Source organism: Balaenoptera musculus, chromosome 18, assembly GCF_009873245.2.
Source record: "Balaenoptera musculus isolate JJ_BM4_2016_0621 chromosome 18, mBalMus1.pri.v3, whole genome shotgun sequence".
NCBI classification, from domain to species: domain Eukaryota; kingdom Metazoa; phylum Chordata; class Mammalia; order Artiodactyla; family Balaenopteridae; genus Balaenoptera; species Balaenoptera musculus.
The window spans coordinates 64,340,407-64,412,495 of NC_045802.1; the positions used below are offsets into that span (position 1 = coordinate 64,340,407).

At 41.0% G+C, this 72,089-nt stretch overlaps 2 protein-coding genes across 4 annotated transcripts; one reads left to right on the forward strand and one right to left on the reverse strand.

The window, feature by feature from the left end:
• Positions 1 to 596: 596 nt before the first annotated feature.
• On the reverse strand, positions 597 to 10,679 carry SOX21 (SRY-box transcription factor 21). Of its 3 annotated transcripts, XM_036831845.1 has the most exons (3): positions 8,419 to 9,438; positions 4,570 to 4,889; positions 597 to 692 (listed from the first exon to the last, which is right to left on the reverse strand). In XM_036831845.1, the coding sequence occupies exon 1, from the start codon at positions 9,300 to 9,302 to the stop codon at positions 8,472 to 8,474; it is 831 nt and encodes a 276-aa protein (XP_036687740.1). In that variant the 5' UTR covers positions 9,303 to 9,438; the 3' UTR covers positions 597 to 692; positions 4,570 to 4,889; positions 8,419 to 8,471. The 3 variants fall into 3 exon arrangements, 2 of the variants coding, with proteins under 2 accessions (XP_036687740.1, XP_036687741.1); XR_005017262.1 differs by lacking the exons at positions 597 to 692; positions 8,419 to 9,438 and adding an exon at positions 10,559 to 10,679 and having other exon boundaries at positions 2,522 to 4,889; XM_036831846.1 differs by lacking the exon at positions 597 to 692 and having other exon boundaries at positions 3,538 to 4,889.
• On the forward strand, positions 9,556 to 12,583 carry LOC118884298 (homeobox protein cut-like 1). The gene is made up of 2 exons (XM_036831848.1): positions 9,556 to 10,686; positions 10,926 to 12,583. Exons 1-2 carry the CDS (start codon positions 10,219 to 10,221, stop codon positions 10,929 to 10,931), a joined length of 474 nt encoding a protein of 157 aa, XP_036687743.1. The 5' UTR covers positions 9,556 to 10,218; the 3' UTR covers positions 10,932 to 12,583.
• Positions 12,584 to 72,089: the final 59,506 nt, after the last annotated feature.

Consider the following 72,089-nt stretch of genomic DNA (forward strand, 5'->3'; position numbering starts at 1 on the left):
TCGGTCTGGGGCAAAGCTGTGGGCGCCTGTGTCCCCCCGGCCCCCGTGGCGAGCAGCCGGAGGCGGGGCGGTGGCTGAGGAGCCGATGGGCCATTAGCTAAGGGCCTTGTTTCTGCCGCTGGCTCTTGTCTTACCGATGGAGCTGGGGACGAGCTCCTTGGTAGTCCTGAGGGTCTATCGGGGGCAGATTTCCCGGGAAGGAAAAGGAGCTTGAGTTTCACAGTCCCTCGCTGGCACCGACCCCTCTTCTGAAGTCGCATCGTAATTGTGATTTAATTTTCTTAAGTAAGTTTCAGGCTGCAAAAAATCTGTCTCCCACTGTGGGTTCGCAGGAGTTAATATCGTTGGGGAGAGGCTGGCCCCAATTTTAGAGATTCGTCTTTCTAACGGGACTCCCTCCATCTGCAGGAGGGGTCACCGAGTCTGGGTGAGGGCACTTTTCAGCACCCTCCCCTGCTTCCGGATCCCTCAACGCCACACGGAAGCTTCGAGAGCCCGCGTGATCATCGCCTCCCGGTGCCTTCCCTCCCCGAGGGGGCAGTCTCTTTTCCCAGTTGGGGCTGAACCAGCAGGGGCTTTGCGGAGGAGGGAGGGTCGGGGGCGGCTGAGGTCCGCGGTCCTTCACCTCCTCCTGCTGTTCGGCGTGTCCCGTCGCTCTTCAGCCCTGGCAGCACCTTCCCCAGGTGTTGAACCTGAGGGCAAGAGGGAGTGTCAGTAGTAAGGCAGTTCTTTTTCTCGTCCTGATTTTTTCTTTATCCTCCCTTCCTTCCTTCCTTCCGTTTCGCCCGGCACCCGCTTTTCCTATGCTTCCCTGAAGTGGTTCTCCATGCCCCCTCCCAGGCTCTACGTGCGTTGTCTCACTCCCCGTCACTGAACCGGTCTATGCAGGCAGAGGGAGGCCGTCTAGGCCATTTAGATGATCCAGTTCAAAACAAACACCATTACCAAAACTTCGGCCAAGTGGGAGAGAGCGAGGGAGAGCGGATGCGCAAACGTTTGTTGGGCAGAATTAGCGTGTGTTCTAGAAATAGTTAATTTTTAAAATATTAAAAAAAAAAAAGAATTCGCGTGTGTTTGAGCGCGGTTCTAATCCCACACAATTTCCCCCGACTCCTGATGTCCGCATAGACCTTCAGTCTGCCGGAATCTCGGAGACTACTCCCAAGCTCGGGGTTTACCATCTGGTGGTACATAAACCGGGGTCCGCTCCAAACCAGGTGTGTGTGTGTGTGTGTGTGTGTGTGTGTGTGTGTGTGTGTGTGTGTGTGTGTGTGTGTGGTGTGTTCTTCGCATGAGCTTTGGACATGAAATACCCACAGGGCAAATGGGAAAGGAGCTAAAGAGTCCCCTGAACTCAGTGGCAGTACCTGCGGGGGACTCCATGGAGGACAGGCTGGGTTCCCTGCAGATGTCACCGTGGTGACATTGTAGGAAGCAAAAAGCTTGCCCCCCACCCCCTGAGAGCCCTTTTAAAGGTACTCGGTCTTCTGCAAACATACTTCTCTCCACTCCTGACCTTATGAAAAGATGGCCCCCGTGGAGCAACCGATCTGAAAAGCCTCACTTGGTCTCTGTTATCCTAGGCTGGGCCTCTCCTTTCGGGATTTCAAGCTTTCTACGAGTGGCTAATTACCTTGGGGTGATCCCGAAATAAAATGCTGGGGTGAGGTGGGTAGGGAGGAGGGTGCGCCAGTGAAATTGACAATCCAGTAATATCATTTTGTGAAGAGAGACTGAAGACGTCCTCGTAATTTCCCTTAAGAAATCTGGTTTTACTGGTCGATCTCAGTAGGAGAATTCTTTGCCTAGAGGCTTGAAATGAGTAATAGGCCATGTGTCTCCAAGTCTTCGGCTAATATGATAATAAATACGTTCAAGGAGAGCAACGGGGTGTTTACAATTAGTACCTAAACTTCTTCTGTTTGTCAAAAAGTCCCTAAATAACCCCTCCCCCAATCAAGCGAGGAGCCCAAAGGAGGTAGAAATCAGGTAGAGAAATCTTCAAAAGGAATTAAAAAACCAAAGCCGATTTTATTTCCTCCAGTCAAGTGTGAATGATGGGGCAGCCGCGGCAAGGGTGATGGAGTCTACCTGACAAAGCGTGCAGTGAGGGGCTGGGGAGAGTGGCGGGGGGGCGGTCACAAAAACGGAGGCGTTGAAGTCGTTGCCTAGTGGGTACCACTTCCCTGCTCTGCGCCGAGGCGGTTTCCAAAGGCCCAGTGGCCACCTGGAACTTGGAACAACGGGTCACTGCCTCCCACAACTGCCCATCACCCCAATCTCTGTGCTTTTTATCTCCTCAAAGTGACTCCCAACGGGTTTATCCGGATAGAACCCTTCGCAAGTTTTTCAGATTTGTCGGTTTCTAGGAACTTGCATGTTTTAAGTGGAGCCGAAACCGCGAAGGCTCGGGTTACACTTTAATATATGCGAGGCTTCCGCGCGACCCCCGTCACTTGGTAAGGCTCAACTGCTTCTTTAAAAAGAAGAAGCGGGGAGGGGGGGGGGGAGAACACTGCTTTTAAAGTTCGGGACACCCCCCCCCCTTTTGTCTCAACAATTCAGAAGCAGTTGTCACTGCTTCTCAGAACCCAGCTTCCCGCCGGCCGTCGGGGAGGTCGGGAGAGCTGCTGCTCAGAGCGCCCTCTGAACCTACGCGCGTTCGCAGGGACGTGTCAGCTGGGCCGTCTATAATTTGCATTATTCATTTAAGTTTGCGCAGCGCTGAAAGCCGCTGGAAAGTTCGACGGCTGGGTGGCCCAGCAGCCGGGCAGGCTTGGCGGTCAACCATTGAACATAAAACAACTGACAAGGTTACCGACGCCTGCCCCCGGGGCAGCGAAGGGAGCCTGAGGACAGCGCAGATCTCCGCGGGTTCGCGCCCTGCCTCCGCCAGCAATTCAGGCAGGAGGTTCCCTGTTGCGTGGGGTTCAGTCAAAGGCTTACAAGCCAGGAGGGGAAAGGGGGGGTAGGAGCCAAGGGGAGAAGCCCGCGAGAAAGAGCTAAGCTTTAAGTGTATTCTAATTCTTTAAGGGGGTGGGTCCAATGTTCTACGCAGCCAGATGGGACTCCTCACAAGCTTTGGGGCGGATTTGGAGGTGAGGACAGAGTGAGGAATGGGGGGGGGGCAGTAGTTGCTCGTCACTTGTTTGGTCTTCACATCTTTTCCAGCGGCCCAGGTAGGCTGAAGACAAAACCCTTCAGGTTTTGGACCGTTCCCCTAGATAAGGTGGAGGTTAGGGGCAGTGAAATGCGAAAGCCATCCTTGGTATTCCTCCTCCCCGACATCCATAGGAGGCCAGGGTTCCTCTATCAAACTTACATGCGTTCATTCATTCCGCAACTATTCATTCAGCACCTACCATGTACCAGACGCTGTATGAGACTCTCAAAAACGCAGTATAAATGGAAAGCAGGCCCCAAACCCTGAGTCTAAGGATTGGCTCCCTGGAATGTTCTAAAATCAGCATGCATCTTGGAATGGCCAGACTTGCCACTCCATGGATTCCAACGCTGGGCGAAGGGACACAGGAAACATAACTTCTGCATAACTTTTACTTCTTTCCTTTTTTCTTTTTTAAAAGTAGCAAAGGACCATTAATTAGAAGAATAATTACTGCTACCCTATATTATCCCAACCTGTTCAATTTCTATCTGTTGCAGACAATGCTAATAATGGCAATTATTGCTTCTATAAACACCCCGAGGCGGCACTCTCCTCCCGCAGTGTGTGTGTGTGTGTTTAAAGAATATATATTAAAAGTTCCCCCGCTCATTTGCATAGCTTCATCTTTACCTTTTCCCATTCAGTCCTTGCAAAAAAAAAAGCATATCTATTCAAAACCCTTGCAAAAAGCATATCTATTCAAAGGGCATTTAGTCCATTTCTTTCTTGGCCGGTAAACCTATTCATCAATTGTTCTGCCTTGTAGATCGCATTCTAATGCTAATCTAGCGTGTTAAATATCTTTTTGTTCCCCTTTCACCGTTTTGTCATTCAGTTTATCCAGTTTTGGTCACCCATTTTATTTATTTATGCGCCTGCTCCTATTCAGGGGCTCATGTATTTTTTATTATGTTGTTTCACTGTCACGCAGTGTCAACTTAGTCTATTCAATGGGGGCTACTTGAAGGCCGGAGGGACAAAGCGTGTACACATTGCACCGCTATTCATTCCGGCCAGCTGGATCGGCTGAAAAAAAAACCTTGTGAAAAGAAACGCCTCACAATGGACACAGAAGAAGTGCACAATGCTAACAGTTTTCCAAATACCACTGATTGGTTTCTTCACAATGAGGAGAAAGCCGCCGCTTTTTCTTAGCTCCACTTCAACAAACAACGCTCTCACAAAACCTCCCAACCCTGCGTTTTGTTCCTGGACAAAACCTCCTCGACTGTCTAAACGCTCCCACTGAAGGACAAAAAAAAAAGGATAAAAAAAACCCTCTTTTCACTATTTCCCCCCCCCCTCGTTTCTTTTTCCTGCAAGAGAGAAAAAAAGAATGGGGTGGGGGTGGAGGGATTGTCAGTGAATTAATGATATCAGTCTTTTAAAAGAAGAGGGCTGACCTTTGAGATGCACTGGGCTGAGAGAGAAAGAACGGGGAGAGATTAATAAAGTTTGGTTGGCGCTCTCTCTGCCTCCGCTGGGCTGTGAGCACAAGAAAGACACGGATCCTTCGGGCGGGCCAGTTGCGGGAACTTCACTCTCCCCGAGGGTGCGGCGGCGGCGGCGGGGAGCGGCCGAGCCGCGCTCTGATTGGCTGGCGCACGGGTCCCTCTCTGCTCAGGGAAGATGGTCGAATCTTGTCTCCATCTTCTGCGCCCCTCGCCTAGGCTACCCAGAGCCGGGGCGGGAGAGGGAGATTCATGCTGTTTCGTTCTACTTTCTTCGGGGCGGGGGGGAGAAGAGGAGGAGGAAATTGTCAAATGAAGTGACAACGGCAGCCAGCCCCGCTGCTGTCTGGAAGCCATCCCTCGCACGGCAGCGTCCCCCAGCTCTGGTCCTTACGGCTGCAACAGAGCAATTCCACCTGTTTGCTCAAAGCCCGAGGGCAACACTCCTGGCCCCTCGGGTGTGAGGGTTGTGTAAAGCCGTTAGGCAACCGAGAGACTAGCTAAGGAATGTCGTAGCCTTTTTAAACCTTAAAAAGGAACGAAAATGTAGAAGAGCAAAAAGCAGGAAGGGAAGGAAGGAAAGAAGGAGAGGAGAGAAGAGGGGAAAGAGATAGAGATGGATAGAGAGAGACAGATCTCGAGTACGCAGCAGCTCTTTGCCTACCGAGGGCTGTATTCACGGGTCACTTTCTGACCCTCACAGGCACACCCGGCCCTTCCTCCACGCCCTCTGGCCCCCGAGTCGCACCCCCTTACTTCTGCACAGTCTAACTCGGAGGGCGACTTTCTCCAGGCGCAACTTGTTAGCAAGACCACTGGAGTCGGGGGGTGATAAACCAGTCCCCCCGGTAGGCCTGTGGACTACTCAGACAGCCGCGCAATCTGTTGGCTGTGTGACCCCGTGTGCTCACCCGCGGCATCCTTCCCCCCTCCCTCACCCGTCTTTCTAGTCCTCCTCTCGTTCATCCACACTCCGGAGCGTTGCTCCCAGAAAACGCCGATCATTAGGGAAAGGGGAGGGGACGGGAGGGGGCGGGGAATCTTCGGCCGGCGGGGCCGAGCTGGAAGGCTCTGGGAGGTGACTAAGATTTAGGGCTGGGGTGATTTCCAGCGAGCCGCAGGAAGTTCCGTGTTGAGAAGTGATGGGCTGCTACAAAAGGGGAAGACGAAGCCTTGAAAGGGTTTAATTAACCGTGTCAGGGATAATTACCCCTGGACAGTCCAAATTAGTTTTGCATAATCGCTCAGAACCATATGAATTAACTTATAATATTGCGAAGAGCTCGGGGAATAAGAGGAGAGGGATCGTTTTAATTAGTGAATCAGGGTCAAACCAGCAGAGCCTATTTTTCACATTTCCAAAACTTTTCATGGTTCTTAAAATATTATTCCGTTGGGGGAAAACAATGACTTTAAAGAGTTGGATCGCTTAAAAAGACGTGGAGCTCCAGAGACGGTCTCTGTCGGTAGGGAAACTAGTTTAGGACTAGTTGAGTCTTGTATCTTGAGAAGTTCTATCCTGGTGGGGCGAAAATAAAGATCTCCCTGCAGTTAATTTTTTTTTCTCTGATATTCTTCCTGGCGCCCTATAATTTCTTTTCTAATATTAAAATCCTTTACGATTTCAAACCTTTCTCCAGTGGAAACTTGTCTAGCCTTGGAAATTCAACCCTCTCCATTAGAATTTGTTATATTTCTATTTTAATGCCACTAGCATGACAGAATAAAGCCTTAAAGAGGCCCAAAGTTGTAAAATGTCGTTAGCAGTGATTATCCTTACAAATAAAATCTTAAGGTGTAAATAAGGAATATGCCAAAGATACACGAACAAATTACACTGATTTAAGCAGTGGAGCTCTCCGACTAACAGGATAAAGTGGTTAGGCAACTTTCTCCTCTTAAAATGTTACTGGAAACTAGTGAAATGCTTTAAACGGTCTGGATGTTTTCAATGGGCTCTGTTCTACTGGTTCATGAATGCCTTCTCCACCACCCGCCCCCCCCCCCCAAGATAATACAACTACTTGGTTTTTGTTTTTTTTTTTTTTTATCTTCTTTCCTATTCACGATTAAAAATGTGATAAATCAGGTTTTTGGCTCTGAATAACAATGGCTTGATTTAGATTTCCTAGTAAATCTATTCAAAAGTGAAACAAAGGCTGCCTTTGGAGGATACCTTACACTTCACCTGGACCAGGCACGTAAGGGCAATTCAGATAAAAATCTTGTTAGGAACTCAACAAGAAATAAAGGATTTTCTCTTTTCCCTGGTTCAGGCTTTATTTAAACTCTTTGTTCAGAAAAAATGAACAGAGTGATAGTCGGATTCTAATTTACAGATATAGCTTAGACGTCTAATATTAAATTAGAAGATCACACAAGAAAACCATTTACACATAAAGGTTAAAACCAATACTTAAACTTTTTAAAACTTTATATTACATAAAGCCAAAATGAAACTAAATACATGTTAGCCAACTTCATTCACAAACATTAGTCAAAATATATACATTTTAAAAAGAAAAAGAACTACAAATGAGGTTCTTTTCTCTAAAATGTGTTTTATCATAATTTGCAAATGAATTGCAGGTGATCTAAAAAATAAGCTAATTAGGGAGGGAACTCCAAAACACATTTAAACGGTTTGAGTTGGAGAAATGCTAGCTGAAACAGAGAGGCATCTGTCAAAACAATTCTGGTTTTTGTTTTGTTTTGCTAAATAATAAATATATAATTACCACTCAGACAAAAAAAGTCTGATTTAATCTTAGATAAAATTGCGGTTCTGAAATAGACCCGCAATTTTTAAAAGTTAACTTTGACATTTGTTCAAAATGTTTTAGAGTCTAAAACCGACTCAGATTTAGGGCAACGCAAATAACACATTTTCAGACTTAATGTTTTCAAGGACATATACACATTTACAATCTTAAGGTGAAACTCAAGTCATAAGGGGAAAATAGGAATAATGCCTTTTCTCTTTCTGTGTAAACTGTGTCAAAAATCCAAGCGAGTGGACTGAGGGAGACTTCTAGCAGTTTTTTGTTTGTTTGTTTGTTTTTTAAGGGAGAAAATCCAATTGACAACTTTTCATCTCACACATATTTCTTGCTTGCTGTCCTTGCTCTTGAGAAAGAGCTCTTGCTCTGATTTGCATATGCTATGATAAACAAAAGAAACCGTGATCATCTCACACACAAAAGGCCAGATTCGAGCCGGTCACTGGTCAAGAATGGATCCGGCCTGGGGGTTCTCCTTGAGAGAACAGAGATTTGCAAAGTTCAAATGGTACAAATAGGGAGCAAGGCTGCTCAGAGCCATCCCGCTCCGAGAAACTAATGACACAGATCAGCTTTTCCCTTGTGCCAACCATTTCAGACCCAACATTTGAACAGAGTGCATGCAACAGCGACCAGGAGAAAAGAATAATAACAATAAAAGAAAGATAATGGGAAACAAAAACAAAACCGACAATAAACTTCCAACAAAGAAAGCTGGAAAGCCCAACATATCAAAAAGTTACTCCTCCACCTCTGTGGGCCATAACGCAACAGGTTCCGAAGTGCAAAGCAAACATCAACTGCTGCGAGATACAACTGCCCTCTTTAAAGTTGTCTGCCGGGGTGCAGGTCTGAAATGACCCTGTGAATTCACACGCACACTCGCCCGCGCACTCGCGCGCTCGGCCACTCGCGCCCCGACTGGCCTCTCTGCCTCCGCCTGGCACCTATACATCTTATGTACATACAAACCGGGGCCCCCGTCGCGGGAGGGCGCTCGGGGGGGCCGCAGAGCTCGTACCTATACATATGTACACGTGTGCACACCGGTCCTCGCGAGGCGGCCCCGCGGGGTCATAGCGCGGCGGCGTAGGCCGCGGGGTAGGGGTCCAGCTGAGGCTTGCCCATGCCGGGCAGTAGGATGTAGGCGAGCGGCGGCTGCAACCCGGGGCTGGGCCACGCGCTGCAGTTGCACGGGATCATATAGCCCGGGTTGCCCGGGCTGGGGTGCGAGTGCGTGTGCCCCCCGGCGGCCGCGGCCGCCGCTGCAGCCGCCGCCGCCGCGCCGTGGAAGGCGCCCGCGCCCGCGGTCGGGTAGCCCAGCGACGACGCGTACGGGAGGCCGGACGAGGAGGACGAGATCTCTGCCATCTTGGAGCCCAGGTCGAGCAGCGAGTAGGGGCTGCCGGCGGCGGCGGCGGCGGCGGCTGCGGCGGCGGCGGCGGCCGACTGCGGGAAGAAGACGCGGGCGGCAGCCGCGGCGGCGGCGGCGGCCGCCTTCTCGGGGTTGGCGAGCAGCGACTCGGGCACCAGGCCGCCACCCGCGCCCGCGTGCAGCCCGGCGCCCGCCTTGAGTGCCGGGTGCTCGGCGTCGGTCACGCCGCCCAGGCCGTAGGGCACAGGGAAGGCGAACTTGTCCTTCTTGAGCAGCGTCTTCGGCTTGCGCCTCGGCCGGTACTTGTAGTCTGGGTGCTCCTTCATGTGCATGGCGCGCAGGCGCTTCGCCTCGTCGATGAACGGCCGCTTCTCCGATTCGGTGAGCAGCTTCCACTCGGCGCCCAGGCGCTTGCTGATCTCCGAGTTGTGCATCTTGGGGTTCTCCTGGGCCATCTTGCGCCGCTGAGCCCGCGACCAGACCATGAAGGCATTCATGGGCCGCTTGACGTGGTCCACCGGCTTGGACATGCTCTCGCCGTGCCGCGGCTGCAGCCCGCCGCCGCCGCCGCCCGCGCCGTCGCTGTCGGCCCGGAGGAAATCAATGTTGGCTGTCCGCGGGGACCCTTCCGGCCCGCCGCGCTCGCCGCGCCCCACTTCGCACCCCGGCGTCGCTCCCGCCCGGGAGGAGGAGGGGGCCGGGGGACCAGCCCCGGGCCGCGCCGCTCCCCTGGCCGCCCTGCTGTCTCCGGCCAAGCGCTCGGGAAAATCCTCTCCGGGGCGCGATAACTTCTCGGCGGTGTCCCCACCCCACGGTGGCAGTCTGCCCTTTGCTTTCTTTTTTGTCCTTCCTCTCCAGTTGCGTTCGCTCGCGAACTCCCCGCAGGTAGCCGCCACCGGGCAGCGCTCTCCCGGTCCTCGGTCTTTTCTCTGTTAAAGGCACAGCAGCCGGGAAACTTGCGTCGCGGAGGCTCCACCAGGTTGAGCTGAGGAGTCAGCCGCCGCGCGCTGCCAAGTGCCAAAGGGGGCTCTCGGCGGCTGGAGTGTTTGGGTTCTCCTCGGTGACTTTCTCATTTGACAGTAGCAGATGGGGGTGGGGGTAGGAGGGGAGGTGGCCCCGGAGGAGGAAGAGGAGGGGGGAGACGGAGGAGGGTCCGGGCGCACCGAGGGAACGCAGAGCGCAGCAATGGATATAAATACAAATACAGCAGCACCAGCCGGTCTTCCTCACTCGGGGCAGGCAGGGCGCGCTGACGGGAACCCCCTAATGAGCTGGGGTTTTGCGGGGGGAGCTGTCCGCGCCCCAGCACCTGCCTCGTGGGTCTTCCTCTCCGGCTGCCGGTCGGGGAAGGAGGTTGGGTGAGGCTTGAGCGAGCCTAGGATCTCCGGGCCTCAAAGGAAATCCTCCTGGCTCGCCGAAGCGCCGCGTCTCGCTGTCCCTCGAGCCATGCCGGCTCCGCTCGCTCCAAGCCCCTCCTGGCTCTCCGGCCGACTCGGGCTCCCGGAGCGCACCGGGCGTGGAGCGCGGCCCGGCTTCCGGGCAGGCGGCGGGCCCAGCACCGGCCGCGTCCCCTCCTCGGTCCTCTGGACCTCCGCCCGGGACTTGCAACTAACTTCGCCCAAGTTTCCTGCGCCGGCGCCGCGGCGCCCCTCTCGGCGCGCTCGCCTCGGGGCGTGCGCCCGCGTGTGCTCCGCGCCCGGGGCCCCTCTGTCCTGGCTTCCCCGGCGAGAGCCTAGAGGGCGGAGGTGCGGGGTGGGTGGGGGATTTAAGGAAGACGCGCCATCACCTCAGTTCGCAGGTCCGCGCTGGGGCTGCTCCCGATTCCCCCAGTCCCGCAGCACAGGGGGCCCCTCCGCGGCCCAGGCCGCCAGTCCGCCGCTCCCGAGGCGACAGGAGCCCTGTGCACGGGCTCAGGTGAGTGTCGCTACCTGCGTGTGCACGCGCCCGGAGCCGGCGCTGGGTGTGCATGTCCAGCCGCGGCTGAGTGTGTGTATATCTGGGGGCATGCGGAGGAGGTGGAGCCCAGGACTCCAGGAGGGAGGAGGGCCCCGCGGAGCCTCCTCCCGCTCCCACACCCCCAGGACCGCGAATTAAACAGGATCCCCTCCGCCCCCCTCATACTCCTCCTCCCACCCCTTTTCACTTGAGAGCAGGTTTAGGCGAGTGGGGAGTCCGGAGCGCGCCGCCGAGTTTGCGCACTGTTTGGCCTTGGCAACCCCCTGGTGTCATCCCGGCTACCCTGGCCGGCCGGAGCAGCCCTGGTCGCGGCTGTGGGATCCTCTGCCAGGAGGAAGGAGGCGCGCACGTGGAGCGGAGCCTCACGAGCTTCGGAGGAAGAGGGGACCCACCCTAGAAAATGTTGGAGACTTTTCCTAGCAAGAAAGTGCTCATTTTCCTTGGAGGTCCAGATGTTGCTTGCAGCAGATGCTTCCCGAATTTTCTTGCACTGGTGATGCATCCAGTCAGAGGTCGTGGAGTGGAAAATAACTGAGAGGGACTGAGCGTGCTCTTGGCAACCCTTTCGAAAAGGACGTAGCCCAGGCATCCTTGGCTGACTATTCAGATCTTTTAAAATTCTGGGGGTTTGTTTTGTTTCTATTCTAGTCGTCAGTCATGCATATGCTGATCTCTTTATCTTTAAGGTACAGTTAACTCACAGTATCTCACTTAAACGCACGGTTAGGGTGAGGTGTTCAAAATCACTAAGAAGTATAAAACGTCTCTCTGAAAGACAAAAGCGAAACATACTAATCACTCTATATTGGAATATTTTTATGCTGTTAAGCACAATTTTCTTTAGTAAGAGCAGTTTTTTTCTTTATATTTGACATAATGCAAAAATCAAGCAGCACGATTTTGTTTGCATATTTTCCGGACTTCTTGGTATGCTGCAGCTCACTTATAACATGATCAGTCTGGAGCTTTCATTCACCAGTTGGCCTGCCCTTCAGGGAGAACTTGCTTGCCTTCTTTCTTTGGCAGTTCGGATTTGACCTAGCCATGTGGTGTGTACAAGTAGGACGTTCTATAATCAGTTAACTCTTTAAGTCTTGCCAGCAATTCATGTTCAATTCACACACAGACACATAGGCAGACACAAAGTACTGATTGAACTTAAATAAAAAGTTTTTAGGCCATCAGTTTTAGTTTAAAGTTAGGTTCGTTTTATTGCTCATTTTAATAAAAGAATAGTGATTGTTGCTTTTTTTTTTTTTTTAGCTGCTGTGAGGACATATAGAAATGCAAATCAGCAGTGAAATGTATGGGAGTGGCTATCTTTCTTAAGATACCACACTGCAAATATTTACTTTGTATCAGCCCTTGTATTGCTAAAACAATTGGACTGATTTCTTTAGAACCATATTCCTTTACAGGCTCTATAAAGACGCTCTGTTGCTCACAGACTCTGGGTGGAGCAACGTTAAAACCCTAGCAGGTGCAATTACATAGACTAGAATATTAAATATACTGTTTTGTGATGATAAACTAGAAAAGTATCATCCCTGAGCTTTTAACCTACTAACTTGTATGATAGGTTTGACACAAAAATATTACACACTGTCATACAAAGAACATATGTATAAGGATGCAAGTTATGAAAACTGTTATTCATTAAAAACATTGTGAATAAAGTTGAGTCTAATCCCGAAAATTATTTTGATATATACAAAAGGATAAGGATTGAGAAAAAATTTTATATTGGTGAGTTAAATTATTACGTATTCTTTTCCAATTTAAGTTTAAAAATCAGTTGCAGTAAATTATTACCATGAAAAGAAATGTTTGCGTATATGATTGAAACGTATGCTTGTATGTGCAATATCTTATAAAAATAAAATACGTAAGCTTCCTGGGATATAGTTTCATAAATAGTGCAGTATCGCCTGTTTAGTGTTATTAAATGAACCAAATTTAAAAGTTCTTAAGTCCATGAATGTTGAACTGTGGGGGGGGAAAAGGTGTTCCCATACCTAAGGAGAAAACGGCTGTTTGTGTGCTTGTTTGTTCTTCACCAAATGAAACTTCAAAATAGGAGAGATTTGGTTTTTAATTTTGGTTTTTGGGGGATCAGTATTCTTGGCCTACAGCCTCCCGTCCAGGGAGAGGCCTTCACAATGAGCCCTGCATGAGGGGAAGGCAGCAAAGCATGGCTGTTATTCACCAACCTTCACACCTCTTGCCCAAATCTGGTTGAGCCTTTCACCAAGTAAGTTTCCTTGCCGTTCTCTTTCTTATATACCGAAATGACAGTTCAATTTTAGTGTCCACAGACCTTATGTTTGAATTGATAGAATGTTATCTATTTGTTCTTGTACATTTTGATCTAAAAGTGAAAAAATACCAAGATTTAGGAAAGAGAGTAGTCTGTGTGAGTGAAGAGTGAAGGAAAAATAAATTGAAAGAGAATTAGAAGTTCTATGGGCTTTATATTGCCAACTCAATTGTGAACACCCAAAGAACAGTGACCTCGATCAGTGGGGTCTGTGGCGGGCTCTGTATTTGCCTTGTGGCCAAGGAATACCCGTGATCACAAATACATCTAATCAGAGACAGAGAGGCAGACACTCGCTCAGAAAAAGTTTGGGGGGTCTGTGTAAAGTCAGTTTCTGCTTTTTCCCTTAGGTCCTCCCTGTAAATGGTCTTTTTTCAATTCTAAAACTTTCACTAGGAGGCAGCAATGAGGTTGTTGGGGGAATTTTAAAAAATACCTTGGCAACACCAGACTGACTGGCTTTCTTCCTCTTTCTCTTTCTCTTCCATAAAAGAGGGGAGAATATTTGGATCCCAACAGAAGACAAGGGATCACAGTGAACTAAATAATTTTCCTCCATCCATTCCATCTCCGTTTTCTCACTGGATTTTCACCCAGATGGCTCATTGTCACAGTTTTCTAGAACCATGGAGGTGAAACCACAGCAAAGAAAGCAAACCAGTGGGGTACTGAGAAGTGACCAAGTGGAAGTGACAGGGTGGGAAAGGTGATGCCTTCAAAGTGCAGGGGCCAAGTCGTGGCACCTGGAACACTGGGAGGAGACAGCTGGAGTTAGAGAACTTCGGGCTTCTGGTCTTAAGCAAGTGCACAGAAAGAATTCATAAGCTTTCAAACCTGCCTAGAAAAGTGATACAGCCTGTTTGTCCTGTTAAGGAGGAAATGAGCAAACTGACAAAAGCCAGTCTCAGGCTTTCGGTCACAGTTCCTACTAATCCTACTCCTAGTAGGATTAGTTCCTACAACTAGTTCCCTAGCTGTACTCCTATCAGCCCCACCTCCATCAGCCTCCATAAGGGGAAATAAATCCCAGACACATGGTCCACATAAAGGCCGAGAGGTGAGGAATTAGGTCAGGCAGTCATGGTTAGAGTGAATGGCTGCAAGAGTGGCCCTTGACTGGTTACTACTGAATTTTCATCCTTGTAAGATTTCTGTCCCTTTATTCTCACTGCTCCTGCCACACTGCGAAGCTGGGACTAGACAGATTAATTAGGAGAATGCCTGTCGTCATTCCTCCTTAGCAGTACTCACTCAGGCTGGCATTTTCTGAAAGAGCTTTACCTAGATGACAGAGCAAGAAATACAAAATAAAAAACAGCTCCCTTTCACCCCATCCTTCCCTCCCCACCTCACCCCCACCCCCAAATAAAACACCTAAGGGAAAAAAGACAATACAAATAATCCAAGACAGACAGCTTCACAAAGTACTCATTTCAGATCCTGAGAATCCTATAAAAGCAATGGAGGGATTGACTTTTCTCTAGAATAAGTGCTTTTTTTTTTTTTTTTTTTTAAAGATTTATTGATTGATTGATTGCTATGTTGGGTCTTCGTTCCTGTGCGAGGGCTTTCTCTAGTTGCGGCAAGCGGGGGCCACTCTTCATCGCTGTGCGCGGGCCTCTCACTATCGCGGCCTCTCTTGTTGCGGAGCACAGGCTCCAGACGCGCAGGCTCAGTAGTTGTGGCTCACGGGCCTAGTTGCTCCGCGGCATGTGGGATCTTCCCAGACCAGGGCTCGAACCCGTGTCCCCTGCATCGGCAGGCAGATTCTCAACCACTGCGCCACCAGGGAAGCCCTAGAATGAGTGCTTTTTGTAAGTGGGACAGAGCTGGCCGTGAACAAACCCAGAAATGAATGAGGAGGTCTGGCGGTCCTTCTTTCCAGCTTCCAGATTGCTCTGGCCTGTGTGCTACTCCCTCCCAGATTCAGTTTCCTATCTAAGGATGAATCTGCTTGGTTAAGCAGTTTGATCATAACTATCATTTATTGAGTTCCTAAGATACTATCCCTTTTACATACACTATCTTATTTAATGTTTAGGAAAATCCTAGGAGGTAAGAGTTATCTCAGTTTGCAATTGGGGAACAGAGCCTTAGAGCTGATGAATAAGCAACTCGCCCAAAGTCACACAACCGTAAGTGGGAGAAATGGGATCTGAACTAAGCTGATGCTCTTCACCACCACCACTCTGAGTCCCAGTTGAAGGCTCAGCTCCTTCCTGGCTCAGATTCTCAGTTCCACCTACTTCCTCAAGCCTTCGGTGACTCACTCAGTGCTGCGCTGCCTCTGTGAGGAGTGCCCAACGGTAACCTCTTCAGTAGTGCATTCCAAGCCCGTAACAACAGCACCCCAACGTCCAGTTCCGGTGCCTGGCAGCCAGGCTCCCCCTGGCTCCTGTGGTTGTCAGCACAGGTTTGGTCTCAGCTGTAACTCACTATGCCTCACTGCCCGGCTTCCCACTGCAAACACTGAACAATTGCCAGCGCCAAACAGAACGCAATCTCTACCTTTTTTCTGATAGCCAAGGGCTGCTAAAAGGGAACCTTATAACAATGATATCTAATCTCAGTCTGTATGTTCCCCTAACCCTGGTTGTCCAACCCACCCTCTCTCCTTCCCTCTTTCCTTCCCTCCCTCATCCCTCTCTCTCTACCTTTCTTTTGTAAGATCCAAGTACACAGAATTGTTTTAATCACAATTCCTGGTGCATGATACACTCTCATAACTGCTCCATCAGACTTTCTTCCTTCCTTCCTCCCTCCCTTCCTCCCTCCCTCCCTCCCTCTCTTTCTTTCTTTCTTTCTTTCATCATGTAATAAATACCTATGAATCTACCATCCAAAATAAAATCTGCTGGTAAACCTATATTAAATCAAATCCTCTCCCCAGAAAACTCTACACTTGCCTTCCCTAACCCAATGTGACAATTTTCATTCCCTTGATTTTTAAATTTAGCTATATAACTTTTCTCATCTATGTGTATCCTTTAAATGTATGTTTTTCTTTCTGTTTTAACTTTAAATGTTATTATAAGTTAAACTTTTGTATGTAATCTTTATTGATTACCTTTTTTCATTTAATTATGTTGTTTGGGTTCAATGTTACTGCATGTCACTGAGTTTATTCATCCGCTGTCTGATATTTAATTGTTGCAAATATACCACAGTGTATTTGCTTATACTCTCCTGCTGATGAGCATGTGGGTTGTTTCCAATTTTTAACCATGTGTACTTGCGGCCGTAGGCATTCTTGTTCATGTCTACTGTTGTATACGTGCAAGATATTTTACAAGCAAAAAACTATAAAAATGGGAAACTCATTTAAGACTGTACCCTTTTTCCAAGTGCGTTCCCTTGTGTTTCTGTTTGCTTTTGGTTTTTCTGCAGGCATTCAGAGAGGTTTTTTAAAAAAATATTTTGTCCAAAGTTTATGGTTCTTACCTAAGGGAGGGTTGGTCATATAGGAGCTATTTCTCCATTTCCAGAATCCATCTGAAGTTGATTTCTGTGTGTAGTATAAGACTTGATTTCTTTCCATATGGACACTCAATTTTCTAGAACCATTCATTGTAAAGACTGCTTTTTTATACTGCTCACTAGTGCTCCCTTTGCCATGTGATGTGAGTTGAGTTTCTGAGCTCTCTACTTTGCTTCATATTTTTCAGTTTTTGCACTATCCTAATTCTGGCAGAGCAAGTACTTTCATTTTCTTCTTATTCAAAAGTATCATGGCTATTCTTGGCCTTTGCATTTCCATATAAACTGTAGAAAAGATTGTCAGGTTCTAAATATTCTTTAAAAACCCAAATATTTTTAATTTTTTATTAAAAAATTTAAATTGAGGTATAATTGACATATAACATTATATTATAATGGGAGGGAGGGTCTTCAAACTCTTTTCAGATGAAAACATAATGATTTGATACTTGTATATATTGTGGAATGATCACTACAATAAGTCTAGTTAACATTCGTCACAGTATACAGTTCTAAAATTTTTTTTCTTGTGATGAGAACTTTTAAGATTTACTAAAAGCCAAATATTTTTTAAAAGCCTTTTTTTTAAAAAATTTTTTATTTATTTATGGCTGTGTTGGGTCTTCGTCTCTGTGCGAGGGCTTTCTCTAGTTGCGGCAAGCGGGGGCCACTCTTCATTGCGGTGCGCGGGCCTCTCATTATCGCGGCCTCTCGTTGTAGAGCGCAGGGTCAGTAGTTGTGGCACACGGGCCTAGTTGCTCCGCGGCATGTGGGATCCTCCCAGACCAGGGCTCAAACCCGTGTCCCCTGCATTGGCAGGCAGATTCTCAACCACTGTGCCACCAGGGAAGCCCTAAAAAGCCTTTTAATTAAGATTGTTATGAATCTCTAGCTTGATTTAGGGAGAATTGACATCTTTACAAATTTAGCACTTCTAACCGATGAGCCTAGTATCCTTCAGTTAATTTTGTTATTCTTTAATTTCTCTGAGTAACATCTTACAATTTTCTGGTAGAATTTTTACTCATCTATTATTCCTAGGTTTTAAAAATTATTTTTTGATACTATATAAATAGTGTGTTTTTAAGATGATAAGAAGATAATGTCTTTTAAATAATTTTCTTTTTAAAAAATAATTTTATTTTCTGTTTGTTGCTGGTATACAGAAATATAATTGATTTTTGTATATTGACTTTGCAAGTGGCAACCTTGTGAAACCATTTTTAATTCAAGTAACTTATTTGTAGTTTACTTTGGATTTTATACATACAAAATCATATCATCTGTGAATATTGAGAGTTTTCTTTCTTCCTTTCCAATTCTTATACATACTATTTCTTTTTCTTACCTTTCTGCACTGTCTAGACTCTTCAGTTCATTGTTGAACGATAAGTTATAATAGTAGGTGATCTTATGTTTTTCCTGACAAATGTATGGCATAGTGGGAGGGAGGGTCTCCAAACTCTTTTCAGAGAGTTTGGGACTTCTTTTTTTTTTTTTTTTTTTTAAGAATTTGATCTTTTTTTTAAAATATTTATCTTATATTATTTAATTTTTAAATTTATTTATTTGGTTGAGCCAGGTCTTAGTTGCAGCTCGCTGGCTCCTTTAGTTGCAGCACATGTGCTCCTTAGTTGTTGCTGGCAGGCTCCTTAGTTGTGACATGCATGTGGGATCTAGTTCCCTGGCCAGGGATTGAACCCGGGCCCACTGCATTGGGAGCACAGAGTCTTAACCACTGTGCCGCCAGGGAAGTCCCAGAGCTTGGGTCTTTTAATGATCTAGTTCAGTGCTAGTCACACTGCCACCCAATCGCACACATCTACACATTTTCCTGGAATTCTACTTGGTTATGCTTTTCTTAGTTTGGACAGTTACTTGACCAACCAAACCCATCCAGTCTTTCTCTAGAACAAGATCTCCATGTGCTTGGGTCCACGATCCCTGCATACTAGAGGAATAACTCCATTGGTATAAATTTCTCCATCCTCCATTCCTTTATCAGACAAGCAGAGGTTTTTGCCAAGTACAGTTGCTTACCACCTGCCGGATTGCCGTGCTAGACTATTTGCCCCAACTTGTTTTTACGCCACTGTGCTATTTTGCATTCCTTGCATTAGGAAAACTTCAGCCTCTGTACCTGCACCACTAGGTGCTGGGTTGTGGGACCAATTTCCCCTGGTTTTTTGTGCCACCTACGGGGAGGGTGACTGCTTGGTCCAGCCTTAGGTCTCAGTGTGTCTAGGAGAGGCCACGCCCCCCACCCCTCCACATAGTCCATTCCTAAACGGGGACGTTTGCTTTACTCAGCAGCATAATGTTCCCTTTCCCTAGAGACAGGGTAAAATATCCCAGAAGCAAGCAAATGCCATAATTCCTTCTAATTTTTGAGACTTGCATGTGGTAAGAGGGCACAAGGTAGGAATCAGAAGCATTAAAGGATGGTGGTTTGTCTGATAGCAATCGCCATCCAATCGTTCCAGCTGCCTGAAAAGTTGACTCATGACCTCAGTGGACTTATTGCCCCCCTGGTATTTGTAGAGCCGAATTGTATTTTAATGCTTTGTTTGTGCACTAAAGTGTTTCTATACACTAACTTCCTAGTTGACGTGTCCTTTTGTTCACTATCAGCCTCCAATTTCACATTCCAGGCCGTGGTCAGGAGTGGCCAGGCCCTACGGTCACAAGCATGCCTGCAGCGCCGCTTTTCAATGCACTTTGAAAACAGTATTTGACGTTTATGCCTGTACATTGTCTGCTAGCAAATAAATCCAATGCTGTCAAACAAAGCTCTGTGTTTGATAAAAATTTGTCTTTATTTACTTGAGGCAAAGGGGGCTTTCACTGTGTCACAGGGCTTGCTTTTTAATAAAACTCTGCCTCTATCATTGGGGCATACGGGAGTGAGTTAAGAGGTTGGCGACAGCCTGACAAGAAAATATTATCTGATTGATTCATTAATAATAATTTGAAGTTGCTTATTCTATAAATGTACCTCCAAGAAGCTGATTGACTACACCCAGCTTTACTCTTCTCCATACCCTGGACCAACTATTATTCTAGTGTCAGTACCTCTTGGTTGCAGCTATTAACTCATTACGTGTTTCCTTACCTAACTTTAAACATCCTAAGGGCAGAGACCATATCTTATTTGATCTTGATACCTTAGTACATAGAGAGGCTCCTGGTATTGAATAGGTGCTCAGTAAATTGTTGAATGAATGAATCAACCACATGCTCTAAGTCTGTGTGTGCACAGCCAAGGAGAGGTTGAGGATTTAACTGCATGATTCAAGTACAGGATTATTAAGCTAATCTTAATTAATTATTTAATTAATTAATCTTAATGAAGTCTAGAGTAGTGCTGGAAGTGAGACAACTTAAGTAATGTTTTTGATACCCCTAGTGAAACTCCCACACGCTTACCCTCTATCATCAGGATATTTCAAGTATAAGCTACTCTGTCCCATCCACAAATAATTTGGTCATTATTTAAGTCCTTAATCTTAAATTGCTATTGCAGACATGTCTGTAACAAAGGCAACAGCTTTTAAATTTTGACTATAGAAGTTGTTTCACCTCTGGTTTTTAAAGTTCCTTGACTATAAAAATGAAAATTTACAGTTGAATTAAATCAACATACACTCTTATATTTTTATAAAATGAATGGAATACTTAAAGGACTGGTGATTGTATTTGATGTAATACACTGGATTTGCTAAAAGAAATTTTTTTTAATGCATTTGGATCTGGGGCAATGAATCCTCAAGGAGCTCTCAAGTATGTCAGACTCTCAGGTGTGCCAAGAGCAGCCCCTTTCCAACATCACATTTGAGTCACAAAACAGGGGCTTGGGAAGAAGGCAGGTGAAGGGTGACAAAGATTTTGCTCTGAACTTCTGCTATGGACTGAATTGAGCCGTATCCTCTCCAAATTCATATGTTGAAGCCCCAACCCCCAGAATGGCTGTATTTGGGGGACTCTAAGGAAGTAATTAAAATTAAATATGGTCATAAAGGTGGGGCCCTGAGCCCATAGGGTTAGTGTCCTTGTACGAAGAGACACCAGAGAGCTTCCTTACTCTGTCTGAGTGAACTTTAAACGAAGAAAGGCCATGTGAGGATAAAGTGGCTGTCTGCAGGCCAGGAGGAGAGAACCCTGATGGAACTTTGATCTTAGACTTCCCAGCCTCCAGAACTGTAGAAAAAAAAATTCTGTTGTTTAAGCCACCCAGTCTGAGGTATTTTGTTATGGCAACCTGAGCCAACTTAGGTTCTATATATACGCTTCTGTAGTGTTTGATATTTTACATCAAAAATTTATTTTTGTATTATTTTTGTCACACACACACAAAATAAATGAAACTCCCACCCACTGACAACTTCTCCTCACCCCAGAAATTAATGTTTTCATTCTGGGGTAGAGAATGTCCTTCATTATCCTCAAATTATGCTGGTTCCATTGATAAGTACAGAATAGTTTAGTGACATAAACTGAGAATTTGTCATGTTTTGTTTTTTTAATAAATTTATTTTTGGCTGTGTTGGGTCTTCGTTGCTCTGCCCAGGCTTTCTCTAGTTGCGCGAGGGGGGGCTACACTTTGTTGTGGTGTGCGGGCTTCTCACTGTGGTGGCTTCTCATTGCAGAGCACGGCACATGGGCTTCAGTTGTTGTGGCACGCGGACTCAGTAGTTGTGGCTCGCAGGCTCTAGAGTGCAGGCTCAGTAGTTGTGGCGCATGGGCTTAGTTGCTCCATGGCATGTGGGATCTTCCCAGACCAGGGCTCAAACCCGTGTTGCCTGCATTGGCAGGCGGATTCTTAAACATTGCACCACCAGGGAAGACCCTGGTCATGTTTTTGATCTTTTTTCTTAGATAAGTAGAGTTCTGGGTTTCTGAGCTGGGACTGAGGGGCTCTATCTAGGAGTACAAGGCAGAGTCTTTGAGGCAGGACTGTGTTTGGGTGACTCTACAATGCTTAAGGTAATGATCAGAGAGGCAAAATTTGTTTGTGTGGGGGTGGGTGAAGAAAGCTACTATGAGCATTCATTCACACTGCACTACTTTTCAAGAATTATTGCAATTAAGTCTACATGGAGTTGGGATGACAGGCTGAGGAGTAAGTGTGTGAATCTTTAATTTTGTGTTACCATAGAAACTTAATTGACTGCTTCCAGCAATCTGTGCTCAATGGCTAGACTTTATGATAGATTAAAAATTGAGGCAAATTCTTTGTTACTCCTTCATTAAGAAGTGGTCTGATAACTTACCCTATGAACCTAGGCTTACCTTAGCAACTTGCTTGGTCAGTAGGAAACAGCAAAAGTGTCATTCTGGGACTTCTGAGTCTTGGTTGTAAGAAGCCTTGCAGCTTCCACCTGGGTCGCTTGGTCTCTGGGAGCCCTGAGCTGCCATGCGAAAATTCCCATTGGTCTGAGACCACCTGTTTAGAGATATTTTGTGATAGTCAGTACCTGTCAATTCAAACCTTCTGGACACTGTCTTGGATCCTCCAGAGCAGCTCATCCACCAGCAGAATACCACCAAACAACCTATGCCATACCTTGTGGGACAGAAGAATCACCCAGCTGAGCCCTGCCCAAATATCTGACCTATTGTACAATATCATGATTTATAATAAAATGCTTATATTAAGCCACTAAGTTTGGGGATAGCTTGTGTGCAGCAGTGGATAACTGGGGCAGGCTTCACCTGGACAGCAAAGTCCAGAGGTACATAATTAACTAAACAAACCAATTTACTACTTTACAAGTTGATTCTGCTGAATATTCCTTAGTTCCCTTTAACCCAGAGAAGCCAGATTTAATAAATCCATAACTATCAAAGGAGGAAGCCTGCAGGAGAAGACTTTTTCTTGGTGCAAGGGGAATGGCTCAACAGCTGGAGAAATTCTATAGTTGGCAGCCCCTGACCCCACCCTGATGAAATTAAAGCCAGTTTTGGGAGGAGGAAGAGGAAGAAGCTAGGATCCCCTATGCATAGCTGGGGTCTCTCTGCTGTAATTTCTTCTGGTTCCCAATAATGGACCTTAATTTTCAATCCTGAAAAAAAAAATTTAGCCTTTCGTCAGTCACTGCCTAGATCAAATTAAGTTTTCTCTTCCAGCTTTTCTGGGATTAGCCAGTCAGATATAAACCCTTTGCTTTCCACAAGGAGAGAGACCAACTTTCTATGACCCACATGTCCCTTTTCACCTGTATGATTATAGTTGACAGGAAATCCTTTAAAAAAAAATCAATGCTCCAAATCTAGAGTATTAGAATATCTAAATTAAAAAGATGAACACAGAGACTTCAAATATTGTATATTCCTTGGTAATATTATTCTAGTGTCAGGAAGATTCTAGAGTCTCTAAACATAGCTCCAGTTTTAGAGGTTATATTCAAGATTACATTTCTTCTTCTTTTCAAGCTCTTAATTTCTAATTTTATTATTTTGAAATATAGGTGAATAAATTCTCTTCATTGGACTGAGAAAATAATAATATTTTATGAGAGCCAATTACACATCTAACAATAATATATACATATTTTTAAATAGAAGCAGAAAACATCGCTAGAGGACACAAAAGCTTTACCAAAAAATCAACATGTAACAATACATTTCAATGATATTTCTTTGGTGGGGTTCCACTCCCTTTGCTTTAGCCATGATCTTTTGCTTTCATCTCTTTTCGAGGATATGTTGCTTAAGGAAAATATTAGTAATGTCTGCAGAGATGGATTAATAAATTCCATAGCTGACTGAACTCCTTCTCAATCTGATGAATCAGTGGTTTTGTGGTTTCTGACACCAGCAGAGTCCATCAATTAAAATACATACTGCAGTTAATGAGTTTTTAATTATAAACACTCTGAATAAGACACTATCATACAGGATAAACAATATGTGTTTAAAAGGCAGATAAGAGCAGCACAATATAAGGAACACTGAACTGGGAATCCAGCGTTCCTGTTTGAGTTCCACATTGGCTTTGTACTCATTGCCAGCTTAACATTTGGAGCCTCCGTCTTTTCGTCTGTAAAATGAAAATAATAATGCCTGTCTTAGCTAACTCATAAGGTTGTTGTGAAGATTAGAATGAAATGAGGCAATGCAAATAAATAGTAAAGTGTTATTTTTTTCAGATAAAATATCTCTTACCTAGCCAAACCAAGAGTAGAATCAGAGGTGTATCTGGCTGACCTGGGGGAGTAAGGGAAGAAGCTTGATAAGGAGAAATCTCTTGAGGTTGAGTTGGCTAGAACCGTTCATGCTACTTTTTCCCACAGGATGTTTGTTTTTACTTTAAGGCACATTATCAGGCTTGTTTACTCTATCTCCTCCACAATCACTGATTCTCAACACCCTTCTCTTTCCCTAGCTCCAGAACTCAGTCATCTATCAAAGCGAATTATCATGTCATATGAGGAGGATGGTTTTTTTATAATAACTTTTTAAAAAATTGAAGTATGGTTGCTGTACAATATTATATGTGACAGGTGTACAATATAGTTATTCACAATTTTTAAAGGTTAAACTCCATTTATAGTTATTATAAAATATTGGCTATATTTCCCATGTTGTACAATATGTCTTTGTAGCTTATTTTATAGCTCATAGTTTTTACCTTTTACTTCCCTACCCCTCTATTTTCCTTCACCCTTCCCTCTCCCCACTGGTAACCACTAGTTTGTTCTCTGTATCTGTGAGTCTGCTTCTTTTTTGTTATATTCACTAGTTTGTTGTATTTTTTAGATTTCACATATAAGTGATATCATACAGTATTTGTCTTTCTCTGACTTATTTCACTTAGCATAATGCCCTCCAAGTCAATACATGTTGCTGCAAATGACAAAATTTTGTTTTTCTATGGTTGAGTAGTATCCTATTGTGTATATATATTTAATGATATATATATATTCCACAGCTTCTTTATCCACTCATTTGTTGATGGACACTTAGGTTGCTTCCATATCTTGACAATTGTAAATAATGCTGCTGTGAACACTGAATGCATGTATCTTTTCGAATTAGTGTTTTTGTTTTTTTCAAACATATAGCTTGGAGTGGAATTGCTGGGTCATATGGTAGTTCTATTTTTAGTTTTTTGAGAAACCTCTATAACATTTCCCACAGTGATTGCACCAATTTACATTCCCACCAACAGTGTATGGGTGTTCCCTTTTCTTCACATCCTCACCAACATTTGTTATTTGTGTTCTTTTTGATGACAGACAGGTGTGAGGTGTTATCTCATCGTGGTTTTGATTTGCATTTCCCTGATGATTAGCAATGTTGAGAACCTTTTCATGTGCCCGTTGGCCATCAGCATTTCCTCTTTGGAAAAATTGGTAACCATAAGTTTGTTTTCTATGTCTGTGAGTCTGTTTCTGTTTCATAAATAAGTTCATTTGTGTCATATTTTAGATTCCACATATAAGTGATATCATATGGTATTTTTTAAAATTTTATTTATTTATCTTTGGCTGCATTGGGTCTTCATTGCTGCACCCGGGCTTTCTCTAGCTGTGGTGAGCGGAGGCTACTCTTCGTTGCGGTGCCCAGGCTTCTCATTGCGGTGGCTTCTCTTGTTGCAGAGCATGGGCTCTAGGTGCATGGGCGTCAGTAGTTGCGGCACGCGGGCTCAGTAGTTGTGGCTCATGGCCTAGTTGCTCCACGGCATGTGGGATCCTCCCAGACCAGGACTCAAACCCATCCCCTGCATTGGCAGGCGGACTCCTAACCACTGCGCCACCAGGGAAGCCCCTATCATATGGTATTTGTCTTTCTCTTTCTGACTTACTTCGCTCAGTATGATAATCTTTATGTCCATCCATGTTGCTGCAAATGACGTTGTTTCATTCTCTTTTATGGCTGAGTAGTATTCCATTGTGTATATATACCACATCTTCTTTACTCATTTATCTGTCATTGGACATTTAGGCTGTTTCCATGTCTTGGCTATTGTAAATAGTGCTGCTGTGAACATAGGGTTGCATGTACCTTTTCGAATTAGACTTTTCTCTGGATATATGCCCAGGAGTGGGATTGCTGCATTATATGGCAACTCTATTTTTAGTTTTTTGAGGAACCTCCATACTGTTTTCCATAATGGCTGCACCAATTTACATTCCCACTGAGAGTGTAGGAGGGTTCTCTTTTCTCCACACTCTCTCCAGCATTTGTTATTTGTAAACTTTTTAATGATGGCCATTCTGACTGGTATGAGGTTTTGATTTGCATTGTGGTTTTGATTTGCATTTCTCTAATAATTAGTGATGTTGAGCATCTTTTCATGTGCCTATTGGCTATCTGTATGTCTTCTTTGGAGAAATATCTATTTAGATCTTCTGCCCATTTTTTGATTGGGTTGTTTGTTTTTTTGTTATTGAGTTGTATGAGCTGTTTGTATATTTTGGAAATTAAGCCCTTGGTGATCGCATCGTTTGCAAATATTTTCTCCCAGTCCATAGGTTGTCTTTTCATCTTCTGCGCATTTTTTAATTGGGTTGTTTGTTTTTGATGTTGACTTGTATAAGCTGTTTATATATGTCGGATATTAATCTCTTATCAGTCATATCATTTGCAAATATCTTCTCCTATTCGGTAGGTTGTCTTTTTGTTTTGTCCATGGTTGCCTTTGCTGTGTCCTTTAATTAGGTCCCATTTGTTTATTTTTGCATTTATTTCCTTTACTTTAGGAGATGGATCCAAAAAAATATTGTCAAAGAGTGTTCTGCCTATGTTTTCCTCTAGCAGTTTTACAGTATTCAGTCTTCCATTTTGGTCTTTAATCCATTTTGCTATAATAACTTCTTTATTAAGATATAATCTACATACCTAAATTCACCCATTTGAGGTGTACAAGTCAATGGGTTTTAGCATAGTCACAGAGTTGTGCAATCATTACAACAATCAATTTTAGAACATTTTTATCACTACAAAAAGAAAACATATATTTATTAGGAATCACTCCCATTATTCCCTAGCTGCCTCACCTCCACTCAGCCCTAGGCAACCACTAATCTCTTTTCTGTCTCTATAGATTTGCCTATTCTGGACATATCATATAAATATAGTAACTTAATAAGTGGGGTTTTGTGAGAGGCTTCTTTCACTTAGCACAGTGTTTTCACGGTGGTAGGATGTTGTAGCATGTAGCAATGGTTTATTCAGTTTTATTGTTGTAGCATGTAGCAATGGTTTATTCAGTTTTATTGTTAAATATATTCCATTGTATAAGTATACCATATTTTATTTATCAGTTAGTCATTTGATAGACATTTAGGTTGTTTCTATAATTTGGCTATTATGAAGAGTGTTGCTATGAACATTTATGTAGAAGTTTTTGTGTGGACATACATTTTAATTTTTCTTGTATATATGCCTAGGAGTGAACTTGCTGGTCATATGGTAACTCTGTGTTTAACCTTTTGTTGAACTCCTCATCCACAAAATGAAAATAATAATAGCTGCCTTAGCTAACTGTCTATTTTCCAAAGCAATTGTATCATTGTAAATTCCTATTAGCAGTGTATGAGTGTTCCAAGTTTTCCACATTCTGGTCAACTTATTATTATCTGTGTTTTTGATTACAGTTATCCTAGTTAGTGTGAAATGGTTTGTCATTGTAGTTTCGATGTGATTTGCATACTTTGTATAATTTCAAAACTTTAAAATTTATTTTGGATTGTTTCATGATGTATCATATGGTATCCTGGAGAATATTCCATTTGCACTTGAAAAGAATGTATACTCCACTGTTACTGAGTGGGGTGTTCTATAGATGTCTATTTGGTCTAGTTAGTTTATAGTGTTGTTCAAGTTTTATATTTCTTAATATTTTAGTTTTTCTATCTATTATTGAAAGTGGGGTATTAAAGTCTCCAAGTATTATTGTTGAATTGTTTATCTTTTCCTTCAATTCTGTCAGTTTTTGCTTTATGTATTTTGGGCTTTGTTGTTAGGTACATACATATTTATAATTGCTATATCTTCCTGATTTATTGACTCTTTTATCATTATATAATATCTCTATTTATATTTCTATCAAAATTTTTTAAAGTATATTTTGTCTGATATTAATATATACACTCTAGTTTTCTTATGGTTGCTATTTGCAGAATGTATCTTTTTCAATCCTTTTAACTTTTTACCTATTCGAATCTTTGGATCTGACATGTATTGCCTAAATACATCATATACTTGGGTCTTTTTTTTTTTAATCCAGTCTGACAATCTCTGCCTTTTGATTAGATCATTTAACCAATTAGAATTTAATGTTATTATTGATATACTTGAATTTATGTCTGCCAAATTACTTTTTATTTTCTATATGTCTCATGCCTTTTTGTTCCTCTATTCTTTCTTAACTACTTTCTTTTGCACTGTGTGACTATTTCTAGTTTAACACTTTAATTCCTTAAATTAATTGCCTATTGGGATGGGGCTAAGAGAGGGTATATGTATAAATTTATCACCACTATTATGTGAATTATTCACGCATTTTTATCAACACAAAGGGAGATATTATTAGATAAATAATAAATAAGAGAGAGCACTATTCCTATGGCATGAAACAATGCAGAGAGGAAATACAGACCTTATTATATGAGACAGGAAATTCTGCTTAAAGGTTAAAAATATTATGATTGAATACATTGAGAATTAACTTAAGAAGGAATATTCGTCTGTGAAAAGCTGACATATAATTTATAAAAAAATACAAGAACTCAAATTATTAGTAGATGCAATTATTTTCTTAGTGCTGGTGTAATTTATCAATGTCCATGGAATTATATGGAATCTCCAAGGATAATATTTCAAAATTACAGGTAAATTCTAGATCTGCCTCTGCCATTATTTCTTCACTCAATTTTTTTATTCATTATGCTTAAAACACTTTGTAACTATAAGGAACTATATGACTTTTCTTAAACATACTATTAACTTCTTATTCATAAAATGAAAGGATTGGATTTGGTAATCTCTAAGGATATTTTTTTCCGCCCTAAAATCCCAAGATTTTAAATGACATAGTTGAAGTGATCATTTCTTCATTAATTCAGGAAATATTTCTTGATTATCTACTAAGTGTGAAGCATTGTTTTAGAAACAGTGAACCTGGTAGACATAATTCCTGCCTTCATGAAAGTATCATACATTTAAACAAATAATAACAAGAGCAATGGCTTTTATGAAAGAGAAAGCATAGACTGCTGTAGGGATATAAATCAGAATTTTCTAATCAACCCTTGTGGAATAGGGGATCTTTCAAAGAAGATTTTCATGAGGAAGTGAACTCGATGCTGCAACTTGAAGGATGAGTAAGAGTTAACTGAAAAGAGACAGTTTAAAAGGGGATGGTATGGGAAGAAAGTTCTAGAAAGTGGTAAAAACATGTTCGAAGCCCAGGGACAAGAGATAGCCTAAGGGGTTTGAGGAACTTATAAAAGTCCAACATGGCCAGAATTCAAGGCCAAAAGTAGATAGAAATGAGGTTGGACGGGAGGGAGGGAGACCACAGAGAGCCTTATGTCAGCTGCTTAAAGAGATGGTTACTTCGCCTACAGACAATAGCAGGCTATCTAAGCTGAATTGGATTTGTCTTTAAAACGATGACACTGGCTGTGGGGCAGAGGGTAAACTGGAATCTATGAAGTATCTAGATGGTCTGCACTGGGTGTGTGTGAGGATGGAATGAAGTGAATGATTTGAAAGATATACAGAAAATTAAGTGGATAATATTTGCTAATAGACTGAATGGGGAAGCTAATTAATAACTAATAAATTAAAACTTTACTTCATGCCTAAAATCATTTAATACACCTTATAAAGATGCTTACAACTTAGCCAGACAATATATGTTTACATGGTTTCTAAAATGAGGACAAGGAAAAATAAGAATAAAAAATGTCGCAGCCTGGAAGATTAGTTCTTGAAATAAAAGCCCTAAACTTCTATTTTTTTTTTTAAAGAAATGAATACCAAATGTGGGAAATTTGGGCATATTTATGATTATCTCAAGAACTGAGAGGCAAGAAAATGTATTTGCCTGAGGAGATGGTTTTTAATAATAGTGTAGCTGTTTTTCACCTCAGTGTGCATGCTCAGGTGTGAAGAAACTGCTGCTTCTCTTTATTTTCAATGAATGAATTTGATCTCGGCTTTGAGGACAGCCAGGGTGGCAGAATGTGAACATCAGTTGTTCTGGGGGTCTCATCAAATTCTTGGATTGTATGCAGTGCCATTCAACCCCTCAGATCCCTCTGTGACTTCCATGCTGTGTCTGGGACTCAGGGGTCTGAGTCAAGTATGGGACTTGGATATCAGTCAGGTCTCATCAGGGAAGCAGAAGCCACACTAGGTTGTTCAAATAGAAGGGACTTGATATGGAATTTGTTTCACAAGTGATGAAAGACTGACAGAGCGAACAGGGATCACTGAGAAAACAGACATACTTACTATAGGAAGCCACTACTACCCCTAGCACTAGAAAAATAAAAGGCAAATGGGGGTACCAGGATCTAGGAGCCTGGAAGGGGTCCAGCAGAGTCTATTCTCAGACTTCTGAGTGGGAGGTACCACGTGGAACAATGAAGCTGGTGTTGGTAGCATCAAAAGAAGATGAAAGCTGAGGCCAACTGCTGTTGCTGGGGTCATGTTGACAAGATCAAAACAAGAGGGGGGGAGATTATCCCCCCCTCCTTTGATCTTTCAATCTGCCCCAGAGCCTCCTATGGCAGAACATAGCAAGGATGCCAGATGACAAAGGAGTCTGGGAAATGAAATTTGCAGAATCCCAGTTCCTGTATCATAGGTGGAAAAATATAAGGGTGATTCAGAGCTGAGATCATTAGGTAAATAACAGGCTTACTAGGGGACCATGTCCCTGGCAGCCTTGCTGCTCCAGGACTCATGGGTTCTTCTCTTACATGCAGCCCGTCCTCTCTCCCAGCCTGAGGTGACTCCTTTCTGCCACTGGCTTTTCAAAGTCTCTCAGATCCCTAGGAAAGTGTCTGTTTCCTTGCTTTTTCCAGTTTCTAGAGGCCACCTGCACTTCTTGCCTCTTGTCCCTGCATCCTTCCAACTTCTGCGTCCATGGTCACATCTCCTTCTCTGCCGCTGACTCTCCTGCTTCCGTCTTAGAAGGACTGTTGCGATTATGTTGGGCCCACCCAGATAATCCAGAATAACCCTTGTATCTCAAAGACATTAACGTAATCACGTCTGCAAAGGCCCTTTTGCCATGTAAGGTAACATATCCACAGGTTCCTGGAAAGAAGCTTTGGGCGTCATTGAGGGCAATTGTGAACATGGCCAGCACAGTGAGAATTATGACTGTGGCCCTCATTGGCTGCTCTGCTTTATTATAGAAGGCAACATCTTTGTTTTTATTTTTCTTCTCTGTGTAAGGAGGATAGAATGCAAACATTTACCCTCACCTACTGGGAGATCTGTCTTCAAAGAAAGAAGAACTAGTCTTTCGGATGTTAATGATTCAGGCATTTACTGTGGATGATTGCAAAGAAGGACAGAGCAGGTTGAGGGGCCTAGAGTATGGAGTAGGTATGGCAAATAGTTCAAGGCTAAGCCAGGAACAGAGAAATGTGCTTTAGGTAAGCTCTGCTCAGCTAAAAGGGCCTGAGTTGGCTCAGAGAAAAATAGTAAAATTTGGGCTTTGTCCTAATCATCTTGATCATCATATCATCTAAAATTGTACACGTAATACAACATAGAGAAAATCAGAAAAAGAGAATGCACTATCCATAATCAATGTGTGATTTGGGGAGCGTCTGGCTATTGGGAAGCATTTTTTTTTAAAGTTCATTCTGTTACACTCATGTGGCTTATAGGAAAGCATTGTGTCACATGACTGGTACGGATGTGCACCAGTATTTCCATGGTGACTGGGTACAGGAAAGGGTATCTGGTGTGGAGAACATTCACACTGTTCCCTGCACAGAAAGAGCTTAGTCTTGTGCTTGATTGAGAATGTGACAGCACAGCTGGCTACTGATGCGAATGGCTTGAAAGCTTTTGGCTTCTCTGAAAATTACAGTGAAAAAATCCTGTTGCCATATATCTTAAGTTTTGTTATGATAATTGTGACATCTGAACCAATTGTCTTTCTTGTATTTTCTAGACAGTTTTCTGCTTCTTAGAATGTTAAATACTTAAAAGTTTGGACAAAAATCCAGATGCCTCTCTACTCAAAAAATGAATTACTGGTGCTAGCACCCATAAGGGCCCACCTGGCTTCCTCTCCTTCCACTCCTTTAACTTGAAGCTTAGGCCACTTAACCCCCTACCGGTAGGTTCAGGTCTGTTCCAGAGTCTAGAATGAATTCTACTCCTAGGCAAACGTTAAAAGCCATTTCATTCCTTCTTTTTTTTGCTTTTGGTTCTTCTCTGACTTCCAGTTCTCAGCAGTCTTTACAACAACAACAATAATAATAGCTACCTGCTATGGACTAAGTGTTTATGTCCTCCCCAGATCCCTGTGTTGGAGTCTTAATCCCCAGTGTGGTAGTGTCTGGAGGTAGGGCTTTTGGTAGGTAATTAGGTTGAACAGTGGAAGCAGAGGCTTAACCACTGGACTGCCAGGGAAGCCCCAAAAGTAAATATCTTTTGTTTAAGCCATCCAGTCTAGGTACTCTCTTATAACAACCATAAGTAGAAATACACTACCATATACCAATCAGCAAGGGGAATTCAACAAAGATTCAATTAAAGTCATGAATGCAAAGGGCTTTCTTTTTATTGCATTGAAGACAGATAAGGGTGAGGAGAGAGAAGAATTTAAAAGATACTCAGATAGGCTTCCTAAAGTTTAGTTCCCCAAAATAACTTCTTATGACCATCCCACTGTCAGATTTCAGGCAATGGATATCTACAGAGTTTTGTGATTCTTAAGAATTTTTCTCATGGATCAAAACTCAACATTTTCCCTGGTACCAGTGCTGCTATTTTGACTCAGATAATGAGTATATTTTTGCAAGAAGAAGATAATTTCACTTATTAATGGCCAACCGGATGTTATAATTTATTTCTACTTGTTTTAGGGCATGTATCATGCTTCTTCTCCTCCTCTTCCCTTCTCCTCTTTCTCCTCCTCTTTCTTCTATATTATTGAGAACTACATGTTGAAATCTGTGCTAAAAGTTGCATTCAAATGAGCTCATTTAATACTCATAACTACTTTAGGAAGTATGTACTGTTTTGTACTATTTTTTTTCATTTTGCAGATAAGGAGACCCAGACTCTGAGAATTTAGGTAAAAATTCTAAAAGACAAGAGGGAAAGCACAGCTCATACTGTTTACATAGGTTAGCTCTAAGGTCACCCATCTACCAAAGCCTTGACAATTAGATAATGAGCTACAGTCATTATTCTTTTCTGATTCCTTTGACAGAACTATTGACCAGGGTGTGGCCAGACAGGCAAACAAGCTGTCAGGGCACGAACCAGATGGTCAGTGGGGAAATTTTCCTCCCTCAGTACAGCGGCGTCTCAGGGAAAGTGAATCCAGGCATTAGACAGGAAACCCATGACACTTCACAGTGAGTGCATACAGGATCTCAGGGAGGAAAGGCAGGGGTGTTTGTATTCACCATCATGTGGTGAATATCACAGCGCTCTTCAGTACAGCCCACGGCTTCCACCCTGGGAAGACTGGCAGTCACACCTGTCTTTGAAGAGACAATGATACACACTGAATGCTGAGACACTTTTAAAGACAGAAACACCATACACATGGACTCAGAGGTTAAACTGTTGCAAGGAGGGGTATGGAAGCCTGGAGTGAGGATTAGTAGCCATAGGACAGATAATCTCACGTTCTATCCACAAGGATTCAGGATGGTCTAACAGTCCCTAGGTGTGCACGCATGCATGTGAGAGAGTTGCAGGCGTGAGCACCTATTGAAGGTGTTAACCTTTAACCCCACAGCTAGAGTGTGTTTAATCCATTACCAACAAGATGTCTGGGGAAAGTTTTGGTTGCTTGGAAGCTAAGCTGCACGGTCCTGAAACTGATGGAGTGCTAGAAATGTGCCCCGTGATGGTGCCAGTAAAGGAAGAAGCTGAGAACTGGCTTGAGGAATGGCAGCCACGTGACCCTTGTGCTTCTGTCCCCTAATAATTAACCTGGAAATCATCACCATCCTACCTTTCCTGCCAGCACCATGGGGATTCTACTTCTGGCCTGGAAGATTGTCGAGAGTTTTAGCTATTGTTTATTTTTCATTCTTGTGTTACAAAAATCTTCAAACAGAAACAAAAGCAGAGAAAATAGTACGACGAGCCTATCATCAGCTTCAATAATTATCAACATTCTGCCATCTTTTTAATCTAGTTATCCCACATTTTTTTTCTATAGTATTTTAAAGCAAATCCAAGAGATCATGTAATCTCTCCAGGAATAATACTTCAGGATGTGTCTCCAAAAGATACATACTTTTTTTTTTTCTCAGCAGAACCACAATATCCTAGCACATTCAACAAAATTTGCAATAATTATTCAGTGTAAGCTAATACCCAGTCTATATCCATTTTCTCTAAAAAAATTTTTTTTTAATTGCGGATTTACTCAAATCAGAATCCCAACAAGCCTCGCATGTTACATATGATTGCTTCTCTTTAGTATCTTGTAATCTAAACAGTTTCCTTCCCTCTTGTTTTCATGTTACTTGTTTATTTATTTTTTCATGCTGCTTATTTCTTGGTTAGTTTGTTTGGAGAGGAAGTGGGACTGGAAATGAGAGCCAAACAACATGCTGAAATAACCGAGTTCTTTTCCCATTTTTAATTTTAAATCTTTAAATGTCTGTTAAAAAATTTATTCTGCCTATTCACATCCCAAATATTATGCACTCTGCCATCATATAGCCACTTTAATTAGACTTCAGTTAGTATTGTTGTATTATTTTTGAGACCCAGTTACAGCTGCTTGAAAGGTACTTTTTACGTTCTGCAAAAAAGTTTTGGTAAAGTGATTTAGGTACATTGCCACATCTTTATAACCCCACTTTTGTTCAATTCCCCTGAGGGTATTCAGATTTAACAAAAAACCCCCACAAATAATAGTGTTTAACCATTCTATCCTTTATTGATCCAAATTCCACCAAACCATTTTGGTATATCTGTGGTCACTGTGTTATATTTTCTTAATTTGATGACATTGAAGTCCCTCTTCAGATTGTTCAGAAAAATATTATAAGCAAATAAGACTGCAAGGCAGATGGTCTCTGAAACACATACACGTGTAGAGATATCAAATGGAACTCCTGCTAAACTGATGATATATTTGGATTTGATATGGAGAGATTTAAAAATTGTCAGGAGTCACTTATATACTGAACACAAAACATGACCATGATCTGCAGAGACCAAAACCCTTATTTAGTGCTTCCTTCATCACCATCACAAACACGTGACCGTTTCATTCCAATGTGTACTGTATGTGTTTACTCCCACTTTCATAGCCAGGATCTATCTCTGATGCAGTTAGCACTTATGTTTTTATTCCATTTGAGAAGTTTTCGGACCCTGAACTTTTCCTTCTGTTATATTATCCAGTAAAGTAAGGAAACCAACACAACAGCTGAGATGTTTTACTTTCACTCGATTGGCTTCCATTAGATATATCATTATTGATCAAATAACTATAATGTATATACTATATATATGCTACTGGCAATATACACTTAAAATATATCTGAACTTCCTTACTTATAGGGAGTTGAGAAAGAGATCGTGGAAAAGCCAGGAGGTGCAATTCAGAAGCTTCTTTCTCTTCGGCACTCTCCTCCTTACCTACTCTTCTTGTGTTTCCAGTATGTTAGGGCAAAGAGAGTTGACCTGGACACTAGGAAGAGCAGTGCTGTTGAAAGCTGATGAGATGATGTTTGTTACAACTTCATTCAGTTATGGGGTGGCAGGGGGGTTAAAGGATGAAAGAGAATAATGGAAGGCTAAAGAGGAAGGTCGAGAGACAGTGGGTAAATAATGAGAAAACCAATGGAGACAAGAAACACGAGGAAAATACTGTTAGTGTGGAGCTGAATTTTAGAAAGAGGAACTCAAAAGCTCACTAACAAAAGTTTGCATAAATTGCAAACATTGGGTTTGATTAGAAGATAATCTTTTCTAAATGATAAACAGACTTCTTTTTATTTTATTACCGTATTTTAAAGTCGCATTGTGTTCACTAGCTCAGCTTTTCATTATTCTTAAAAAGAAAAAAGTCAAGTAGTATTTGCATTGGTTACAAGGTTATCTTCTTTTGTAGATATTATTTTATAAATGTAACCTTGGCTATCTTTTACTATTGTTATTCACATCAAGTAATAAAGCAAAATATTAAAAGGTGACGTTTTGCTATTTCACATTATATTCATTCATTTTTACCTTTTGTTAGACAAACATACATATGCACACAGATCCTGATGCATGGGCAAATCATTTTCAACCTTGCTGACATTAAGAACTTGGTCTTGCACTATTTTTAAATATTTAGGTTACTATTTATAAATAATCCCTTCTTTAGGTATAATCCATGATTTCTTCTTTACGTAAAAATTAAATAATAATTTGTATAAACTATAAGTTAGAATTGAACATTTTTAACATAGCCAAGGCTATAAAGTTCAGTTTATGCATTCTTGAGCTATTCATAAGCCAGTTTTCAATACTCTTGTGTTATAGAGGGATTAAATTATAGGTTTGCAGTAGATTAGGTTTCTTTGTCTTATTGTATTTATACATCTGGTTGGTCTATTGTCCATTTTCTCCATACTATCTTATAAACTGATTAGGACATAACTCCTTTTCTATTGTATTCATAAGAGCCCACCATAGCATGGATTTAAAAAGCAAAATTAAATACCTAATATCTCTGGCTTAGAAAATCATTGGTTCTCAATTGCTGTATTGTAATTCTGTCTATAGATCTACCTACCTACATTGAGCTTTAAAAAGAAAATGCAATTAAAGACACAGATTGCCGTGAAGGAGGAATTATATTCTACCAACAGTAATGAGTAAAGTTTCCCCATTCCTGACCCCAGATAGGCCATCTTTGAGCCTCATTATAGAAAGACTTGGATGATACTCTTATGTCTTAATATAATACATAATATATAAAAGTACGTTCACAGATCAGTTGGCATTTCTTTGGGCTTTAAGAAGCTGAGCCTTTGTGTCCTAAAATTATAGGCACATAATCCGTGAATCTGCTGTGTGGCCAAAAAAAAAAAAAGTTGAGCATGCCCTTTTTGTTTGCTGAAGACTCAATATGCAATATGAAAGCAAACTGTTAATATTTTACTAAGCAATAAAATGTCATTCAAGTGATAATACCCTTCACCACTGAACAGTTTCTGGCTTTCATGTTTAAGAGAAACAGACTAGAGGGGCTGGTTAAGTCCAGCTACAGGGAAGGGGGCTTTGAAAGAGCTTCCTTACAGTTTTGGGGTTCTAAATTGGCATACCCGAATATGCCAGTTTAGAACTGCAAGCTGGGCAGAAATGGGCACTGGTGAAAGTTTGGGTATGTAGGAAAATATGCCTAGAGATTGGCCTGATTTACAAAATCCAGTGTCATTTTCATTTGAAAACAACGAGAGTAAGAGTTTAAAATATTCCTGGTGCTCCTCGCCTGGGCTTCCCATAGTAGCCAGGGCTTCTTACTCCCTGTGATGGTTTCCTTACTGTCCCTCTGCCCAGTTATTCTAGGAGCTCGTTCGGGGCAAGGGCCCAGTTTATATAAGTAGTCCAGTCACAGAGGTTGGCTCAGTGCCTGGCACTTAGTAGGTGTTCATGAAATGTTTGTTGAGTGAAGGAATGAATGTAACGAGTTTCTCTTGGAATATTCTTAGACTCCCGTCTATGAGCTCCATGGACCAAACCCTTCACTGTGCCTAGCACATCACAAATACTCAGAGGTTTGTTGCTTGATTGACTTGAGAGAAGCATCCACAAGCATTCAGATTTGTAGACTGGAAACTAAAAGTGACCAATAACTTACATTTAACATGCTTTTGTTTTCTATGACTTCAAATATCCAAATATAATTGTCGCAAAGGCCTTTTAGAGCATCCCTTAGGTACACTTACATTCTTAGAAAGGAAGTGTAGGGATCAAAATGTTGCCTGTATAATTAGCTTATACTGCTTTCCTTGGCTGCATAGAAAGTCTGGAAAATTATAATGAGTATTGAGAGGTATAAAAAAGAGGTTTGTACATTTAGTCATAAATCACCCATATTATTTGATTTCTTCTCAGTCTTCTTCATTTCTCCTCTCTCCCTCATTTCCTGTCCATAACCCTCCCTTCCCACCCTATCTCTTGTCTGCTTTTGCCTGCAGGAGCTTCCCTACCTATGAAAATGTGCATTGGACCGTGGCCTGTATAGTCCCGGAAATTGTTCTCAGGGTGAAAAACCTTCATGAGTGTTAGAAACAATTAACATTTCCATTCACAACTAGACCCCAAGCTTTATGAGTAACAAAGATGTAAATTTATTTTCACCTTAAATCTAAAGTATAATTTTTGTGTGTGGGAAACCAGTAGTGGGAGACTAGTGTGATTGGGAGATACATTTCAATTAATTCTTCCACCAACACCTTATCTCTTCTGCATCAGAACCTTTTATAGTGTTAAAATTAACAATTATGCAGCTGATGGCTGGCTAAATCCACCGGGGGACTGGAGAGAGCCTCAGATAACACGACACATATAAATCATTCAGGAGAACAATTCATGAAAGAAAACTTATCTGTGTTTGGGATGACATTGGAAGAGCTAAATAGGAGTCAATTTGAAGAAGGGACATTTAGTCCCATTGTCCAGCTTGCCTTTTTTTCTTTTTTTCTAATTGTGTCATAATATACATTTTTAAAATTAATTATCCATTAGTGGCAAGATAAATGTCTCTTCTTGTGCTAAGGAAATAACGGCCTTGGTGTATTTCACCTGAATAGCACTCATAAAGAAAGCTGTTACCAGATAAAGTGGCAACCCTTCTTTGAAGAAGCACAATGAAGGGTGACAGGCAAGCCCTTGTTTACCAAACTGAATAGAGGACTAGCGGACTTCAGCCCACCGATCAGTTACATAAGCAGAGGAGCCAAGTCTGGAATGGTGTTACACTAGACTACATACATCACCAAGTAGTAAGGACTTTAGAATATAACAGCCCATGAAAACTGGGTGCTAGGGAGTACCAAGCACTATTTGCAGGATTTATCCCCCCACAATGGTTGGCAAGCATCTCTAGAATTGACTTCATGCTTAAACATTCAGTCACCATTAAAAGATGTCTATGCCAAGACTTTTTATAAATGTCTTGTTCCTGATGCGGGGAAAAGATATATGCATACGTACATTCCGGAACAAACTAGAATTTAATAGGACCAATTGCCAATTACTACAGTCTTGCAAGTGATCTGTTTCATTTATTTATATTTTTATTTAAAATTTATTTTTATATACAATTTATTTCATTGATGCTTTAAAAAAAATCACATCTATGTGACCTTGATTCTTTTTTTGCCTACTGGTTCCGAATTTTATTTTTATTTATTAGTTTTGTATTGAAGTATAGTTGATCTGCAATATTATATTAGTTTCAGATGTACAACACAGTGATTCAATATTTTTATCAATTATACTCCATTTAAAGTTATTACAAAATAATGGCTATATTTCTCTGTGCTGTACAATATATCCTTGTTGCTTGGTTCTGAATTTTAAACTTCACTCATAGTTAACAGAAACATTTAACTTGCAGTTTCCACATATGGAATTTTTAACCAGTTTAAAAGCTTTAATAAGCACTGGAGTGAAAAAATTGTTATATAATTTTCATTTCTTTAAAGTAACTTATTTTTTTCCCCTCACTTACTTGCTACTAACATGCAGAAGAAATAAAAATCACAAGAGGAGAAAAAAAAAAGATGCGGGTTTTTGCCATGGTTCAATAACCATGTCACAGTTTGGTGAACTTTCTGCTGTTCATTATTCTTTAGTGAAGTATGAATTATAGTTGCCTTAATATTTATTTGCATCCAAAAAACCTGAAAATTTTTATTGTTTTGTTTTTGTAGTCCATTAAATTGTGTCTAAAAGTGCTTATAATGACACAATACTTTTAATCATTTGCTTTGATGAGCATATCCATTTTAAGTTCATTCTGGTATTTAGTTCTTTAGGAAGACAAAAATGTTTGTGATCAAATGTTGACAATCAATAGTGGTGCAAAGATGTCTTTGATTTGTGTAACACGCTCATTAAAATGTAGAAAATAATGGGTAGGATGTAGACATAATGATTGCAGAGCAGATGTCATGCAGACACTAACAGTGTGACACATAGGAGAGGACGGACAAGAAGAGAGAGAAGACAAATCCAGAGTGTTTTATAACAGAAACTTCTCTCTAAGCAGCCCTCCTCAATCTCCCCATCAGCCTTTCAGTGAAGAGAAACTGAAGGTGAACATCAGAATCAGTTCTGTAAGTTTTAGATACTAAGATATATTTTTATATACTAAGTACACATATAGATATGACAATGTTATATATGTAATAAAATATCCTTTGTCCTTACGACATACATTGTAGTTTGAGTCATTTGCTATGGATGATTCCTTCTGTTGTTTCCATAACTTCAAGGTTAAAAAACTCCTCCAGGTTTTGTCACTAAAGGATGGTTAGACTGGGCAGATCCTGCCAGATTGCTTCTCCCCTTTGCCCAATGAAACCTCTTCTATATAGGTCTTTCTGATCTCATACTCCATTCAAAGATGATTTAAAAAAAAAAATCTAGGTATAATTCACGTATCATCAAATTCACCACTTCCAAGCCTGCAATTCAGTGAGTTTTGTATATTCACAGAGCTGTGCAGCCATCATCACTATCTAATTGCAGAACACTTTCTTCACCCCAAAAAGAAACCCTTACCTGTTAATGGTCACTCCCCATCTCCCTCAGCTCCCAGCCCTGGCCACCACTAACCCTCGTTCTGTCTCTGGATTTGCCTATCCTGGACATTTCACATAAATGGAGTCATACAATATGTGGCTTTTTGCATCTGGCTTCCTTCACTACATGCTATTCCCTGTGATAAAGTAGATGAAGATAAAAAGGAAGAAAGCCTTTCTGCCCCCGTGGAGGTCATAATATTGTAGGACAATCAGGCTTGATAAACATATACTGTACACAGTATGCGCAACACATGTTCCTCTTGATTCTGTCTCCATTTTCTCTGGTGTACTATTTACAAATACCAGATAATGGCCCTTATTACGTTATTGCCAGGGTGACATGACCTGCAGAACCCAGAACGGGGATCAGGCTACACAAGGCTCTCATCTCTACCTTCAACTGCATGCTCAGTTTTTACACTCAACTTCTCTTTATTTCCTAGTCAAGGGTCTAGAGAAAATAAAGACCCAGGATGGATTCATAGGTCAGTTTCAAGTTGCCTTTAATACAATGGACAGACTCACCTTGCTTCCCTGTTCCCATTCTTGCTGCCCATCCTCTCACCAAATGTAAAGATGCTGCCGACACTAGGACCCATTATAACCCGTCATCCCAGAGAGTCATCTTCTTGTATGATCTTAAAGGCAATATTCTGATTTGTCTAACGAAGTTGGCCCTTAAAAATTCATACAACCACCAAAAATTCTCTCTTGCTTCCTCTAAAATATCCTGTGAACATCTTTTATAACTCAAGTCAATAAAATTACTTTCTTCACTCATAATAGTTATAAAGCTTCTCTGTAGAGAACTTGAAAATAAATTATGCAGAAGAAAATAAGAATCACCTATAATCCTGTCACCCAAAATAAACTAATGTTGGTATTCTGTGTTTAATTTTACTCCCTTTTCTTGCACATATATTCTTGAAATTCAGTCAAAATTATTGAATGTCTTTAATGTGCAAGAGGGAAATCAGTGGTAGATAACAACAAATCTCTTGAAGTTTGGCAGTTTATAAAAATTAGGATCACATTGATTATAGGGTTCCTTCTTCCCCACAATAAACATTAGGACAAGTGTATCTCCCTATATCTTAAAATATTCTTCAAAAACCACGACTCTTCATATCTGCATAGGAGTGGGCCATAATTTCCAGACCGTGATTGATTTATTTTCCATTTTTTTCTATTAAAAATAATGCTATGTTAAAAATATGTTGAATAACCTTTTATATAAAAATTTGGGGGCTTCCCTGGTGGCGCAGTGATTGAGAATCTGCCTGCCAATGCAGGAGACACGGGTTCGAGCCCTGGTCTGGGAAGATCCCACATGCCGCGGAGCAACTAGGCCCGTGAGCCACAACTACCGAGCCTGCGCGTCTGGAGCCTGTGCTCCACAACAAGAGAGGCCGCGATAGTGAGAGGCCCGCGCACCGCGACGAAGAGTGGCCTCCACTTGCCACAACTAGAGAAAGCCCTCACACAGAAACGAAGACCCAACACAGCCATAAATGAATAAATAAATACTTAAAAAAAAAATTTGGAAGCACTTGTAATTAAATTCTTAGAACAGATTGCTAAGAGGATTACCAAATCAAAGAATATTTTTTGTTATCTTTCAGCGTATTTATACATATTGCTATATTACCTCCAAAATATCATGCCGATTTTACTGACTTTGACAGGAATGCTCTTTTTCCTATTTCCTTGACAACACTGACGTTATAATTGTAAACATTTTAAACTAATTTCATAGGCAAAATGCTATCTTTTTTAAAAATTTATTTATTTTTTATTTTTATTTTTGGCTGCGTTGTGTCTTTGTTGCTGTGCACGGGCTTCCTCTGGTTGCGGCGAGCAGGGGTTACTCTTTGTTACGGTGCGCGGGCTTCTCATTGCAGTGGCTTCTCCTGTCGTGCAGCACAGGCTCTAGGCGTGCGGGCTTCAGTAGCTGCAGCACGCGGGCTTCAGTAGTTGTGGCTCACGGGCTCAGTAGTTGTGGCTCGCGGGCTCTAGAGCGCAGGCTCAGTAGTTGTGGTGCACAGGCTTAGTTGCTCCGTGGCATGTGGGATCTTCCCGGACCAGGGCTTGAACCCGTATCCCCTGCATTGGCAGGTGGATTCTTAAACACTACGCCACCAGGGAAGCCCCAAAATGCTATCTTTAATTATTGGTAAGGTTGAATGTGCCCGGTTCACTTCAGACATCATCTTATGTGACACTTTTTTCTCTCAAGTCCACCCCACCTTTTTTCCCCTTTCCTCTCCTTTTTCTTCTGCATGGTGAGACTGGATATCTTGAAAGTTAGCTTTGTTATTGGAAATAAAGTTTTGACAATTTTTCAATATGTTAAATTTTAAATTTTTTGTCTAGTTATTATATTGAGAGTGAACAATTTTCTGGGCCCCTGACAAATTTTCCACTTTTTAAGAAACTGGCTTTAGCTGTTATCATGTGTGAAGTCATATGTGCCAGTACTTAACACACTGTGCAGTCCTTGTCACATAGCAGACATCCCCAAAATGTGAGTTTCCTTCCTACCTTTCCTATATTAAGATGCATCTATTTCTCCCCATGAGACCATTGTCTCACTGGCAGAGACTCTTTGTTACCTGACTTTGAAACTCCAGCACCCGGCCCAGGGCTTGGTACAGAGTCAACCTTAAATACCTATTTGATGCTTGAACAACTAGAAGAATGAATAAACAATCAATGAATGATATAATTAGAAAAAGTAGTGTAAGTCTCATTTTTTCAACCTTAATTACTATTTGTCAACACGTTTTACTACTTCTGCAGACCTACTTTTCTATACTTATGTTCCAGACTATTAATATATGTATCTAATTCCATTCTCTTTCAGATTGACTCTAAATATTTCATGCTTCACAGGTTACTTTTAGGTTACTTCCAACTCTGTTATCATTTTCCCAGACACATCTGCAATTCCTTTCCGCATGTATGTTTGTCTTCGTACAGACCTGAGTTATAGTAGGTGCTTCAGTGAGAGTTGTTGAATTTGAAATCAGATTCTTTTGTCTTCCCCAGTTCTTATTAATGATCCTATATCTTCTTTACCTCATTTTGTGTATTTTGAACAACTACATTTGAACAACTGCATTCCCTTCATTCCCTGTACCAAAGCTTACATTGTTTCTCTTCTAGGATGGCAGACTTATACTAGCTTTTAGACAGAATATTTACAAAATATTAACATTAAGATGGGCTGCATATTTAATTATTATTAATTATTAAAACATTCTTTTACCGTGTTTTGTGATTTCAAAGAGCTCTCCAAATTTCTCTTTGCCTTCCTCTTCTTAAAATTACTTTGGGCATCGCATCTCTTCTCCCCGCCTAGCAGTGTGCTATTTCCTGTATTTCTCCTCCTTCTGGGACTCAGACTCTGTTAGACTTGCTTCTCATGGTCTGCGGTCTTTCCCTTTATTGATGGTTTCCTCTACCCTCCCCCTACCCCCCACCTTTGCTTCTCTTCCTTTTCCTTCCTTCCGTTTCTCTTTTGGGAGACTTCAGACAAAGCTCTCCCATCTAAGGAAGTGGTTTGTATCTTGTTCTCAGTAACACTTAGGTACCGTCTATCTGTTGCTTTCCTGACTAGTTTCCAGATGATCATTTGTGTTTCATTTTCTCCCATGTCCCTTCGTGAAATCAAATATAAAATATATTAACCTTCCCCACCCTCCAGCCCCATTCTCTTCAACCTGTTTCCTTCTCTTACACCCAGGGAATTTCCATGCTCTTCTTTGGGCTTCTGTTACCTGTTTTGGTTTTCATTTTCATTCTGGGCCCTTAGAGTTGGCCCAGCAAACCTGCCTGAGCTTAACAGCAAACCTGTGTCCTTTTTTATTACAAACAGCAGACACAGTCCCACAGCGAAGACATTCTGGCAAAGGAATTTGTGTGTGTGTGGTTTTCTGATCAACTTTAATCTTTTGCTGACTCTAAAAGCCAAACCAAATCAAACAAAACCACAAAACAACTCAAAACTGACAAGTTTTTAAACAGTAATAGTCTCACTCGCCTCAATTCTATTTTGCGTCTGTATTTCTCTGCTCCAATCAAAAGGTTACCATTATTTTTACTGAAATTATTAATGCAGCAAAAATATCTTTCTATTGAGGTCATGATGTTTTCCATGCCCATAGTTTTATTCCTGAAGAGAATAAATTGCGTTCTGAATTATTAGGGCTGTCTTTCCAAAGTACTTATCCTTTTCTCTCAATGCCGTATCCAAAATAAATGCTTGTATTTTTCCCTGACCGTGTGAATCACCCATTAAACTCTTTGTTTCCTGGAATTTGAATTGGAAAAGTCCTTGTTTAAAGAAAAAGCTCAATAAGTTTTTGTTGGATGAATGGGTAAACCTTAATTTATCTCATGCCCGTTGTAATAATAATTAATACCTTCATCTCTGCCACTAATACATCATCTTTACCACAACAGCTAACATTTACTTGCTATGTGCCAGTGACTAACCCTTTAAAGGCATTATTTAATCATAGTAGCTGCATGTAACTTTGTTTTTCTTTAGAATAACTTAATTTAGATTTCAAGACCCTGTTCTGTTACGATTGTGATGCTTCATCTCAGACACTTCAGGGTTCCCCTCTTTTCTGGGGTCATTTCTAAAAATGAAGGTTGTGACAGATACTGTTTTTCAACCAGTATAACTCCCCCAACTTCCTTGTTAACAAAATGCTGGTATACTGGTCAGCAAAGTGCCCAGCTAACTACTCCCCTTCTCTGCCTCCTTTGCAGCTAGAGTAACCAATTCTGGTCAGTGAGACGTAAGAGAAAGCCAGCTGGAACTTCTAGGAAAGCTTTTGCTTCCACAAGGGCTGATGCTGGCTCCTCTCTCTCTCCTTTCTGCTTTGATCTTAGATGTAATGCCTGGAGCAGGGGCAGCAATCTTGTGACCACGCAGGAAAGACCCCAAATTGCATTATTGAATTGTAGAACCAATTTGAGTAATCATCAGTTTTTGGACTTCCTATTACGTAAGAAAAATAAATGCCTATTTTTTAAGTCCCTGAAATTGTCTTTTATGCTTCTTGCAGCTGAATGTATTCCTAAGTAATACAGGAGGGTTGTAGAGTGCTACGGTTGCAAGGGTCCTATCATTCTTCAGCCACTGACACCTCATCTAGTCCTATATTGTCATTTAACACAGGCCGTCACTGAGATCCCTTGTACCTGGCTAATGGTTGTTTTAAACTCTGCAAGTTTCTATTCTAGTTCTTTGCCATGATGGTGTTGGTGGTAGTAGCAAGGGTGTCATCTGTTTGTGTGCCATTCTGGGATATGAGAATAATTGCAAAGCTGGTTATAGCTCTGTGGTGGACTATTACAATGGCAGCTCCCACTTAACCACTCTATTAGATATTCATGCCATGTGTACACCTTTCCCACATTGACTCTAGGCTTGGCCTCACGACTTGCATCGGCCAATGGGACTTTAGCGAGCATAGTGTGCACAGAGGTTCAATAAGCTGCTTGTACATTGGGGCTTGTCTGCTCGGAGTGTTCCCAGTCACCATGGTCTAAGAAGCCCAGCCCCATAGGGAGGCCAGTGAAGGAGAACTGAGGCACTTCAGGTGACCCTTAGCTGAGCGGCCAGTCAACCGCATACACAAACCAGCGGATGTGCGAGTGGGCCATCTTGGGCATTTCAGCCCTGCTGAGCCTCCAAATAACTACAGTCCTATTTGAACCATGTGGACCAGAAGAATTGCCTAACTGAGCCCAGGCAACCCATAGACTCATGAGAGTAATAAAATGCTTGGTGATTTAAGCCACCAAGGTTTGGGATGATTTGTTACCCAATAATAGATAATTGGAAAAGGTCCCTTCTTCCTAGATACACCATGATTTAGAGAATTGAAGTATTGTAATGACTAGCACAGCTATAAATTTTTTTAAAAAGATAAGTGTTTGCTTTTGCATTTTTGCTCTAAGGCCTAGTTATAATTTTTTTGTGTGTATGGGACACAAGAAGCCTGATACATTCATGAGCCAATGCAAAACACTACATTTTCTGTTTTATTCTACTTAGCATTTATATAGTGCCCATTATCACAAAGTATAGGTGCTTTACAATATTATTATTTAGCATTTATATAACACTTTTTGCTTTCAGTGTGCGCTACAAATTAATTTTTATATTTGCAAAGTATTTTATAGTCATTTAAATTTTCGAATTATTTCATAACCTTCCTTGTAGAGGATAAAATATATAACCAATATTGGGCCCAATTTATATGTTCCCTGAGAATGTGCATATGTTGACTGTGTAGAGGGCTGGGTCCAAGGCAATGAGTTGAAATGGGGCATCAATATCATTGCAACAAAGGTCATACCAGAAAATCTGAATTGAAAAAACAAGTCCCAGCCAATTGTACGCTTCAAGCAATATTTGATACAAATATCCCAGCAACCATAAATATATTTGTACAGCAATTCAAGCTGGAGGAAGTGCACTGTGGTAGACCAGAGCAAAAGTTCTGGAATAAGACAATTGGAGAAGGTTTCAACCTCTCAGATTATTAGCTTTTTATCCATAAAATGGATATTGATAAGTGGGATAACATGAGTAAAAACACTTTGTGTAGGCCTGATACACTGAAAGTGCATAAAAAATTAGAGCTATTCTTATTATTAAGATTGTGTTATTAAGATTGTTACTAAGATCTTATTGTATACTAATTAGTTGAGAATTAATTTTTTAGTGTCACAAAGCTGTCTTGGTTTGAAGGATGAAGAAATGCTTCAGCCTTTTCAGGTGATGAAGGTGCCGTATAGTAACTTACCGTCTTGTACGCTCCACAAATGATCACAAAGAGTGAATCCATTGCACGGTTTCCTAAACCTATGGTCTTCCTCGTCAGCAGAGAAAAGTATCTGTCTTAGTCTGCTAAAGAACGCTTTTCTTCACCATTATGAAAGGAGATGTGGTCTAGGATTTCTCCATGGAAGGGAGGAGATGGCATCTGGCCATTCCGGTGAACCATGGCTACCCTGCTATTCCCTGGGGAGTAGAGATTTTCTTCCTTTAACGGCAGGGTCACCAAGATAGTAGTTCCCTCTTCCTAACCATGCCAGGAGTGGCCTTGGCATTAAAATTCTCTACTGCCCCAAGAGCACACTTAGCTGGTGCCTTCCAGGTTAAAGGAGGAAAATGGAGCCATCTTCCCTCTGTTTCTGACAAAAAGGAAGTTGAAGAATGGCTGTTAAATGGCTGTTTACACCGCCCTAGTGGCAGGGTTATCAGCTGAATTCAGTCTTGCATTCTAGAAAGGCATATTCTTTACAGAGCTGCACAAATAGTTCCCCTGTATATTGTTATATTTTGAAATTATGCACTTAACAGTATTGCAAAATGCTCAGGCTGGTTCCCAAACCATTTGTCCAGTTGCTTGGTCATAGCATTTAGGGGCTCGGTTTCCTAAGAGAAATTCATGTTTTCAGCTTATTCTCAGATATAGCAAAGCAGAAATCTGGGCTTTAAAAAAAGTTGTGTGCTTCTGAATGCTTTTGCACTTAAAAAAAAATCTTCAAAACCAGAAGTCAAGCAAGAGGGAGGGGATATGGGGATATATGTATATGTGTAGCTGATTCACTTTGTTATACAGCAGAAACTAACACAACATTGTAAAGCAATTATACTCAATAAAGATGTTTAAAAAAAAAAAGTCAACAACAGCAACAAAAAAAACTGGAAGTCAAGTAGAATGATAATGTAGAAATGATCATGTTTCCTCTTTTTTTCTTTTCTTTTAGAGATTATTAACCAAAGGTGGACAATTTTCTAAAATTCATATATACTTTCAAAGAGAAACATGAAATATTGGGTCCATGCATTTGTTTCAGGAGGACTGGCCGTCTTTAGAAGGAGTAGTTTTAAGGACCCTTGAAGTTCTGCTTCTGTTTTGAAATTTGTTCGTTCTGAAAAGCTGTGAAAACATTTGTTTTGAATATTTTGTTAATTCTTATACAGATAATTGATAAAACCACCAAACCTTTCTGAGGTGTTCTCGAATCACTAGACTTCATCATTCTCAGGTATTTTCAAATCTTCTACTGAAGGATTTGGCCCTTGTGTCATTCTCAACTTCATTCTCCCCTCAAAATAAGACCTTTAGAGAAAAACATGAAAGGTGAAAACTAAACTAAAAAAATGAACCTTGAACATGTTTATGCTATGGGCATAAATATGAAGTGTCAGGTGAGGACAATATTCAAGCTTGCTGTGCATTTGATGCTTTCATAAGATCCTAAAGGCTGATCCCTCACCAAGTAGGGCAGGAAAACCTGCATAATTGGGGGGATGTTTCAGTAAGAGCTGAAACACAGTGGAAAGAGGAAGAACTAGAATTTAAGAACTGCTAATAAGGAATATTTAAGAGGAAAAAAAATGATAGGAAAAATGTTTGAAGTGAGAAACAAATTGATACTTGAATACGATGCATGTGAAAGGGAAAAAAGAAGCCTACAAAGAGGTCTTAAAGAAATGTGGAATAGCTCTGGAGATGAAATGTTATATAAATATTGCTAGTCAGTTATAATCAACCATGGCAAAGACACATGTTTTGTAACTGAAAGAACTGACAAAAGCAAAATGACCAACTCAGCATTGGGTAAAGGGAATTGGGAGAAAGAGCATTTATTAATTGCCAAAAATTAAGTAAATAAATGGAAGGGGGCTGGTATTCAGGGTGGCTGAGACGAAATACAAGGAGATCGTGGATGGCATGAAAATGTTGAGAAAGTAGAATAAATGCTAAATCAAAAGAACTGGAAAACAATAGTTATCCCCCATTGGAGTTATGCTGGCATTAAATAAGGACTATTTATCATGAACAGTTATAGCCAAATTCAGCGAGACTTAGAAAAAGAAGAACCCATCAGCAAATAAGATCCAAAGAACAATGTCTGTGGCAGGTAGAGGACACAGATAAAATGCTTAACACCATTCTTATCAGGTCAGTCTCCTGCTGAAACCCCTCAGTGCTCCCCACTGCCCGCTGCTGAAGGAACCCACCCTCAGGGTGTCTGTACTGAGGCATCCGTCCTGCTCCTCTAGGAGCTGCCATTTCCACCAGCGAGAACCCTCCAAACTGCAGAACCATGGTTGGCACCCCCTGCTCAGGGCTCTTGCCTTCGACCTCTTTTTCAAGATCTGTCCCTTTACCTCGAGTGGATGTCCTCTCCTCATCCCAGCCTTTATATCTCATACAGCAAATACATCTCAAATCACATCCTCCGCTATTAATTTGTTCAGCAAATACATACAGACAGCCTGCAACGTACTTGGAACTTTTCTAGCCTCTGGGACACAGCGGTGAAACAACAGGCAGAAATCCTTTTCTTCATGGAGCATATTTTAGTGAGGGGAGAGTGAAGAGACATCCCATCAATAAATAAACAAGTACAATAATATTCTTGAAACGTTTCCCTATCTCTCCTGTATTAGTTTCCATGGCTGCTATAACAAATTTCCAAAAACTGGGTAACTCAAAACAACAGAAATTTATTCTCTCACGGTTCTGGAGGACTGAAGTCTGAATGGAGGTGCTGGCGGGGCCCCACTGCCTCTGGAGGCTCTGGCGGAGAATCCTTCTCTGCCTCTTCCAGCTTCTGGGAGCTGCCAGGATATCTGGAAGCCACGGCACTCCAGTCTCTGCCCCGGTGGTCACATTGCCTGCTCCCCTTCTTTGTGGTTTCCCTTTGCTTCCCTCTTACAAGGACACTTGTCATTGGATTTAGGGCCCATTCTAAATGAGGTCTGGATGGATCTCATTTCAAGATCCTTAATTACATCTGCAAAGACTCTTTTCCCAAATAAGGTTACTTCCCAGGTCCCAGGAATTTGTAGTAGATATCTTTTGGGAGGGCGTTTTTTGGACTACCACAGCTCCAAAGTTTATGTAGAAGGAGTTTCCAATATATACATATTTTTAAATTATTTATTTATTTATTTATTTGTTTGTTTGTTTGTTTGTTTATTTATTTATTTTATTTTTGCCTGTGTTGGGTCTTCGTTTCTGTGCGAGGACTTTCTCCAGTTGCGGCAAGCGGGGACCACTCTTCACCGCGGTGCCCGGGCCCCTCACCATCGCGGCCTCTCCTGTTGCGGAGCACAGGCTCCAGACGCGCAGGCTCAGTAATTGTGGCTCACGGGCCTAGTTGCTCCGCGGCATGTGGGATCCTCCCAGACCAGGGCTCGAACCCGCGTCCCCTGCACCGGCAGGCAGACTCTCAACCACTGCGCCACCAGGGAAGCCCCAATATTTTTAAAAGCACACAATCCACTTATTATTATTATTTTTATTTTGAAAAATCAGATTCGGTTTTGTATATGGCCGTCTGTGGCCTTGTTTTTAATCTTTCTAATCCAGCACTTCTCCCTTCAGAATAGATTGCAGTTCCTTTCTGTCGTTCCCCACTGCTTCCACTCTGGTCCAAACAGCATCGTTTTTTTGCCCATATTCTTGCTGTAGCTCCTCTCTGCCCTCCCTCCCTCATCTCACTGCTCTACAGATGTCGTTCCATGGCCGGAGTGAAAGCTTTCCCGAGAATAGACCAGAGCCTCCGCAGGTCTCTCTGACTAATGTCACCTGCTCAGTCAGATATGCTCCTGGGAAGACCCTCGTTAACATTCAATGCATCATGATCAAAATGATTATGTATTTGTGGTTTATAGGCTTACTGTCTGTCTGCCCGCGGTGCACTGGAATAAAAGTGCCATCGAGCACTTTATTTTTTCGAGGAAGTTAAGTGGGCATCATGAGCGTAGAATTTAAAATGAACTCCCCTGGTGGCTGCTAGACGCTGCACCGAAGCAGTCTTGTTCAGGCATCATCTCATCTACAGTTGGGTGAGAGACGTGTGCCCTTCAGAAGGATCGCCCTGCCGCAGGGCAGGATCCTTGCTCAGCAAACAAGCCCTCAATAAGGCTTAGAGCACTGTCCTCCCTTAGGCTGGGAAGGGGATTCATACCTTTTGGAAACATTTCCACAGGTATCAGATAAGGAATTTCTGGCTGACCTTTAATCAACATAAATTTAAATAGTCATTTTATCTGAATCTTCAAGCACTCGGGTGGGTTTTACTCTGATTTGGTGGTTCCTCCAGTGTGGCCCCCAGATCAATGCCATAAACATCACCTGGGAGCTCCATAGAAATGCAGATTTGCAGGGGATCCCACCCCAGACCTAGTGAAAGAGAAGCTTTGGGGATGTGGCTCAGCCGCTGTGGCTTCACAAACCTTCCAGGTGTTTCTGATTCTTGATAAATTTGAGCCCCGCTGCTCTAATTGATTTTAATGGTTTTAACCACTCTCATTGTGTTAGGCTAGTTTTAATCCCACCTTTATTATTTGAGTATTAAGCAGCCTCTTGCAATGTCACACCCTCTTTCTTTTACTCATTGAAACTCCTTGGAAAAATGCTTTTCCAAATAGTTATATATGAATATACATATGCAATATATATTATGTAAATAGTATGTGAATATATGTAATATATTTATTTATATAGGACAGAAGAAAACACTGATACGTACCAAGGTGTTGTCTGCGAATAACCCAATTTAGGTGATCTTTATTTTTTTCTTTACATCTAGAAAAATGTAATAATAGTTTTTATTTTTTTTAATTATTTTTCTCTGCACCACAAATAAGTTGATCTGAAGAAGCTCTTTCTCTGAGCATTCTTTCTTCAAAGTTATATTAATTTTTAAAAGATTATATGAAAAAAAGTGAAAAACAAAGGGCTAATCCCCCTACTTTAAAGAAAAGAGAAGGAAAAAACCAGTGATCCATTAGAAACATGAACAAAGGAACCAAACAGATAAATACAAATGGTCCTTAAATATGTGAAGAGATACCATCCACCCCCTTAATAAGAAAAATATAGATTAAAGCTATGCTTAAATACCATTTTTAATTTATTAGATTAAATTAAATACAAAAGTTGGACAATATACATGTTGGCCAAGGAGAGAAACAGGATCTCACAAACATTCCTGGTGGAAGTTCAAAATAGTACAACTACTAGTGGGGTTAATTTGACAAAATCTATCAAAACAACAAATGCAAGTCAGACAGAGAAAGACAAATACCGTATAGTCTCACTCATATGTGAAATCAAAAACAAACAAACAAAAAACCCCAAAAAACCAAGCTCATAGATACAGAGAACAGATTGGTGGTTGCCAGAAGGGAGGGGTGGAGGGAGAAATGGGTGAAGGGAGAATTGGGTGAAGTTCTCTTCACAAGAAAAAAAATTTTTGTAACTATATATGATGGTGGACGTTAACTAGAGTTATTGTGGTGATCCTTTCTCAGTGTATATAAATATTGAATCGTTATGTTGTACACCTGAAACTAATATAATGTTATATGTTAATTATACCTCAATTTTCAAAAACTTGCTAAAAAAAAAGACAAATGCATCATTTAGCCTTTGACCTAGAAATCCCATTTCTGTGTTATTTACCCTACAGAGACATCTGCAAACTTAAAAAATGAGGCACATACAAGATTATTCATTGCAGCATTCCTTTTTTTACCTCACAATGTGAATTTTTATTTCATAGTTTAGATTATACTTGATGTGACATACGTATTTCTTTTTTATTGAAGTATAGTTGATTTACAATGTTGTGTTAATTACTGCTGTACAGCAAAGTGATTCAGCTATACATATATAGATATTTTTTTACATATTCTTTTCATTATGGTTTATTATAGGATATTGAATATAGTTCTCTGTGCTATACAGTAATACCTTATTGTTCAGTATTCCTTTTTATAATAGTAAAAATCAGGAAACAATCCAAATATCCATCCACAGGGAACTGGTTGAATAAAAGATGAAACATCATGCAATGGAGTACTATGCAACTATGAAAACAAATGGGTATTTATGTACTCTTGTGGAAATATCACCGAGATAAATTAAGTGGAAAAAAAGCAAAGGGCAAAGCAGTAAATGTAATGTTACGTTTTGTGTAAGAAAGGGGAGAAAATAACAGCATGCATCACATACGCTTACATCTTCATAAAGAAACTCAGAAAGGAGGCTATGAGTAGTTTTCATAGAGGAGTGGGAAGATCAGGACAGGAATAGAGGGAATGTGTACCCATTAAAGTATTTTAATTCCTAAACCATATGAATGTACTACTTTTTTAAACAAAAGTCAACAAGTAAAATTTCTATACTACTTTTTATAATTCTAAGAGTAACACCTACTCATTATAGAACATTGTAAGAGTAAACAAAAAGACAGAAATGTAAAAACAATCCTTCATAATTCCCTCTCTAGAGACAATCACTGTAAACATTCTGGCATATTTCCTTCCCATCTTTTTCCATGCAGTTCTCCATAAATATCTGTGTATATACTTACAAAGTTGAGATCACACTGTGAAACAATTTTGTATTTTGCATTTAACACTTAGATAATTTTATGAGCATTCTAATGTGTCATTTTAAACTCTTCAAAATAATCATGTTTATATTTGTTCTTAAGAAATGTTAACAGAAAAGCCCATTCTTTCTAATGAATTTTAAAAGTCACCCTTAAATTAACAGAAGGACCGTAGCCTTCACTCTTTCAGTCTTTACACACAGGGCACACGTAGGATGAGGCTTTCAGGATGTACTTAACTGATGGTTCTGGCAGCTGGGCTAAGATGCTGTTTTGCCACAGTAGCAGGGGACGCCATGGCAACCATTCTGGAGGGTTTGTGAAGAGGAGCTCAGAAGACGCATTCATCTAACACACAATTCCTGAACTTCATCCGTGCCCATGACGGGTGCCATTATTGACTGGCAGCCCGACACGGTGCTGGGATAGTTTGTGATTTCATATCTGTCCTTTTCTTGTCAGGTTTTTGCATTGTCAGCAAAACTGGGGAAGGAGAGCACCGACAAGAGGATGTCAAGAAGTGGTCCTTTTTCATATGGGCTGTTTATTAGCACATTCATTGTGTAGCCCTTCCAGCACGGCAGGAGGGTGGGGTGTCCAATTTTACAGATGAAGTAAACATATTTGAAGAAATTTAGCAATGAGGTACCTTAGCCTTGTGGTTAAGCATAGAAGATTTGGAGTCAGAAAAATTTGCTTTTGAATCTTGTTTCTTTCTCTAAAAAACTGTCATTTCTTTTACTCCCTGGGGGGGTGGGAGTGAGGCAGCTTCCTCCTTTCTAGTCAGGACTCAGCTCATAGCCCCCCTGAACTCCAAAAGAAAGAGTCTGAACTAGATTTGGTAGGTGTCTCTTTATTTAAAAAAATTTTTTAACAGGGGCATGACATGATCGAAATAAGATTTGGTGAAGATTAATTTGGTGGTAATCTGGCAGGTGGAACGGAGAGAAGAGGGACAGCAGAGAGGCTTGGAGGCTGTAGCACTGGTTTACATAAGCACCTCTCTGAACATGACCATGAACGCTGGGAGTGGTCCAAAGGAACAGAAAGGAAGGAGTGGAAACAGGAGAGACTGTGAAAGAAAAATGGATGGGGTTTGAAAATTGCTTTGATGCTAGGGACAAGGGAAATATGGGAAGGAAATCAGCAAAAAGAGCTGCATTTAAGGAGGCAGGGTATGAGGAATTAGTTTGGAGGTAGGAGAGGACAGGTGATGAGTCTGATTTCAAACAAGCTGAGCTTGAGATGCAGTATATAAATGAAGAAAGAAACAAGGTAGCAAGATGGGCAGGAGAATTGAGAATGTGGGTGAAAGAACTGAGATGTTGGACCAGAAATGGAGAGAAGCCTGGGAGACCCATGGGAGGGATGTTTCCAGGATGTTCTGGCAAAGGTTCTTCTTGGATTTATAGGGCAACAGGAAATACAGATTATTTAATGGAATTGAAACAATAGGCAGTTAATTTAGGTGTGACACCAAGTTTGACCAAAAGCACTATTCTAAAGAGATGGATAATTCCAGGTATAAGGGAAGGGGGATTTGTGATGTACCAACTGGAAGGTACCCAGGACACTAGGATCTAAAGTCGTTGTGCAGGACTCCTGGGAAGCATAACAGCCTCCGGGAGTTGATGGAATCAGAAATTTTTATGTTACTCCAAAGGGGACTAGGAACCCAAAGATTGAGACATGCTGTCCCAGCTCCCTGTGAGCTTCAAAATCTGCCCTTGGCTTTGGAAATGTTTGCAGTGAATTTGCTTTGAGTTGTTGAGGGGAAAAGTCTTGAAACTAGAATCACTTAGGAAGGAATGAATTGGACTTACAGAGATTAGGGAAAAAACATTTTAATGCCCAAATGTTTTCAGTCTTTAGACTACTGTCTAGACAAGGGAAAAAACCAAATAGAGAAAGAAGAGAATGTGGTTTTTCCCTTGAGAAGGAGTCTACGTGAAGCAGTTGAGAGAAGCATGAAATGTGGCTTCTTAGAAGAACTTCAATCTGTTTTGAATTATCCACATGTGGTCTATGAAAAAGATTCACCTTGGCTGTTTAAAAATATCCTCCTTCCCAGGCAAGAATATACAATGGAGAAAAGACAGCCTCTTCAATAAGTGGTGCTGGGAAAACTGGACAGCTACACGTAAAAGAATGAAATTAGAACACTCCCTAACACCACACACAAAAATAAACTCAAAATGGATTAAAGACCTAAATGTAAGGCCAGACACTATCAAACTCTTAGAGGAAAACATAGGCAGAACACTCTATGACATAAATCACAGCAAGATCCTTTTTGACCCACCTCCTAGAGAAATGGAAATAAAAACAAAAATAAACTAATGGGACCTAATGAAACTTCAAAGCTTTTACACAGCAAAGGAAACCATAAACAAGATGAAAAGACAACCCTCAGAATGGCAGAAAATATTTGCAAATGAAGCAACTGACAAAGGATTAATCTCCAAAATATACAAGCAGCTCATGCAGCTCAATATCAAAAAAACAAACAACCCAATCCAAAAATGGACAGAAGACCTAAATAGACATTTCTCCAAAGAAGATATACAGATTGCCAACAAACACATGAAAGAATGCTCAACATCATTAATCATTAGAGAAATGCAAATTAAAACTACGATGAGGTATCACCTCACACCAGTCAGAATGGCCATCATCAAAAAATCTACAAACAATAAATGCTGGAGAGGGTGTGGAGAAAAGGGAACCCTCTTGCACTGTTGGTGGGAATGTAAATTGATACAGCCACTATGGAGAACAGTATGGAGGTTCCTTAAAAAACTAAAAATAGAACTACCATATGACCCAGCAATCCCACTACTGGGCATATACCCTGAGCAAACCATAATTCAAAAAGAGTCAGTTACCACAATGTTCGTTGCAGCACTATTTACAGTAGCCAGGACATGGAAGCAACCTAAGTGTCCATCGACAGATGAATGGATAAAGAAGATGTGGTGGCTCATATATACAATGGAATATTACTCAGCCATAAAAAGAAATGAAATTGAGTTATTTGTAGTGAGGTGGATGGACCTAGAGTCTGTCCTACAGAGTGAAGTAAGTCAGAAAGAGAAAAACAAATACCGTATGCTAGCACATATATATATATATATATGGAATTAAAAAAAAAATGTTCTGAAGAACCGAGGGGCAGGACAGGAATAAAGACACAGATGTAGAGAATGGACTTGAGGACACGGGGAGGGGGAAGGGTAAGCTGGGACGAAGTGAGAGAGTGGCATAGACTTATATATACTAACAAATGTAAAATAGATAGCTAGTGGGAAGCAGCCGCATAGCACAGGGAGATCAGCTCGGTGCTGTGTGACCGCCTAGAGGGGGGGGATAGGGAGGGTGGGAGGGAGACGCAAGAGGGAGGAGATATGGGGATATATGTATATGTATAGTTGATTCAATTTGTTATAAAGCAGAAACTAACACACCATTGTAAAGCAATTATACTCCAATAAAGATGTTAAAAATATATATATCCTCCTTCCCTCTTCTAGCTAGCTACCGCTCACAGTGGGGTTAGTTCCAAGGAATAGACACAGATTTTCATTTATGAATATGTGGAAAACATTAAAAAGGAAACTACGCTATGAAAATAATAATTCTTAACAGTTTGCTTTTCAAAATCCACCATGAAGAGATTTTTTTTAATCATCTGATAATTTTGGGTTGACCTATGTTAATACAGTGTTTCAATAATCTCTTGAGAAGTGAATTAACTACCAGGAGCTAAATATCCACAGTTTCTAAATCATTCTCTGGGTGGGGAGACACATTTGAACAGCTGTATATCAATTTTCTGCCCCATTCTATATTGTGTTTTCCATGCCCTGCAGTCAAAGACCCTCAGGAAAGTAAAATTGGTTTAGTGACAATACCGGCTTGATTGACCCATTACAATGAGGGAAGACCTCACACCAGGAGGAACCATGGACCACGGTCAGTAAGGAGGTGTTAGAAAGATTTTATTATAGGATTTGGGCTTGTGTTAAGTGACTTTAGGGAGAGTATTCAGGAAGGAGGGACTATTCCATGATTGGAATTTTTACATCAAAGATGGGATGAAACATGCAAGGCTAAAGCTGTAATTGGCGATGAAGCAGCAGTGATTCAGGTTAACCAGAATAGGGGATGCTGGGATATTTGTGTGGTCTGGTCGATATTCTTGTGTGATTGAGCCCACACATGACTATGGAGTGGGCTCGTCTTCGTCTTGCCCACTCATGGTCACAGGGTGGCCTTGAATGACATTGATGCCCTGTGAAATTATGTTCAGCAGGAGAAGGCCACAGCCTCACAGCCAGGCCGGTTCATAGCAACACGGAGGCCTACCTGACAGCACCAGGCTTGCTCCCCGAGGGGACTGCTATTCTCTTTCTTAGCCTGAGCTCTCCCAAAATGCTACTCGTTCACTGTTTCTCAGTAATTAGCAACATGTGTATGTTTATTTATTCAACTAAGGTTTATTGAGGATCTCTTACATGCTGGGGTATGATAGGGGTCAAAGCAGACATGGAATCTTGAAAATTAGATCCACAGTGGGTAGAAGAGAGAGGGAAACAGGAATTTACATTCATTTAAAAATTTAATTGAAAAAACCCAGATGTTTAATTACAAGCTGTGATAGCTATTATGAAGGAAAAGTGCAAAGAGTTTTCAGAAGGTGTAACCACAGAGCTAATCTAGTCCAAAGAGTCAGAAAATGATGTTGGAGCAGAAATTCTAAGGCTAAGTGGGAGTTAGCCAGGGGGAGGAGGTAGGGATGGAAGGTGGGAAGGGCATTCCAGGTAGACCAAATATCATCTGCAAAGGCCCTGAGGCAGAGAGACTTTGGAGAAACTGAAAGAAGGCCAATATGGCTGGCTCTCTGCTCATCTCAAAAGCTATTTCTTGGACCAAACAGTATTTATTATAATAGCATTCTAAATAATGAGATAAGAAAACCAATGGGCTGTTTAAAAACCAACTGGCTTTAACTGAAGAAAGCTGCCATAGTGGTTTGTAAGCAGTAATGCAGAGTCCAGAAATGATGGCCTTATTATCTGGGAATTCATCAAAACCTTAATGTTCCAATTTGAATTTAAACTTGGTGTTTTCATATGGAATACTTGGCCCATGCCATCTTCTCTGCCCTCATTTTTTTTTTTTTTTAATGTGGACCATTTTTAAGGTCTTTATCGAGTTTGTTACAATATTGCTTCTGTTTTATGTTTTGGTTCTTTGGCCGCGAGGCATGTGGGATCTTAGCTCCCTGACCAGAGATCGAACCGGCAACCCCTGCGTTAGAAGGTGAAGTCTTAACCACTGGACAGCCAGGGAAGTCCCTGCCCCTGATTTCTTAATTACCTTCTGTATTCTATGTCTCACATTCAATCCCCAGCCCCTTCGAGGGTGGGATTCCATCCTATTCAGCTTCACAAGTCCCCCAGCCCTTGTCACTTAGTGGGTTTCACTGGTTTAACTAACTTTTATTGAACAATGGGCCCAGTAGTACTCCTTATGAGGATACAAAAGCTAGAAAGATGGATCTCTGCCCCCAGGGATAAACTCTAAAAGAGCTGTTGCAAAAATCTGGCCCACTATCCTAAAACATAAAACACGCTTTTGATCCACTTTATCAAATTACTTAACATCAATTTCTACAATTGTTTCTCCTATGATAGAATCATCTTTATTTTCTACTTCAGAGTCTAAGGAACTACTTGCAATAATATATTGACATTTTGAAATAAACTTTGAAGATTACAAGATGGTATTCCCGTTGTTAAAATCAAATGACTTACTTGTGATACCATTTATAATCGATGATTTCACCTTGGGGTATTTGAAAATGAGGTGATTTTCCTTTTATCTTTCCAATGGCAGCCCCTTGGAATGCTTGTGTGAGCACAAGACTAAGAATTAGGAACTCTTCATTCTGCCCCTGACTCACCAGGTTACCCAACTTAACCTCGCTGTTTCCTCCTCTGTAAAATGGGGATAAGGATACTTACCTCTCTCACTGGGGTGTCATGAGTATTACTTAGTGTTTGTCAGGTGCTTTGAGGTCTTCAGAGGAAAGGCCCTGTGGAAACCCAGTATTATAATAAAAGCCTCCCTACCTCCCACTCTCACTGAGCAGCGATTACCAATTCTAGCCAACTCTAAATGGTGGTAATGCTGCATTCAGACATGACAAGGCAAGTTTTACTGGTCCATTAGGACATGCCTATGTGAGGGAATTAGTTCTGTGAAAATGGTTATTATGCCAAGGACTTTTACTTTAGGCAGTTGTTGGTCTTCATAGTTAATAGTTAAATACTAAGCCATTTGGAAAGGCTGGTTTCACATTCCAATTGGGAAGTCAGGCCTTCCTGACCATGCCATTTACATCTAAAGAAGCTTAGGCATGTGGTGTGGGAGAATTTACTTCCCATGAAATGAACTCATATTTATATGGAAGGCCAACTTCAGTTTCTAAGAAGCTAGCTGGGGAGAGAAGACAATGCTTGCCACTTAATTAGGAAAGAAAGAAGTGTCTCCCGCATACTATAATTGTCTGGATTCCAATTTCAAAGGGTTTGTAACTTGCAAAAAAAAAAAAAATTAATTCTCTCGTTAGAGCCATATTTAATCCATGGCAGCAAGTTAAATCAATTCTTGGTACTTTTTTTTTTTCCACACTTTTACAGATCAGCATCACACCTAGTATATGAGGATTAACAGACTGCAAAGAGGGGGCACATGTCTTATAGGTGATGGCTGGATGGTGAATAATGTATGTTCTTTAGTTTATTTGTTTGTTTTTTGATCTCCCATCAGGCTTAGCATTTTCCTGGTTCAAAAGTAACAGTTTATTTCTTCTTCAGGAAGCAGGAAATTAGCTAGATAAATATATTTCAAAAGCTACCTGAGTTGTTAACATGATGATCTTATCTAAAAGTTAGATGAGGACTTCCCTGGCGGTCCAGTGGTTTAGACTCTGTGCTTCCACTGCAGGGGACACAGGTTAGATCCCTGGTTGGGGAACTGAGATCCCACATGCTGCGCGGCACGGGCAAAAAAAAAAAAAAAAAAAAAAAGCTAGATGACACATTCATATTTTCATAACTGAAAATTTCTTTTTAAAAATACAAAATAAAAGTTCCACAAGAGCCACTATTCTTCAATCATTGCAGAATTGTGTGCTTTCCATTTGTCTGAAAGGCAAGACAGATAAAGAAGTGTCAAATTTTTACCAAGTTTTTTTTTTCATATAGGAAGTGGTAAACTGTTTTCCTATCGTGTAGATCACAAAGTAACATTTCACCATGAAATGAATTCATATCATGTTTATAAACACTTTATGACTTCATTTAGATTCATTTCTAACTTGTGCTAATTTGGGTGTGAAGAGAAGTAGAACCACCATTGTTTTGCCCATGAAAACAGAGCTTCTTAAGCAAATTCATTGTGTAAACAAGGGAAACACTTTCTTTACTTAAGAGTGAGGCCTAACATTGTCTAGGGCCTGAGAAACCAGTTAGTGGCATTGTTGGCATACAAAGCATATGCCGATTACAAATGATTCTTATCTACCTATTAACAGACTTAGCAGTCCTCTTTTGCACTTAGGGCCCATTATCCTGATCATAATTTTGCTATGTTTGCTTACTAAAATACACACACACACCTTATTAAAAATCACAGATTTAAGTGATCGAGTCAGTTTTCTTCTGTGTGTATTTTGTTATTTTGTAAATCTTTTCATTAACACTGAAAATCATTTATTCATTCATTCAACAAACACCACACCACTGAGGATGCCATTGTTATGGCCTGGAGATGAGAGGGGAGAAAGATACCTACAAAAAAATTGTTGTGTAGTGTGACATCGGAAGAGACTCTTATTTATTCCGGTGGATTCTGGGGAGGGCAGATGTAGAAATGGCGATGTCAGACTGCCCCATGCAGAGCAAATAGTATGAAGTTGTGGGGAGTGGGAAAGAAGGAGGAGGGTGCAAAGAAACGGAGGGGTGGCTGGAACGCCTGGTGAGGGTGGGCAGAGGCGGGGGAGCAAGGCAGGGCTTCGATCAAAAATGGGCTCCTGGTTCATGCTAACTAGGTTAGATTTTATCCTAAAGATGACCGGGCATCGCTGGAGGGTTTCAGTGGTGTGATGTGGTCAGATTTAAGGCTAGAACGGTCTCTCAGATAATTCTGCTCAAGACCTCCCAGATCGGATTCATCAGAACGACTAAAAAACACAAAACAAAAGCAAAACACACTTATTTTACTTCTTTTCAACAAGCTAAATGTTAAAACACTAAAATCAAAAGCTTATGAAAAGATAAATCATCTCCTTTCTCCTTCACACCCTCACTAACATAAAAAGGTTACCTCCAAATGTATATAGACTTGGAATCAGTGTGTTGTACACTTGAAACTAATATAATACAGTATGTCAATTATACTTCAATAAAAAAGGTTATTTCCACTTACCTTTATGTTTCCCTCCAGTATTTAAACAAATACAAGCAAAAATGAATATGAATTCTTATTTCCTTCCTTTTCTTAGCCCAAAGGCAGAAACTGATAGTCACTATTCCTCACCTTGCTTATTTTGGTTGTTTTTAAATCTTATTTGGAAAGGGTAAGCTCAGGAATCTGTATTTTATTTATTTGTTTATTTATTTACTTATTTATTTATTTTTAATTTTTTTTTCATGGAAAGGCATTTTATTTAAAATACAGCAGTGTGTACATGTCAATCGCAGACTCCCAATCTATCCCTCCCTCCCATCCTTCCCCTGGGTAACCATAAGTTCTTTCTCTAAGTCTGTGAGTCTGTTTCTGTTTTGTAAATGAGTTCATTTGTATCATTTTTTTTAATTCCGCATATAAGCCATATCATATGATATTTGCCTTTCTCTGTCTGACTTAATTCACTTAGTGTGATAATCTCCAGATCCATCCACGTTGCTGCAAATGGCATTATTTCATTCTTTGTAATGGCTGAGTAATATTCCATTGTATATATGTAGGAATCTGTATTTTTATAAGTCTCCTTGTTGATGCTGATAATCAGGTGGAAACCACTGGCCTTGGGGATAGATGGGAAGGATGTAAGTTTGGAAGCAGTGGGGAGGGAAGGAAGGTACACTTCCAGAGATATTTAGGATCCTTAGTATGGGAAATTCGTACTGTCATCAGGATTTTAAAGATATTCATTCAGTATATTCAATTCCGTGTAGGTCAGGTTTCACCATTGCAGCCCCAAAGGGGAGAAAAATGTAGGTATTGCCAAGGGCGGGAGGAGAATGCGGGCAGGGAACGTTGGCTGGGGGAAAAAGGTACAGGCAGGCAGGAGTGCTGGCGCATGCTGAGCCACCCAAGCCCGCATGCCAACAACAGACCCTGGCACTCAGGAAAGACCTGCACTGATAGACCCAAGTCCCCACTTTTCCCTGTCACCTTGATGAACACACCAAGCTGCCATCTGGGACACGAGCATAGCAAGGGCCAGGAAATCTGAAAAAGTGAACATTTATCCAAAAGGGATTGTTACCCTAAACATATGCTTAAGTTAGTGGGTCAGGCTGAGTTTAATTGTACTGCCAACAATGAAGAGCAGATGAATTATAGCGGGAGGAGAAAGAAGAGATTATTTTCTTTCATATCTAAGTAATATAAGTACATTTGCAACTCCACGAAAACACTCTTCACATTTTTTATAGTACACGGGATTTCACGCTTCTCTCAAGACCACAGCATTCAAAGATGGCTACAAGAGTTTTGCCCAAGGCTCAAAAATGTACTATGAAAATATGCAGGTCAGAGAAGAATTGAGTTGATTACAGGGATGTTTAATTAGCCCCATTTCATGAAGGTGGAAATCAGGAAGTCTCTTAAAGAATGACAAGGTCAGTGGTAAGACTAGTTTAGAGCTGCCACTCATGAGGTTGGGCTTTCTCTCCTTAAGACCATTCTCCCTTATTTATTTACGACTTTTGTGGTGTCTCTGGACCACCTTTGTTTTTTACTATGAAAGCTCAGAGGACGTTGTTTCATTAATTGAGCTTTGCAAATAGCAGCAGCTCTAGATCCCTGAATGCCAGGGGCAACGAGGATTGGGCAACCTGTATCTCTGTGGCCTGGCTGGAGAATTTGCTGCATTGTTGATGAGAGAGGGTTGATAATTTTTTTCTTTTTTTCCAAAAAGTGAACTGGTTGTTTTGATTGGCACATTAGAGAAATCATTGTCCCTTTAAGGTTGGAAGAATCCCTGCTCTCAACAAAGATAGAATTCCTTGGTAGAAAAAATTGACCCCTGAGAAAATTTACCTTTCAGCCTAGCTGGTTTCCTAGATACACACCTTTCCTTCTGAGTATGATAACGACTGTGGGAAAGTTTCCAGATCGGAGTCCAGAAACCAATTACATATATTCACATACCATTAAAAAAATTGGATCTGCAGTGTCCCTATCCCAAAAGGCTTATTCTGTTCATTGAGGTACAGATATAGTATGAAGAACAGACACAATTTTTTTCTTGGTCTCCTAAAATGTTTATGTGGTCCAGAATTAGTCAGTAAATGCAGTGTACCATATAAAGAGCTTGATATAAATTATTAATGTAAGCCTTGAGTATGTGGTGATGCCAAAGGCTTTAACCATCAAATATAACTATTACTGGACCTATAAAATATGCCCCTAATGTCTCCTAGTACAGATGTTACTTTTTTTAAGGAAAAATGATTTTAAGAAAAAAATTTTAAATAAAACTTATTTAAATAATATTCTTACTATAGGACAAATAATTCGGAGAAAAAAATAAGAAACAGTTATGAATTAAAACATTGCAAGTGAAGAAGTCAAGAACTTGCTATAGAGAAAAAAAGATAGGCTAGATATATTATTTATAATTGTTTAATTTTGATGTCGTTCATGCTATATAGGTGTTTTTAAGTTTTGAGTTCTTTTTTTAAAAATTTGTTTTGTTTCTTAAATTCTCTCACCCTATGATCTTCTTTCACCCTAGCTTCAATCTTTTCTCCCTTCTATAAAAAGAAAAGCTTTCACAAATGCTAAGTCTGCATTTTCAATTTGTTTCCTGGTAAAGTAAAAACACACTGTTTAAAATTAATAAACTTGACGAGATAAATGTTAGGGGAAATTTTTACATGGACAGCATTTCAGAGGCTTCTTCAGCTCTTCAGTTACACAATAGATTTCTCCTCTTCAGCCTACTTTTGGAAGCATTTGGGTGGAGATGGGGAGAAAGTGAGCTGCTTGTCAAAATTATTCCCTGCAAGAATATGATGTTTGGGGATCTCTACACCTTGGGCGAGTTTCTACAAGTTGGACAGAGGCCCAGTAATCGTACAGGGAAATGGATAAAAATGGATAAAGGTCTCTGTGTGAACTGATTCATATTATAACTAATATTTATTGAGTGTCTATTACTTGCCAGACCTGTTATAGGTGCTGAGGACACATCAGCGAATGTGGGGATTCTGATGGGATTTTACTCAGAATAGGGCTGTTAAAGTCACGTTTGATGAATCAAAAAGCAGGTTTTGAACTGGAAGCATCAATTCTCTTTTAATCTTTGGGAAAGAGAAATGTAGCTTCTTTTTTAAAACATAATTTGTAACACTTCCAAATTTTCATCTTTTGTTCTAGCTCTCACATTCAGCTGGGTGATAGTGGGAAAGCCATTTATTTACTTTTGGCCTTGATATCCTCATCTAAAATTAAGGAATTTATTGGAAGAGAAGATCTCAAAGGGGTTCTCAAGCAGTCATGTGCATTAGAGTCACTGAAGAGCTCGATAAGACACATACTCTAGGCCCCATCCCCAGAGTGTCTGACTCAGTAGGTCTGGGATGGGGCTGAATTTGTATTTCTAACAAGTTCCGAGGTGATGCCCATCCTGGGACCACTTTGGGAACCACTGGTCTAGGATGTTTTGATCTACCCAACACTCGCTGATTTTAGTGTGTTTCAAACACGATATGAACATGAACTTTCTCATTTCTCACTTCCTCAGAAGATTTTCCTCAAGATAATTCCATCTAAGGCTGTGCAGACTAGCACCTAGACAGTTTACCTGATAATCCCTCATGCCAATGTTGATTTTCCAAATGTGGGCACTGATAGTCAGATCAACTCCCTTACATCCAAGAACACATGAACGTCGTCTTCATTTCCGGTCCATACCTTATTCATTTACTGTTAAGTAATAACCCAGCTCCACTCGGCTAAAGCTCTCCCCCCACCTCCCCCTTCTCTTCCTGTCGTCCTGCAGATCTTAAGTCTTTTGAGGGCCGGGGGTGGGGGAAAGGAGGGAGAAGAATATCTCCTTGGCACATAAAGTCAGGAAAGAATGTTGGTAAGTGGATGAGCCACTGAAATTCTGGTCAGGCTGACAAGTTTTTATATACAGTAATCTGAAAGTCTACCTGTGGGCTCTGTATATAGATATCTTGATGTCTTTGTGGAGGATGGTGACTCTAGAATGAACCCTTATACGTGACACATGTGATAAGAAATTGGAGAAATCACTGTGACCAGATCAATGTCCTTAGGCTTCTTATTTTGTTCTCTGACTTTCATCCTCATGTAAATTTTCCCCAAATCCAGTCACAATCTCTTTGATCATCACCTGGCATGGAAAATCTTCTGCTCTTTCTATTGGTGGCTCATAGGAATCTTGAACTCTGAGCAAGTGGTGGTGACTTGTTCTTGGTCCCCTGGATCAAGTCCGTTGGGCTCTCGTAGACTTTGGATGAGGGGAAGCAGTGGGGCCTCCTTACAGCCCCCAGTACATCCCCAGCGGCTGTGAGTCCCTGGTCAGCCCAGGTCTAGCTGCACCTGTCATGTTCAGTTTTATACTTTTCCTTCCTAAATCTTCATTAGGCCACATGTTCATTGACAACCACATGCATGATACGGATACCCACATCTCCTCTTGCTATTCTGCTTTGAAACAGGAGGGTATCCCCTTTGGGGACATGGGATCACAAGTTTTGAAATCATCTCTTTTGAGGATTTTCAACTTTATCCAAAGCATCACAGCCTAGGGTGCCTTTGGGGCTGCCGTTGGTAGGAGTAGGGAGCAGTTTGGACAGCCCCCTCACTTAGCTTTCCTTTTGTCTGTTTTATATACTAAGATTCAGCATACAATTTTTTATTTTTAAAAAGTTAAGCAGCTTCAAAAAGTAGCAGTTTGAATACCACTAATTTGGTATAAGATCCCATTGTAAAACTGAGGAAACAGACTCAGAAATTGGCCCAAGGTCATGCAGTCACAGCTAGCTAAGAGGAAGCTATGGCCTCTACAAATTCAGGTAATCTGCTTTTCACGAGACCCAGGTGATGTGACGAGCATTCATTTTCAGAGGCTCAGATTCATTATTTATTATTTTTATATTCAGATAAAATTCACATAAAATGAATCATTTTACAGTGTATAATTCAGTGGCATTTATGACATTCACAGTGTTGTGCAACCGTCACCTCTATCTAGCTCCAAAATATTTCAGTCACCCCAAAAGGAAACCCCAAACCCATTAATCAACTACTTCCCATGCCCCTGGCCACTCCCACCCAGCCCTTGACAATCACAGATGTGCTTTCTGTCTCTGTGGTCTTACCTGTTCCGGACATTTCATATTATGAAATCATATAATATGTGGCCTTTTGTGTCTGGCTTCTTTCACATGCAATGTTTCCAAGGTTCATCCACACTGTAGCATGTATCGGCACTGCATTCTTTTTCATGGTTGAATAATATTCCAGTGTATGGATATACCACATTTTGTTTACTGTAGCTTCTTTATTTTATTTTCTCTCCTAAGGTACCCTATTCTTGTTGCTGGAAATATGTTGCCTATATCACTGAATCCACGGGATGGGAAAAAATAAAGATAACAGCTGAATTACTGCACTCAGGGCCTTGTCCTCAGTCTTCCAATGGCCATTGCTGGTCCCTGTAGCCACTAACTGGGTACTGACCTTGAGTCAGCCACTTCATCCCCCTGTGCCTCAATTTCCTCAGCTCTAAAGTGGGCTTGCTGACTATTTGCTACCCACCCCACAGGGAATAAAGAGTTAACGCTTGTTAAAAGCTTTGATGTTCTCAGATGTTAGGTACCATATGTTGGGTAAATACACTGTAGCAACATAACAAGCATCCACCAGGAGTCCAGTTTGTTTTTCTAGCCACCTTTTAAAAAAAATGGCGAACATCAATTCTCTCAGGCGTGCTGTGTGTACGCCTCCTCTTTCCAGAACATGCCTCACTCCTAGGTGGGGTACCTGAAAGGGCTCTTGTCACTGCTTCCTCCATTATACTACCTGCTCATCAATTCTTGAAAGAACATAGGGTGTTAAAAGTCCCTGAGCACCACTATATGCTAAAAGTATTGTAAGACCTTTGGTTGTACAGTCCCATTTGATCCTCACTGTGGCCGTTATGATATAGATGTTACTGCAATTAGAATATGAGGCATGTGAGGCCCAATGAAATTAGACGACTGGGCAAAGCCAGGAACAGGTGGAGGTGCGATCCAATCCTAGCCTTGGGAACTCTTTACGTCCTGTGGTGCTTCACCTCCCAAGTTGACTGGCTCTTTTCCTGAGAAGATTGGAATGGCCGTGTTGGACACTGTGCATCTGAAAGGCCTCAGGAGAATTATAAAATGGAAAGGAAGAAGCAGACTGTACTGGGTTGAACAGTGCCCCCTCCCCCAATTCATGTCCACCCAGTACCTCAGAAGGTGACCTTTAATTGGCAATAGGATCTTTGCAGATATAATCGGTTAAGATGAGGGCATACTGGTTTAAACTGGGCCCTAAACCCAATGACTGGTGTCTTTACAAGAGAAAGAAGAAGGAGATTCAGATACAGACAAAAGATGGCCATGTGATGACAGAGGCAGGGATTTGAGTGATGTAGCTATAAGACAAGTTACACCAAGGGTTGCCAGTAACCACCAGAAGTTAGGAGGAGGCAAAGAAAGATTCTTCTCTAGAAACTTCAGGGGAGACAGAGTCCTGCCAAAACCTTGATTTCAGACTTCCATCCTCCAGAACTGTGAGCCAATAGATTTCGATCATTTTAACTCATCCAATTTGTGGCAATTTATTACAGGAGCTCTTGGAAATCAATGCATAAACCTTCTTACAGAAGTTTATGTGGAGTCTTCCAATTGACTGTTAATTTCATAAAGGTATAATTGAATGAAAAGATGTTTTAAACAGAACTTTCCAGGTGGTTAAATTAATGAAAAATTGAAACTCTGTGAAAAGAAAATTCACTGCACGTGTACATCCATTAGCTACATGGCTATGATGCTTGTCAAGAAATGTTGATGTAAGTGGAAAAGGAAATAAAGGAATAAAATGACATATTTCTGTAAGTAATGGGATTAAAAGGATAAGCTAGAAACATAGATTTGATGCTCAGGGAAGTGAGAATTCCTAGTGTTCATAACAGTTCATTCAATAAAGGTGGAGAATGAGCTGAAAACGAAATACTCAAGAAATATGTTGAAAAACAAGAAAGTGTAAAATCCTCTCTGAACTTAAAATCTTGATTAGTACATATTTACCAAGACTAGTTTCCTGGTTAATGAGCCTGGAAATTGAAGGTAACCTGGACTTTTTCTCTCTTGGACAATAGGGATTAATTGAAGGCAAATATAATTTGTCAAAGTAACACAGATTGGCTATGGGGGCTTTTTGGCTGTGTTGCTTTTTATTAATTGGTTCATTCTATTCTTTACACTTCAACCATGGAAAGGGTGGTTGTCAAAATTTGGCTAAAAAGAAACTAATTTCCAGGCTGAGGACTGGGTAGTCAGCTATGATTTTCACTCAGTAGAGCAGAAATAGCAGAGGATGGTGACCTAAAGTTCTGATTTCTAGTCCAAATTCTCATCAGCGAGTCTACGGCCTTCGGTAAAACTCCCATCTCCACAATTCTAGTTTTCTCTTCTGTTCCATGAAATTACTGAGCAACGATGTATAAAATACCTGCATATGCTAAAATAGCCCTTCCAGGCAAATGAAGAGACCGAGAATGATAAAGTTGCTACAGGATGCACAGTGATGGGGTAGGAGTCAGACCAAAGGGTATGGGTGAATATGTACTTCATTCTAAGCAGAATTAAGGATTTAAGATGAGGTTTCATGAAAGCCTCAGCATATACATCAAATTAATTCTATCAGTTAACTTGATGATATTCCATTCATTGTTGTACATGCAGATCCAAAGGATGTATCATATCCCTTTGATTTCCTACATTAGAAGAAACTGACATGAGTAAAAATATCATTCTTAAGGAAACAGATTAATGCATTAATATTTTGTACCAAAACATCTGACCTAAACAAAAATCTCTGTTTAAAAGTAGTGAGAATGGAACAAGATCAATGCATTTAGTAAAAGGAAATGGGATAACTTTTATAATCTTCTATGCACAAACACACACATATAGAACTTTCAAAATGCCTTGCTTTGGTAGATGCTCAAAAAAGATTGATTGGGTGAATAAATATTTTCCTTTTGATTACACCAATATTCTCCATTCTGCTCTCATTTCTGGTTTGTTTTCATTTTGATTTTGTTGGGTTTTGTTTCTTTGTGTGTTTTTTATTTGGAAGTAGCATCATATGAAATTGATCACCCACGTACTTTTCTGCTCCTTCCCTGACAGTTTCTAACCCATCCATTCAGTTAAGCATTTGATGAACCACACGAAACTCTTTCATTAAAGATTCCTAAGACTTCATTCTGAAAATAGGAGTGTGTCTGTTCATCCAAGTGCAAACTGAAAAACAAACAAACACACCCAATTCAATTTTTCATTTAAGTCAAACCAGCATCACAAATTATTTTTCAGGGCCAAAGTTTTACGGTTTTAAAAGTTCAGGGTACGTACAAGTTGAATTTGGGTCAATAAAGACAAAGTTTCATTTCCTCAGCAGACCTGTTTTTATGGGAAACTCATATAATCAGAATTTCTTCAGCAATCACACCTAACACAATTCCTGAATTCCATAAAACTGCCAGCCCTTGTTTCTATCAATTTTAGTATCCTGGACATCACAGGCCATTTGACGTAGTGGAAAACAGAGTTCATAGTTAGGATTTGGCGGGAGAGCTAGAGTTTGTCACTTACCCTTTCGTGCCATTCTATCTTAAACCTGTTGGAATGATTGTCATCGTCTACAGTGATTCAGTCCATATTCTGGACACTGAATACTCAACTCACAGGAATGATTATAAAAGGGGCTTTCACAGCCATTGATGAAAGACATGAGACAAGTACAGAGTATTATGATTATTAATCTTGACTATTGTTATTATTATGATGGCTGGCTAATATTATAGCTTTATTGGGACCTGTGAGGAACAATGGTTGTGCTGATGATCTTGAAGTTTCTTAAGAACAGGATTCTTAGCTCCTTTGTCAGTACTAGTTGATTTATAGCTTTATTTAAACTGTTAAGGATTTAAGCCAATTGAATTATTGGAGCTTGGTGAAAATAGCTCTAGCCGAGTTAGAGGGTAAATTATATCAGCTTTTGGAACACGGTGCAAGATAATGCTCCAAAAAGAAGTGAAAAGCTCTCTTTATTTGTGCCTCTCCTATCACTACGCTGAGACAGAACATTTTCATTCTATGGAAACCAACCACCTTATAAGAAGGATAATTTGGCAAATATCTACTCTGTTGACAGTTTATAGGTTTTGATTCTAGGTTCTCTAAGTGTATCTATATCCAATTCAATGAGATTTTTTGGATGGAAATATCCATTTTCCATGTTTCTATATTTCTAGGTTATTTATCAGCCAGTCTACAGAGTGACAAATAGTTTATGTACATGTTGTTTCTATCCTCAGTAATTCCCAGCCTAGTTGGAGAGAAGACAGATAAGTCAACAATGAAAATACCTTATCATAAGTACTGTGAGAGAAATACACACAGCACACTAATGGAACTCAGAGGAGAAGTACCCAGACTGTGGAACTGAGCACCTGGTGCAAGAAGATAGTGGGAAGGGGAAAGGGGAGAGAAAGGGGTTCCCAGGACAGGTGGACCAAGTAATGAAAGATGTGCAAGAGTTAG

What these genes read in the sequence shown, in the direction of transcription:
- LOC118884298 (XM_036831848.1), top strand. Translation starts at nt 10,219, where the DNA reads ATGCCGGCTCCGCTCGCTCCAAGCCCCTCCTGGCTCTCCGGCCGACTC.
- SOX21 (XM_036831845.1), bottom strand. Translation starts at nt 9,302, where the DNA reads ATGTCCAAGCCGGTGGACCACGTCAAGCGGCCCATGAATGCCTTCATG.